Source organism: Podarcis vaucheri, assembly GCF_965113315.1.
Source record: "Podarcis vaucheri genome assembly, chromosome: 16".
Lineage (NCBI taxonomy): Eukaryota > Metazoa > Chordata > Lepidosauria > Squamata > Lacertidae > Podarcis > Podarcis vaucheri.
The window spans coordinates 23,777,414-23,848,983 of record NC_138754.1 but is presented as its reverse complement, the minus strand read 5'-3'; the positions used below and the strand labels follow the sequence as shown (position 1 = coordinate 23,848,983).

The window sequence follows — 71,570 nt, the reverse complement described above, 5'->3', positions numbered from 1 at the left end:
CAGCGGCGGACGAGATGTTCCTATGGGAAGCATGCAAGCTGGACATGAGTGCAACAGCCCCTCTGCCCCACCTGTGATTCTCAACAACACTTATCCAGAGGAACCAGTGGCGTAGCGTGGGGGGTGCAGGGGGGGCCGGCCGCACCAGGCGCAACATCTGGGGGTTAGGGTTAGGGGGCGCAAATCCACGGGTTAGGGGGCGCAAATTGCTTGCCTTGCCCCGGGTGCTGACAACCCACGCTACGCCACTGAGAGGAACAATGGCTCTGGAAGTGGAGGGAGAAGACAGCCATCATGGCTAGTAGCTGCTGGCAGCCATGCTCTCACTGAATTTCTCTAATCCCCTTTTAATGAGAGAGGCGCTCGTTGTATAAGCCCCAGCAGATCGTGGCTGTGAGTTGTCAGACTTCCCGGCAAGTTCCCTGTGCCGTGCTATTGACCTGAAGACCGAAGAGTCTGTCCCCTGCCTGTCTGCAGGGCTGGAACAGGGCTGGAGAGACCCTTCCCACAGAAACAGAGGTCGTTGATTCGAGATGAGAACCCCGAGTCAAGCCACTCCAGGGGAGCTTTTGAGAAACTCTGTTTCCCGGTCGCTGCACCGCTGAGCACTTGAGGGGAGCCGGGTAAGGGAGTGGATGAGAAGGAGGGCACTCAGCACTCAGAAGGATGCGGCTCCCAGTGTGCCAGTCTGTTCCTACCGCAGTGTCAACACTCTGGTAGGAGCCCAGTCGTAGCAGAGCTGATTAATATTTGCAGAGCACTTTCGCAATGAGAGGCGCTGAGCGGGGTTAAGACTGCAAAGCTCAGGATGTGGCTGTCGGAACCTCACTGCGTCTGGGAGTCGGGAACAGCTGGCCCCACTTTGGGGAGCAGGAGAGGTGCCTTGCAGTGGTGCGGGCGGGGGCAAAACCCCATCGCATAGCAGCATGTGGTTAGAATGGGAGTGAGCAAGTTTTTTTTCTCCTACCAAAGGCCACATTCCCTTGGAGATAATCTCTCTCTCTCTCTCTCCACACACACACACACACACACACACACACACACACACACACACACACAGACACACCTCCCTCCCTCCCTCCCTCCCTCTCTCTCTCTCTCTCTCTCAGACTATATTCTAGGATGAATTTAGCCCAGTGGTATTGCTGCAGGAAGTGGACACACTCATCTAATTGAGCACATTTAGAGTGGATGCTCGAGTTGTGAACATGATCCTTGTGGGATGCACGTTCGCAACCCGCAACGTTCGCAACCCGCGTCTGTGCACGCACAGGTTGTAATTCAGCGCTTCTGCACATACACAAAGTGCAATTTAGCACTTCTGTGTATGCGCAACTGCCGAAACCCGGAAGTAACCCATTCTGGTACTTTCGGGTTTCGGCAGTCTGCAAGCCGAAAAAACGCAACCTGAAGCGGACACAACATGAGGTATGACTGTAATTATTTTTATTTAGTTTTACATTGCAAATTTAAATTCAAGCATTAAACATCAACATCATCATTTAGATTCCCTGAATCCTTCAACTTCCCTCCGCCCTTCCATGGTTACCACTGTCCTTCTTTTTTCAGCTGCTTCCCTTAATTTTCTCTATTTTTTAAAAGAATCCATTTCTACCATAGCTTTTCATACTTTACAAGCGTTACTCAAATCCTGCCAAAGTTTTTAGTTGTTTACAGTGTTCTCTTCAGTACATTGTAAAAATTTCCCATTTCCTTCTTAAAGTTATTCTTTCCCTGGTTTCTGATTTTTTTCTGGTCCGTTTTGCCATTTTGGCGTAGTCCATCATCTTCATCAACCATTTGTCTCTGGTCGGGACTTTATTTAATTCAGCACATTTAGGGAGCCTGAGGTGTACCAGCATATGAAGATATGTACAAGTCCCCCAAATTCCCCAGGGGAGACCTCACACCTTACCTGCAAGTATTTATAGCAAGGATTGGGGGTGTGCTGGTCCTCCATGGGTTTTCAGCCTCCAACTCCCATCAGCCTCCAGGTTGTGGGATGTAATCCACTGGGAGCAGTCAAGTACAACATTCCTTGTTTTCCTAGAGTGGACATGCAAGAGATTGTTTGGTCCAGCCAGTCGAAACTTCCTGTTCCTCCTGGACTGGAGCATCCTTCCTTGCATGTGACTAGTGGGTGGGCATGACCTTTCCAGATCTGGTAACAGGACAAGTCATGCTGCTACCTTTCTCTTTTTTCGACCTTCCTGTTCATCCTGTCTGCTTCCTGCATCACCTGGACTGCACTGCTGGCTGCCACAGCAGTTCTCCAGGTTATCTCCCAAATGGGGTAAACCTTGTTTGTACATGTTTGCAACGTTAAGCCTAACGCCTGCCTTCAGGGATCACATTGTGCTCTGCCTGATCGTGAGTAAAACTACTTTTTGTTACTTATGAATAAGACTGCGGTGTCTTTATTCTTTTAAGAGGGATTCAAAGGGGTCTTATCAGGAATATTAGAACATATCTCAGTCTGGACAAGCCAGATTGAATTGCTTATTGTCTTAAGAAAATCATGAGTTTGCAACCAGCTTTCTGCTGTGTAAGAAGGGGAATGCACTCTGCTAAGTGAAGAAACTTGCTAGTGCAAGTTAGGAAGGATATTAATAAACAATATATCCTCTTCTGCCACCCTCAACATTCCCACACAAGTGGCACAGTCAGTGTTCAAAAGTGATGGGAGCTGTAGTCCAGCAGCATGGTTGGGGGGGACCAACAGGTACCCCTATGTTCTGCCTTCACTGTCAGTATGCCTCTGAATGCCAGTTGCTGGGAATTTCTGGTGCTGTTGCGCTCATGCCCAGCTTGCACGCTTCTCACAAGCATCGTCATGGACTGGCTGGATGTAGAGGAATGGTGGGAGAAACCAGCTGGGGAGCCCCCCCAAGGGAGCCCCCAGGAAAAGAAGACTCAGAGTCAGGGGTTTGGTGGTGGGACAATGATGAGTGGACGGAGGAAGAAGAAGGAGCAGACTGGGAGGATGAGGTGTTGGACACTGAAGAGGTAACAGGGTTTAGTGAGCAGGAAGAAGCTGTGGCAGAGAGCAGTCCAGAATCGGAGGCAGCAGTGGAGGCTGGAGAGGAATGGGTCCAGGAGGCAAAGATGAGGCAGGCTGCTGAATAAGTCTCCCCCTCCAGATGGGATTAGCTCCCCTTCCCCTTGGTGTCCCCGAAACCGACGAGGTATGAAGAGGGCAGATCAAAGTCTGATAAGACAAAGGAGACCCAGGTTGCTAGGGAAGAACCCAGAGGAGACTTAGGGGGGTGTGGGGAGGCAAGACGCTTCAGTCCTCATTGGGGCAAGACCTACTGAGAAGAGCTGCTGTTGATCATTAGGCCTGAGCTGCTTTGCTTCTTTGAATAAAGAGTTAACTTCACTGACACCTTGTGAGTTATTGCTGACCTGCTCCTGACTCCTACCTTGACGGGCATCTAGTTGGCTACTGGGAGAACTGGATGCTGGACTAGACAGGCCATTGGCCTGATCCTGCAGGGCTGTTCTTAGATTCTTATGGCCTGTGATGCTCCAGATGTTTGGGGACTGCACCTCCCATCAGCCTCAGCAAGCACAGACAATGGTCAGGGGGACGATGGGGATGTTATTGTTGTCCAACAAAAGCTAGAGGGTCACAGAATCCTTAGCCCTAGACTTCAGGATAGCTTGGAGGTTAGAGATGCTGAACCCCAGATGGGCAATACTGACCTCACTCAGGAGCCATAAGTAGCTGACCCAGTGGGATGATTGACAGAGCACAGGAGGCTCCCAGCTTGAATCCTCTCTGATCCAAAGAGGCAGAATTCCCTCGCGATGCAACACCCACACACCCCGGATGTATCAAGGTGGGCCACCCACATGCCTGTTGTCAGGCGCTGCATCTGTTCCGCCACCCCGTGAGAGGAGCAGAGTGTGCCTGCGGAGGTTGAAACGAGGACAGAAAATTGACCGCGCAGCTCTAAAGAATAAAAATGAAGTGGCTGGGGGAAGAAGGGGGGAAACGGCAACGTCGAGCTGGAACAAAGACACAGCTGTTGTGTACATCTCCAATGCACAGCTGCTGGTGGGTTAAGGCTGTGGGCGATGGAGGGATCTCACAAGTCCAGCCTTTCCTAGCTCAAGGACACAGTGTGGGGGTGCTTAGCCCAAGGGCCACATTACCTTCCGAGCAACTGCTTGAGAGCCATGTGCCAGGGGAGGGTGGGGCCAAGGGTGGGGCAACAAATACAACTCCCCACCCTGCTTTGCACAGTAGGCTGGTTTCTCCACACCCACAGACATCACCTCTATCTATCCAGGCAAGCAAAAGTCATCAGTGGTGCTTTTCTTCTATATATATGTCAGGCGGCAGAGGAACCAGCTCCCACGGCAGGTTGCCAGGAAAGGATAAGACAAGGAAAAGTCCTTATCGCCTGCTTATTATTAAATATTTACAGAAAGAGGCTTGGGAATGCAGCCTCTTGGAATAATGGCGTTGCCCCCAGGTGAGTCTCCGCCTTCTGTTTCTCCCACTTCCTCATTCGTCATCTCTTCTACGGGTGGTACTGAGGGCCCTTTGCTTCTGAGCCATTTGCTCTACTACTTTCAAGACTCGCCAGGTTCTGGGAGAAGGGGCTCTTGAATGCTTTCTAAAGACACTGTGTCCGTCAGCTGGTGCTCCCTCTTCCTCCTCCTCCTCTCCCATTATTTCCCAGCTTTTCCCCTCATCCGCCTCTGAACTGTGATCTCCCTCAAACCCCTGTTGTAATTCTGAACTGTCTCCTTCTCCTCTGGAAGGGACAGGCTGGGGAGGTGGTCTCCACCCAGTCCCTGACAATGTATATACAGTAAAAGGTTCCAGTGCTCACCATGAAAATGTTACGGTAAGTGTCACACTTTTAACCAGTGTTTTTCTTCTAGGAAAAAAGGTGCCGGTCGCGGGCGCCATCTAAGGGGGCGAGGGCCTCAAAAAAATTAAAAGGAGGGGGCTGGGCCCCCTGAATATTCCACAAGCTATGATGTGAGATGACAACATATCCTGGTACTGTGGGGACCAGCACGGCCAAGCAGGCTTACACAGCGTTGGAAGGAGCAGGTGACGTCACATGTCTCACGTGTGATGTCACATGCATGCGCCGGGCTTCTTCGATCTTAAGGGCAACCTGGTGCCTGTGGTGCTGGCACTGCATACACTTGAGGACTGCTAGAAGTAGAAGAAAGCACCATTCGTAGACTTCCCAGAGTCTTTTCTGAGGGCAGCACAACCAATCGCAAACAGCCCGTGGCCGCTGGTGTCCATTGAGACTGGTACTGCAGAAAGCAGGGAGACCCACAGTAGGTGCCTCCAGAACCAACAACTGGTGGAGTCATGTTTGAAGACCCATTGTAAACAACTTAAAACATTAGCAGGATTGACAGCAAACCAGTGCAGTAAGGAATAATTAAAAGGAAATGCAAAGGGGAAATAGCAAACACGCTTGAACTGGGTATGTTTTTTTGTTAAATATATTTGTAAAATGAGAAAATGGGGGGACAGGACACACAACCTGCTAGAGTCAACTGAGTAGGTTTGTTTCTATCCTCCTCCTTACTGAGTTCCGTGAGGGAAACACAGAGACCATAAGGTGGAGGAGGAAAGTGACAGCTGTTCTTATCAGCTTTGGTTCTGTTTGACTCCTTTTTCAATAAGTATATACACTTTTGGTTTAAGGAATTTTCAGGGGGTGGGTTTTATTGGATCTTTCAAAAAACAGAGCAGTTTGCCAAAGGCCACTAGATGAACTCCTACCAGTAATGAGATTTAAACAAGGGACTGCCTGGTACACGGCTTAGCCTTTCAACCATTCCGCCAAACAAGGTTCTCTATTTACACAATCGTGTTAAGTCGCAGGAACAATCCTCAGATTTGCTTTGTCTTTTGCTTTCTGTTAATAGGAGTTCTGCTATGTGCTTTACTCATTTAGTGCACAACGGGGATACGCAGAGCCAACTCCTAGGACCTAGAGGAAGAGGTCCCTTCGTCCCCTCCAAAATAAAATATTTGAGGCAGCCTAGCCCCCCCCCTCAAGTTGATAGGTTCAAAAGGTATGTGTGCACTGTGTCTTGTGATTGAATATGCGAGGTGGGGCTTACCTCCCTCCCCCCAATATTTTATTCAAGTTGGCAGCCCTGGAATAGGACACTGCCTTATCCTGAGTCAGACCATTTGCCCATCCAACTCTATATTGCTTACACCAATGGTGTCCAAACTTTTTTCAAAGAGGGCCAGATCTGATGAAGGGCATGAGGGCCCAAAGTTGAGCTTTTTTTAGGATTGCTCCCTAAAGCAGAAGAGGAGAGGAGACAGACCGGGCTGGACTTTGGACATGCCTGGCTTACACTGACCGGCAACAGCTCTCCAGGGTTTCGAACCAATCTCCCCCAGTCCCACCTAGAGCAGCCAGGGATTGAACCTGCGACCTTCTGCATGCAAAGCCTATGCTCTACCACTGAGCCTTCCATTATACCGCTAGCTCATCTAAGCCAGTGTTGGCCACACTGACTGGCAGCTGTTCTCTTGTGTTTTAAACATGCAACTTGGAGATGCAATGGGATTGAACCTGGGTACCTTCTGCAAAGTGTGTGATGTGTTCACTTTCTCCTTTTTTGTCTTTGGGAGTGTTTGTGTGTTCTGAGAATCACCAGGGAGATGGTGCCCACAGCATTCGCTCAAAAGTTCAAATGTATCCAAAATATTGGTGACCCTGGAAAAAAGGTAAGATGCCAGCTCTAAACCCTTTTGAGCAACAACTCTAAGAAATCACACTGGCAACGTTTTCATAAGGTATCCTCCAAAGGCAACAGGGAAGACGATGGTTTATGGAGTGCCAGGAAACGGGATCTGTTCCTGGGAAATAGGGACAGTTGAAGCATATGCTGTGAGCCCGTCGGCTATTTGTGCAATGTCTGCAAAGAGTGCTAAATAGCCCTCCAGCCTTTCTGGGTGACTGGCACTGGCAGAACCTTACAGACGCTTCAAAACATTACGCTGCAAAGTTGATCGCAGCCTCACATCTGCCAGGTGAGTCTGCAAGCTTGGCACAGACAAGCGATGCCAATGCAGGGGCTGACTGCACCTTCATGCAGCAAGTAGTCCTCTTCTGTCTGAGAGGCAGCTTGGTACAGTGGTTAGAATGTCAGATTAGGAGCTGGGAGGCCAGAGTTCAAATCCGTACTTGGCCATGAAAGTCACTGGGGGGTTTTGTAGGCCGTTCACCGCCTCTCACCCCAGCCAACCTCACAGGGTGGCAGTCCAACCCCCTAAATTCACCCTTTGCTAGCAGTGCCTGGTCAACCTACACATCTACCAGCCCCACCAAGCCTGGAGGTCTGTCTCCATCCAAGAGCCAAAATCTCCCCATTTCAGCAAGCGGGGCCTTTCTGTGATCACTCATGTGTGCCTCTACTTCTTATAAGTTTGCAGAGCTGCTTTTAATCAATGGCAAAGTGAGAAATAAGTAGGAAAGAATCAGGGTTTGAGCGAAACCTGGAAATAATTGAGGTGGTGGAGAGGAGAGAAGGTTTCTGAGCTCGAATGGATTTCTGTTTTTCTGGGCTACCCCCCACCCCTGCACTGGCCTTCTGATGAGGACAACTGATTTCAACAGTGATGCAGCTTGGGAGCAACCAGTCATCTAGCTCAGGGAAGGAGGAGAGAGAGAGAGAGAGAGAGAATTACCCTGGAGATTGAAGTGTTTATTTGAGTGTCTTTTCATTTTCATAATTGACATGCCCAGCAGCCGCAGTTCCTGCCTCCCTGTCCACAGCTGCCAATCAAAAGTCATGGAAATCTCACAGAGAGCGAAACCCTTTTGTTTAGCAGATCTCTCCATTCAGGAGGCAAGTGATGTGTATGGCTCAAAGCTTCAGCTGTGTGCTTGCGGCAGAGCAGGGGAAAGCAGGGGGTTCAAGGAGCGTGACACTGAACCAGTGCAGTGCAAGGCCAGTCCAATACCTCAAGGGGCCCTTGGCACAGTACCACTGGCCCCACCTCAACACCACCCCCAGCCCCATGCATGCCTCTTAGCCAGTGCTAGGATCTTCCATTCACATATCCATTCATAAATTGGCGTCAGTTGGCATTATGCCTTTCTCAGGCAAAAGCAATCAGTTCCTGCTCCCGAGGAGGTGACATTCCTTGTGATCTGAGCAGTTCATCCAATGGCAGTCCTTGGGACTTAACCCAGGCAGGCAGCTGAGCCAATCATCAGCAGAGAATCCACCAGCAGGGTCTCCACTAGCCGCCCAGAGTGACTTGGGCAACCCAGCAAGATGGATGAGGTGTAAATAACAAACATTATATTATTATTATTATTATTATTATTATTATTATTATTACTACTACTACTACTACTACTACTATACTACTATACTACTACTACTACTAAACATCCCACAGCAAATACAGAAATCGTAAGCCACAGAGAGATCTAAAATAAATCTAAATTTAAAGCAGAACGTGGACATGAAAATGAATCAGTGCAAACCCAGACCCAGGAACACACTAGTTTTAGCTTGGGCCAACACTGCTTCCCGTGGGAGCAAGTTCCATAGCTGCATGAAGAAGGACTTTATTTTATCCTGAATCTTCCAACATTTGTTTAAAGTCCCTGCGTTTAAACTCTGCCTGCCAATTCATTCATAGTACCTGCTAATGTATATTTTGAACTGCTGGTCGTCTGTTGTAAGGCAATTACAGTTTTCAAGTGTGCCATTAATCAAAAGCACAAACACACTCCTGGATTTTGCAGAAGCTGGAGTAAAGTCTTCTCCAACAGTGTGTGTGTGTGTGTGTGTGTGTGTGTGTGTGTGTGTGTGTGTGTGTAAGAGTGAGAGAGAGAGAAGGTGACCTTGAGCAGTCATCATACAATGGGTGCCCCCCGTTTTCATCTATAAAAAGGCAAAGACATTGTCCTAAAGCCACATCCACAGCTCATCTTTAAAGCCTGCAGCTTCCCCTCAAAGAATCCTGGGAACTGTAGTTTGTAAACGGTGTTAGGCATTGGAGCTCTGCAAGGGATGCGCTGTGGTTCTCAGGATTATTGGAGGAAGCCATGCATTTTAAATGTGCTGTGCATGGATGGTGATCTCGTACCTCTCTAGCCCTAAATTGCACCACATGTCTCTGAAAGTTCTATAAGTTTCCTCACCTCCAGGACCAGCCCTACCATTAAACAAAGTGAGACGGCAGCCTCAGGTGGCCAAAGAAGCTGGGAGGGGAAGCGACGGCAGCATTCTGTAGGACAGAATGGAAGTGCCAGGTGGCCTGCCTTGTGTTAGTCTTCTTTCCTCAGGTGCTGTGACAATTGCTGTCCCATTACCAGTGGTGAAGCAAGATCATTCATCTGCCAGTCTGGTCAGCTTCAGTACATGGAAATAGCTTTAACAGAGGATTGGACAAATTCATGGACGCTACTGATGGGTACTAGCCACAATGGCTATTCTCTGCCTCCACCATCAGAGGCAATGATGCTTCAGAGTACCAGCTGCTGGGAACCACAGGAGGGGAGAATTGCTCTTGTGCTCAGGTCCTGCTTAAGGGTTTCCCACAGGGCATCTGATTGGCCACTGTGAGACCAGGTTGCTGGACTAGATGGGCCATTGGCCTGATCCAACAGGCTCTTCTTATGCAAGGCAGATAGCACCATTTTCTGGGCAGCTCAGGACCCCCCCACACACTGTCCAGGCTTGTGCCACAGGGAGGCCACATAGCTGCTGCTAATGCAGCAGTTTGACTTCACCCCCGGAGGTACTCTCCATTGTCTCTTGAGACAGATGAATACCAACAACAGTCATAACTCAGAGATGGAGCATCTACTTTCCTTGCAGAAGGTCCCAGGTTAAATCCCATGCATTTCCAGGCAGGGCTGGGAGAGACCCCTGTCTGAAATACTGTAGTACCACTACTAATCAGTGTAGACAATTAGGTGAACCAATAACTCTGACTCAGTATAAGGCAGCTCCCTATGTTTCTGTGTTCCTTTGTTCTGTGGCCCAAGTGGCAAAGCTTTCACATGAATTGCTATTTCAACAACTAGAGTGGTACCTCGGGTTAAGAACTTAATTCGTTCTGGAGGTCCATTCTTAACCTGAAACTGTTCTTAACCTGAGGTGCCACTTTAGCTAATGGGGCCTCCCGCTGCCGCTGTGCCGCTGCCACACAATTTCTGTTCTCATCCTGGTGCAAAGTTCTTAACTCAACGTACTATTTCTGGGTTAGCGGAGTCTGTAACCTGAAGCATCTGTAACCTGAAGTGTCTGTAACCTGGGGTACCACTGTATGTTCAAAATCATACAGTATGGCATACCAGTTGCAGCCTTTCTCAACCTGTGGGTCCCCAGATGTTGTTGAACTACAACTCCCATCACCCCTAGCTAGCAAGGCCAGAGCTCAGGGATGGTGGGAGTTGTAGTCCAACAACATCTGGGGACCCACAGGTTGAGAACAGCTGAGTTAGAGTGTCAGGCTAGGACCCAAATCCCCGTTCAGCCACATGGGTGACCTCCAGCCACACAGCCATCATCTCTCGACCTAGCCTACCTTCTTGGGCAGACGAAATGGAGACAGGAGAGGGAGAAGAACCATGTGCAATGCCTTCAGCTCCTGGAAGGGAAAGTGGGATATAAATGCATTGAGTGAATAAAAATAACAGCAGAATCCAGAGATGCTGCCTTGGAGTGTCCCTCGTTTGGTCTAGAAGAGATGGGAGGCCTTTCTCATCCCAGTTGGAGACACTTTAGGTTAGGGCCAACAAGGCTGGTGCCTGTGCCCACTTTGCATGCGCTGGGTCCTGGGTGTTAAGTGCTCTACAGACCAGGGGGCGCAACCAACAAAGGCCCTTGAGCTGCAGTCTGAATTCTGGACAAATGAGCACAATGGAGATGGTGTGTGTGTGTTTTTTTAAGTACTGCCTGTATTTTCTCTCTTCTTAATCCCTTCCCATACCTCCCTACCATTTTGGGCTCCCCCTCTGCAATCAAACGATGGCTCCTTTTCTTTAGGAGATGCAGGGGATTTTAAAATAGATGAAATGCTTGGCCAGCAAAGTGGGAGGCCTTTGAACATGTACTACAAAAGATACGAAAGAGAACAGCAAGACCAAACTGAGTGTGGCTGTCTGCATACAAGGTGTGTGGCTGCCTTGCAAAGAGAAGGCCCTAGATCCAGCCCCCAGCAACTCCATTGGGGCCTCCTGTTTGAAACCCTGGAGAACTGCTGCCATTTAGTGTACACAATACAGAGCTAGATGGGCCCCAGGCCTGGCTCACTTTGAGGCGTGTGTGTGTGTGTGTGTGTGTGTGTGTGTGTAGGGATGTACGGGCACTTCCTGGCTGTTGCCATTTTAGAATTTTGAGGTGGGCTCTACAATCATGTACCAGTTTGCCCAATCAAAGATGATTTGGAGCTCTTGTGCAACAGACCTGCCTCCTTAAAAGACCACACCTTTTTGCAGTAAGGAAAGTGACTAGGAAATGCAATGGAAACCACATTTGCTCAATGTAACATTGCCTGACCTCCCTGCAAGCAAACCAGAACAAATGCTCAATAAACAGCCGACGTCGTCTAACCTCCCTGCAAACAAATCAGGAGTGCTCAATAAACTGGTTCTCCACTGCCCTGTGTGTCTATTGTCTTCCTTTCCCACCCACATAAAGGATGGTTTGAGAGGCCCAAAACAGCACCCAGAAGGAACGAAGGGTTCTTTTCATTTATACCTACTGCTTGGCCAGGCTCCAGGTGTTCTTAAGCCAACAGCCTGTGTGTTCCAGGGCTGGGAGGAAGACACAAAACCCACACTGGTTGTGGGAGGCAGTAGCTGAGCAGTCAGAGCTTCTACCTTGCGTGCAAAGGGTCCGAGGTCCAATATCCCAGTAGGGCTGGGAGAGAGAACTGTGTCACTGCCAGTCAGTGTCGACAATACTGAGCTCGGTATATAAGCCAGCACCCTCTGTTCCAAGGTGTTGTTACTGGGCAGGGGAAACCTTTCTGCCTTCTGGATGTGGGTGCGGTGTGCTGCCCAAGGGCAGCCAAATGTGCAGTGCTCAAGTGTGGCGTGTGTGAGATGAGGGGTGGGTGGAATCTGAGCAAGGAGGTGAATGTTTCTCCCCTGCCCCCACCACCCGCTCTCTCTCTCCTGCATGTTGCTGATCTTTTCCTCCTATTGATTTAGATGTTCCGCCACTCAGATGTTCATTTGGTTGGTAGTGGGGGGAGTCATGTGTGCATTGTACGTGTGCTGGGTGTGTGTGTGCGCGTGAGAGGGGGAGACCGAAGGAGCAAGCAAAAGCGGGAAGAAGCCACACAGCTACACCGATTGGAGAGGCAAAGACTGCAAGAGAAAGGGAGATTAAATTTTAAAAAAAACAAATAGAGTCTGCCACTGAACTCCTACCGAGGAAAAACTTGCCACTGGGGTGGCACCCTCTCCCCCTCCTCTTCTCCCACCCCCTCCCCATGTGCAACCTCAGGGAGCTGGCCTAGAGCCATGCTGTGCAGCATCTAGCTCCACGAGGTCTTCTGCAGCTGAGTATTTTTTTTCAGGCTCCAGCGAGGAAGGATTGCAGCCTTGCGTTGTGACACGCTCAGAGCCAGCAGCAAAGGGACAAGAGAGTTGCTGGTGAATGGAGAACAACTGATTCTTCCTCTTCCTCCCCGGTTTCGAGGCTGGGGGTTTAGGAATTGGCTGCGGCTGGTGGAGAGGGGGGTGGGGGGAAAGGAATCCTTTCGCCCCCGGAATTTTGCCACCTGGTTATTTGGATGCGGACAGCAGGAGAAAGTCTCGCTGTGCTGTTCACCTGTGCAGAAGCAGCATCGGAGGCGGTTTTTGGAGAGAGAGAGAGCCCTTTCCACCGTGGCCCTAAATCTCTTCGAGGCCGGGGTGGCGAGGCTCCGATTTCAGCCGGAGTCGTCGGGATCTGCCGCGCCAAGGATCTGTTGTGACCAACATAACAACCACTTAAAAAAAATTTATTAAAAGAGTTGCGGTTTCTGCTGTGGTTGGGGACAAGGAGGGGGCTTCTCTCTTTGGCTTCTCTCTTTGGCTCCGGGAAGACCACAGGTAGCCCCGTGGCAGGTGCGAGCCCTGCCTCCCTTTCCTGCGCTGCTGTGTGTCCGGCCAGGTCGCTTCCTATGACATTTGGGATTAAAGTTTGGCTTTCTGAGAGCGGCTGCCACCATGCCTTTCCACCCAGTCACCGCGGCGTTAATGTACCGGGGCATTTATACCATCCCCAATATCCTTGCAACGGAACAGCATCCTGTTGACATACCTGAAGATGAACTGGAAGGTGAGTCTGTTTTGGGAACAAGCGTTAAAAACCAAAACCAAACCGGGTGGTGGTGGTTGCTTTCTTCTCTCTCTCTCTTGGGATGAGAGAGATGGTCCGCAGCGGTGAAAAACAACCAAGGTAGAGATCGTGGCATCTCAGACCCGGGGTATCCTTCAGTATTGACTTGGGTCTGTGTTGCAGGTAGAGAGGAGAGGGCAGGATGGGACCCGTTTGGGGTTTGTTTGTTTTTTTGGTCCTAGGGATTCCAGCAGTCGAGGAACTGGGGGTAAACCCCGAAATACGCATCAGCCAGAAGGAGATGGCTGGCTGGCTGGCGAAGCTATTGTGTGCTCGCGTGTCAGAGATCGTGTGTGCTTGCGCGTATACTGTAGATGTCACTTGGGAGGACAAAGGGCAGGAGGGCGAGGAAAGAGAGGGGTCAGGAAGAGGGTGCAAGCCTGGCCAAGTCCGGATCAGGTCCCGGAAGTGAGGCGGAAACACGAGCAGCCTCAGGACAAGGAAGCTCCCCAACCCCGTAAAAAGGGATCTGGTTTGTTGAGGGAAGGGTGGAGGAAGTGGGGTGGTGGCTGTGAGGCCGGCAGGTATCCGATGGGGGTGTCGCAGGTGGGGAGAAAACTTCCGTCCGCGCCCCCTTTCTCTTCCTCTCCCTCGCTTTTGCACCCCCCATCTCGCTCTCGCTCTCTGTGGGAAGGGAGATTTTCTGCAGTCCGTGCGTGGTGGTGGAACAGGTAGCGGAGGTGTGCATGGAGGGTTTGCTCCGGGCGCCCACGAAGGAGACGGACTCCTCCATGCGTCTCTCTCGCCAGCAAGGGACCCACTCCTGGCTTCATCCTGGAGTTGTAACTTGGGAAGCACGCACGCCAGCAACCCACCTTCCCCTCCTAGATGCACCTGGGGCTGTGGATGCCCTAATGCAGGTGGGGTGCCCCACCACCACCCGGTCTGCCTTGGGCATCACCAAGCCTGACGGCGGTGGCCCCAATGCAGAAGAATGTATGTATGTATGTATGGGGGGGGGTGTCTGTGCCTGCTGCACCCGTGAGCTGAGGCTGTGAAGAGGGAATCTCTCAAACCCCCCACCATCACTTCCTTTCCACAGCTCGCCCCCCACCCCATCCAAGAGCTCCCGACCGTTCACTGCGCTTCCCCGATTGAAATTCCGCTCGCCTCTCTTGAAGAATCCAATCTGTTTGGGTTGAAGGCGAAGCGGAGGAGAAGCCTCTCAAGCACCCCCCCCACCCTCCACACTCAATCGCAACCAGCCAGCCCCCATCTCCGCCGCCTTCCCTTCCTTGCCTCAGTCAATCTATCGATTTGCCAAAGTCATCAGAGAGTGGCAGGGCGAGCGGGTTTGTTATTATTATTTTTCTTTTTTAGGAGAGGCTTAATGGAGATTGGCAGTGGGGCAGGGAAAGCGGGGGGAAGGGGCCGAGTGGTCAGAGCTCTTGAGTGTGTGCCGGGGGGGCAAGGGGGCGGCTGATGCTGCGTGTGAGTGAGCACGGATCAACAAGTCCCTATCCGAAAAGTAACAAGGTCCTTAAGGATCTTGCCCTGCTAGTCTTATCTCTGTGGGAGGGGCTGTAGTTCAAATGCTTTGAGTGCAGAAGGTCCCGGGTTCCATCCCCGGCCTCTCCGTGCAGGACTGAGAATGTTGCCCATCTGAAACCCAGGAGAGCAGCTGCCAGTCCGTGTTGGAAATACTGAGCTAGGTGGACCGATGACCTGACTCAGTATAGTGGAGGGCAGTTGCTGTGGCAGAGCACCGGCTTTGCATGCAAAGGATGTCAGGTCAAACCATTGGGTCCATCTAGCTCAGTATTCCCTACACTGGCTGGAAGCAGCTCTCCGGGGTTTCAGAGAAGAGTCCTTTCCAGCCCTCCTGGGACCTTCTGAATGCAAAGCAGCTGCTCTACCGCTGAGCTACTGCCCTTCCCCTAGGATGCCTCTCATCCTCAGGAGCTAACCTTAAGGATAAGTCAGGTCATTGGTCTGTTTAGCTCAATATTGTCTGCACTGACTGGCAGTGGTTCTTGGGGGTTTCAGTCCTTCCTCTAAAGCTGTTTTTGGAGGCTACACTGAGGGCGGTTTCTGAACCTCTTTTAGCTTGCCTGTTCACTTAACCCCTGCTGCTTACTCTCAGGGGCAGTTGCTCCCTGGGGTCTCAGGCCATTGACCCTTTTAGCTAGGGAGGCTGAACCAGCAGCCTTCTTCAAATCATGCTCAACCACCAGCTCTTCATACAGGAGAATGCTATGGATAGCTACTAGCCATGATGCCTATGTTTTCCCTCCACCATGGGAGGCCCCTATGCTCCTGAACAGTGGCGTAGCGTGGGTTGTCAGCACCCGGGGCAAGGCAAGTAATTTGCGCCCCCTAACCCGTGGATTTGCGCCCCCTAACTCGTGGATTTGTGCCCCCTAACCCTAACCCCCAGATGTTGCGCCCGGTGCGGCCGGCCCCCCCTGCACCCCCCACGCTACGCCACTGCTCCTGAATACCAGTTGCTGGAAACTGCAGGTAGGGAGAATGCTCTTGCGCTTCGGTCCTGCTTATGAGCTTCCCATTGGAGCATCTGGTTGGCCACTGTGAGATCAGGATGCTGGACTAGATGGGTCATTGGTGTGCTCTAGCAAGCCCACCTTATGTTCCTCTGTTCCTCTTGCCTTCCCTAGTGAATGCTGGGCTGGATTTTCTGGTGCTTCCAGCATCCTTAGAAGCTCTGTTTAGAAAGGACAGGGGTGGCTTTTTCCTTCCTAGAACTATTATTATTATTATTATTATTATTATTATTAGATGTATATGTCACCCTTCATCCAAAGTTCACAGGGTGTTTCATAACATAAAACACAGAATTAAAACACAACACACACATCTTAAAAGGTGCTCCTATCCAAGCCAAGGCTGGGTCATCCGGAAAACAATGGTTTGCCTTTACTCACTGCTGGGCAATGCATGGAAAGATACTTGCCATTCCCCAGTTATTCCCCATCAGTTGTGCCAAACTAGCAGCCAGAGAGAGGAGAGGACCACTTTCTAGGCAATCCCCCTTGGCAGACAAGAGCTGCCTGCTGGGACATCACTGCTGTGCTGGATAATATCACTGTGCAGAAACCTGCTCTGAAAGTCCGCTTTGCCATCACGGCTTTCCTCTGCATGTGCCTATAATTGCTAGTAAAAGAGAGGGGGGGAGCTGCCTTATACTGAGTCAGACCACTGGGCTATGTAGTCCAATATTGTCTACACTTACTGGCAGCAGCTCTTTGGGGTTTCAGGCAGAAACCCATAGCCTGAAATTTCAGGGACTGAACCTTTTTGCATGGAAGGAATGTCCTGTAAAGGAAGCTAAATCACAGTGAGTTAAACCATTACTTCATCTAGCTTGGTATTGTCTACACTGGCTTGCAGCAGCTCTCCGGGGTTTCAGATGGGATGTTCCAAGCCCTACCCGGAGATGCCAGGGTTTGAACCTGGGACCTTCAGCATGAAAGGCAGGCCCCCTGCCATAGGAGGGTGTCTTATTCTGAGCCAGACCATTGGTCCGCCTAGCTCACTATTGTATACCCTGACTAGTTGTGGCTCTCCAGGGTTTCAGATCGGGGAAGTCTTCCTTTCCCAGCCCTGCTTGGAGATTCCTAGGATTAACCTGGGACTTTCTGCATGCAGAAAAGATGCTCTTCCCCTGAATCCACAGCCTGTCCCTACTACAAGGCTCTCCCTGCAAGCAGGGACCTCAGATGCAACAATTTATTCTAGACAGTGGAAGAGAACCTCTCACCCTACGGGAGAGAGTAAAGGTAAAGGGACCCCTGACCATTAGGTCGAGTCGCGGACGACTCTGGGATTGCGGCGCTCATCTCTCTTTACTGGCCAAGGGAGCCAGCGAACAGCTTCCGGGTCATGTGGCCAGCATGACTAAGCTGCTTCTGGTGAACCAGAGCAGCACACGGAAACGCCGTTTACCTTCCCGCTGGAGCGGTACCTATTTATCTACTTCCACTTTGATGTGCTTTCGAACTGCTAGGTTGGCTGGAGCTGGGACTGAGCAACGGGAGCTCACCCCATCACAGGGATTCGAACCGCCGATCTTCTGATCGGCAAGCCCTAGGCTCTGTGGTTTAACCCACAGCACCACCCACGTCCCCATATGGGAGAGAGTAGAGGGGTGCATTGGGGGACATCCTCAAGGAAGGGTCAAATCTGCACACTCTGCTGTTGATTCTGCTCTTCACAGAGATGGCTTTCGACTGCAGAGCCTGATATTACTGCCTCACACATGCAGTGGAACAGACGGCAAGCCTTGGACACGGCGTGGTGGTATCTGCGCTGGCTTCCTTCTGATGCAGCAGTCATAAATGGGTCAGCAGGGGCATCCCCAAGACCACCTCTCTCTGTGTGTCATACATCCACTGATCACCTAGTTTGCAGTGGAGGAAGCAGGTAGAAAAAAAGATGGGTCTCCTGCGCCTTTCATAGTTGCATAAAGGAAAGGGTGATTTCAGCAGGTGTAGCTCGCCATGCCAATGATGATTGCTCAAATGCACTTTGTACTCAACTATTAAAGGAGTGGAGGCAGGATGGAACATTGGAAGATGGCTGTACAAGGAGAAGAGGAGGTTCCCTTACATTGAGTGGGGCCATTGCTCCATCTAGTTCATTATTGTTGACACTGACTGGCAGCAGCTCTCCAGGGTTTCAGGCAGGTAATATTCACTGCTTCATCTAGAGATGCCCTTGGGGATTGAACCTGAGACCAGTTGCCTGCAAGGCAGGTGCTCTACCACTGAGCTACTGCCCTTCTCCTAAAAACAAATTAAGTTTCTAGTCCTTATGGTTTTTAAAAGAGAGAACTGAATTAAATAGGAATCAGACCATTGGTCCATCTAGTCCAATATGGTCTGCACTGACTGGAAGCAGCTCTGCAGGGAGTCAGACATGGAATCTCTCCCAGCCCTACTATGGCAGGGATTGAACCTGGGATCTGCTTTGCCACTGGGCTATGGGTTTTCCATAGTGTCTTCCTCGAGGTTTTTCTCCAAACTGTTTTTCCATAGCTCGTAGCATCTTTTGACTCATATCTGATCATCTGACACATGGGTGCCTATTGATACTGTTCTCCTCCCACAGCTACAGTTCCAAGAGTCAATTCCCCTTCACAGGGAATTCTGGGAATTGTGGCTCTAGGACAAAATAATGGCGGGGGGGGTCTTCTAACAACTCTCCCTGAGGTCGGCGGTTTGAATCCCCACGACAGGGTGAGCTCCCACTGCTCAGTCCCAGCTCCTGCCAACATAGCAGTTCGAAAGCACATCAAAGTGCAAGTAGATAAATAGGTACCACTCCAGCAAGAAGGTAAACGGCGTTTCCGTGTGCTGCTCTGGTTTCGCCAGAAGTGCTTAAGTCATGCTGGCTACACGACCTGGAAAAAATGTCTGTGGACAAATGTCGGCTTCCTCGGCCAGTAAAGCGAGATGAGCGCCGCAACCTCAGAGTCGTTCGTGACCGGACTTAACTGTCAGGGGTCCTTTACCTTTACCTTTTATGACAGTTTAAAGTGGCATCATAGTGCTTTAAATGTACAGTATGAAAGTGGCCCTAGCCAGGCAAATCAGGAACCCTTGATGATCAACTGCAAACCATCCAGAGATCTTCCAAGTGCTCTTGGTTGGTGAGCACTGGCTGGCAGCAGCTGTCTAGTGCTTCAGTCAGAGAGTCATTTCCAGAGGTACTGAGGATTGAACCTGGGCCCTTCTGCATTCAAGACAGGTGCTCCACCACAGAGCCAGGGCACTTTCCTTAGCACACAGGAGCACTGAAAGCTACCTGAAGCAGGTAATGGTCCATCTAGCACATCACTGTCTGCGCTGACCAGCAGTGGTTCTCCAGGGTTTCACGGTGGAGTCTTCCTGGAGGTACCAAGGCTTGGGCTCCTGGGACCTTCTGCATTCAAATCCAGTGCTCTGCCACCAAGCTACAGTCTTTCCTCCTCCAAGGTCTCTCGAAATTCAGCAGCATGGAATGCAATTCATCTCAGCCTTAGTGCACATGCATGCAGATGCACCAAAACTATGCATGAGCACTAAGGTCCCATGCAGAGGACAGGTTGGCACCTCACAGAATGGAGCTGGTGGCATAGATTCCAAGCTGTCAACATCACCGCAGTGTGTAGGACGGGCGTGCTTTTCTTGTGCACCTTCAACAGCAGCAGCAAAAAGGAACACCTGCTCGTCTTTTGGATTAATGGGAGAAAGACAATTGTAGAATCAAGGAACAGAGAATGTGGAGAAACAGCAGTATTTGGAGCATAGCAATCTGTAATAATACGGCAGGTGGTGAGTTTTAATAGGCAACAAAGAGAAACCCAATTTTGTTTGTGATTTAACAAGAAGCTTCTTAATCGCACTTCTTCTCAAACCAGTACGTGATCTGGTGCGCAGAATACCCTTCGAAATTTGCCCTCCTACGAATTTTGCAGTGCAGTACTCCAACCGATGTGTGCAAAAAACCGCATATCTTAGGGGGGAGGCTTGGAAATGTATATATTTGTGGAAGTAACCTACAAAAATACATTAGATCAGGGGACGTAGCTTGCAAAAAAATGTGTATATTAATCAAAAACAGCACACAAAAGTATTTATTAGAAGACACTTATTGAAAAATGCTGGTGGATTTTCCATGGAGATTTTAAAAATTATTATTTTGCAATAAAGAAATAAATCGCAAATTGCTGCGGAAATGTGACAGACTGAATGTATGACTGAAACACCGAGAAGCAGAGAAACCTAAAATGGGCTGATATCTCCATTCCCATGGAGGGGTGAGGAGGAATCCCTTGGGATGAGGCTGGGAGTGTCACATGAGTTCCTATTATTATTATTATTATTATTATTATTATTATTATTATTATTTTCTGCAAAATGTTGAAGGGCATGAAGATATACGGTACCTTGGAGTTCTCTGCAAGAGAGCAGGGACCTGTCTGCACTGCATCTCTCCACCACTTCTTCAGTCCCCGGAAAGAAATAACAAAAAAAATTGCCATCTCAGTAACTGCCTAGGTGAGGCACCCTGTGTGATGCCCAGGTCGCCTCAGAACGATGCAAAGTGTTGGGGTGAAATCTCAGCAAATTGGGGCTGACTCCTCAAGACCTTTCTGGCAGGGATGTTGCCTAGCAGTCGGCTGCTGTGATTTCATTGCGATCTAACAGTACCATTGATTCGTACGATACGACAGGCCTGGGAAAGTGATGGTTTGCTCTTCCCAAGCTGCATGGATTATGCAACACAGGGGCGAGACTATCTTTCCCTCAAAGTGCATCAATGTGCTTTTTACATAATACGGGCAAGGGGGCTATAACCTGGAGAACACAGGAGCTGGTGGCAATGCAGAGCAGATTACAGTTGCTTATCACTGCTGATACGTTTCTCGTGGTTCGCATTGTCATGATAATGATGGAGAAGGTTCAGGACAACAGACAACCATTTCAAATTCTTTACTGTGTGAGACAGGGTTAGGGTGGGGTGGAGGAAGGCTTCTCAGCCTCGTTTAAAAATCTTGCCCTTGGATATACGCACTGGAGAACTCAACCCAAAATGCCCGAGAATATGAAACTGCTAAAATAAAGCCTAGCTGGACAGCATTTTGCTGTGGTCATTTTGGAACCTCTCTGGGAAACTGCTGTTGACATTAGCAAAGCTGTGTTCGCAATGTTACCAATGCAATGGAGGTGGGTGGGAGGGAGAGAAGAGGGGGAGAAAATGTACCTTTGGCGTGCATAGCTGGCACATAGAGCCATTTTTGTGGCTTCTGATTACAGTCACACTGTGTGGCATTGAGGAACAAGTTGTTTGTTACCCTCAAACAGGTGTAATGAGGCCGTGATTGTTCATTTTTTAAATGAAAAGCAGCTGCTGGGGGCTGCAATTCTGAGCAGATAAGAAGTGTGCTTAACCCTTTCTTTGCAAGCTGTGTTTGCATTTCATCTTCCAGCTAACATCCCACCCCTCACTGCCCTGTGGGCTTGCAGATTCTAGATGTGTGATTACTCAAGACTTCCCCAGATCGACCTGAGATTTATTTATTTAATCTAGAGATTTCTGTGCTGTAACGAATCCTGGCTTCATCAGCTAGTGAGCACCAGGGTGACATAACATGCTCTCACCCTGCTCCCACTGTGGTTCATATCCGGCTCTTCAGTTCTGGTTATGCCAAGCCACAGTTTCCCACGACGTTCAACACAAGAAAATGCCGGCGGTATCAGTTTACAAGCTGAAATCTGAAATCTGGTTCAGACTATGCCATCTAATCTTGGAGATGACTGAGGGTGCCTTATTGTAAATCTGGGAGCTGCCATTTTTACAATCCACAGGGCACCCAATGTAGTGTCGCTCTGGGGTATTGTGGGAAGTTGAAATGCCAGCTCTTTGTGGACCAGAGCTGATCAGAGCTTCACTGATGTTGCTGCAGCCAGGCGAGTCCACTGAGGGCCACCACAAAGGAGAGCATCCAGTGATGTAGGAAGGGGCTCAATGGAAGGCGATTTGCTGGTGAGGTGTGCCCCACCTTGGAACTGGCTCTGGTGAAAACAGCAACCATTCCTCATTGTTTTTGCTACCCCCCCCCCAAGAGCTGGTAGATTGCCTTCTCAGTCTGGGAATTCTGTTATTTCCACTCCTAACAACCATCGATTGTTGTCTCAGTCTGGGAATTCTGTTATTTCCACTCCTAACAACCATCAAAAGTAATTTCGTTGTCCCCGAGAGGGGGCAATGACAATAAAGATATTATTATTATTATTATTATTATTGACACACCATACGTTTGAAGCACACAGCTTTCCCCAAAGAAAGGAACCATAGTTTACCCCTCTCAGAGCTACCATTTCCATTTTACAGTTCTCAGGATTAAACTCATGCGCTTTAAATGTGCTCTCGATATACAGTGTGTACGCAGTCTTCCTCCATGAGATCTTCTCGGAGTGAACAACTGGTGGTGAATCTCTCCCAATATAACTGCCCGGCCATCTGTGTTTTGACGGGGATGCCTTTATAGAACCATAGAATTGTAGAGTTGGAAGGGAGCCAATGGGTTGTCTAGTCTGACCCCAGCAATGCAGGAACCACAGCGGAATAATCCCTGACAGGCAGCCACCCAACTCTGCTTAAAAACCTGCAGGAAGGAGTGTCCACCACGTCCCAAAGGAGTCCATTCCACTGTTCAACAGCTCTCACCATCAGAAAGTTACTCCTAATGTTTAGCTGGAATCTCCTTTCTTACCATTTGAATCCATCAGTTTGGGTCCTACCCTCTGGAGCAGTAGGAAACAAGCTTGCTCCACTTTCCATGGGACAACCCATCAGATATTTGAAGGTGGCTATCCTATCACCTCTCAGTCTTCTCCTCTCAGGCTAAACATACTCAACTCGCTCAACAACAACAACAACAACAAACAAACAAACAACAAGAACAATTTATTATTTATACCCCGCCCATCTGGCTGGGTTTCCCCAGCCACTCTGGGTGGCTCCCAACAGAATATTAAAAATGCAATAAAACATCAAACAGTAAAAGCTTCCCTGAACAGAGCTGCCTTCAGATATCTTCTAAAACTCAGATAGTTGTTTATTTCCTTGACATCTGGTGGGAGGGTGTTCCACAGGGCGGGCGCCACTACTGAGAAGGCCCTCTGCCTGGTTCCCTGTAACCTCACTTCTCGCAGGGAAGGAACCGCCAGAAGGCCCTCGGAGCTGGACCTCAGTGTCCGGGCTGAACGATGGGGATGGAGACGCTCCTTCAGGTATACTGAGCCAAGGCCGTATAGGGTCAGCACCAACACTTTGAACTGTGCTTGGAAACGTACTGGGAGCCAATGTAGGTCTTTCAGGACTGGTGTTTTATGGTCTTGGGGACCACTCCCAGTCAGCAGTCTAGCTGCCGCATTCTGGATTAGCTGTAGTTTCCAGGTCACCTTCAAAGGTAGCCCAACGTAGAGCACATTGCAGTAGTCCAAGCAGGAGATAACCAGAGCAGGCACCATTCTGGTGAGAGAGTCTGAGGGCAGGTAGGCTCTCAGCCTGCGTACCAGATGGAGCTGGTAGACAGCTGCCCTGGACACAGAATTGACCTGTACCTCCATGGACAGCTGTGAGTCCAAAATGACTCCCAGGCTGCACACTCGGTCCTTCAGGGGCACACTTACCCCATTCAGATCCAGGGAGTCCTCCAAATTCAGGACCAGTTGAGTCCCCTCAACTGTTCCTAATGAGGCTTGGCTTCCAGTGCCTTGATCAATCCTCTGCACACCTTCCAGCTTGTCAATCTCATCCTTAAACTATGGTGCCCAGAAGAGGACACAGGTGGGCTCTGACCAAGGCAAAATAGAGTGGTACTATTAATTCCCTTGATCTGGACACTCAGCTTCTGTTGAGTTAGCCTAGAATGGTATTAGCTTTTTTTTGCTGCTGCATCACACTGTTGACTCACTATGAGAACAGATGTTTTCAGCTTCATTTCACATAGTGACCATTTTGAACCTTGTAGCATTATTAGTGGGAACCCCTGAAATTTTGCCTGTTTGCAAATCTGTGCTATTATTTGACCAGTCTCCTTTCAGCTCCTCCTGCCTGCAGGGAGACATTCAGCAGGAGCTCAGCTCTTTAAAAGATGGTAGCAAGCGGGTGAAATGGCTGGTGGTTTGCTGCTCCTGGTTTGCATAATGAAGCTTTTGGGAGCCTGGCCAAGGCTTCCTGTTTTATTTATTTCATGAAATTTATACATTGCTTCATTGTAAAAAAACAAACAAACAAAAAACCGCCTCCTGTCTTCCACTGCCTCATGCAGTTTGGTCAAACTCATGCTGGTAGCTTCGAGAACACTATCCAACCATCTCGTCCTCTGTCGGCCCTTTCTCCTTGTGCCCTCCATCTTTCCCAACATCAGGGGCTTTTCCAGGGAGTCTTCTCTTCTCATGAGTTGGCCAAAGTATTGGAGCCTCAGCTTCATGATCTGGAGAGGTTTGATCTTCTTGCAGTCCATGGGACTCTCAAGAGTCTCCTCCAGCACCATAATTCAAAAGCATCAATTCTTTGGCAATCAGTCTTCTTTATGGTCCAGCTCTCACTTCCATACATCACTACTGGGAAAACCATAGCTTTAACTATACGGACCTTTGTTGGCAAGGTGATGTCTCTGCTTCAAACATGCAAAAGTTGAACTAGTAAAACAGATTAGAATTGCCCCAGCTTTCTAAGCATCTTGGCTGCAGACAGCGTGAGTTTGGGAGGCTTTGCTCTCCCCCACCCCCTACAAACACTATGCCATGGGTCAGCAAACTTTATCAGCAGGGGGCCAGTCCACTGTCCCTCAGCCCTTGTGGGGGGCTGGACTATATTTTGAGGAGGAAAATGAACGAATTCCTTTGCCCCACAAATAACCCAGAGAGGCATTTTAAATAAAAGGACACATTCTACTCATGTAAAAACATGCTGATTCCTGGACCATCCGTGGGCGGGATTGAGGTGGTGATTGGGCTGGATCCGGGCCCCCGGGCCTTAGTTTGCTGACCCCTGCACTATGCCCTTTTCCAAACAGATTGCTGGTTATAACATACACTCCAGGTGTCCTCATTGAGCTAGGGCATCCCCTCTTCCTGGCTCCCTGTTTCCAAATAAATTACAGTTATTCCCTTGGAGGGTGTTTTGAGCACATGCCAAATGTTGTTTATTTGCCGATGGAGGCCATAACGTTTTTGAAGACCGGTTGCTAGAAACTGCAAGAGGAGAGAGAGTGCCTTTGCAATCGGGTCCTGCTTGCAGGTTTCCCACAGCATCTTGCTGGCCACTGTGAGAACAGGATGCTGGACTAGATGGGCTCTCATTGGCCTGATCCAGCAGTGTCCTTTCTGGTACTTAATGCTTCTGAATATCAGTTGCTGCAGACTGCAGGAGGGGAAAGTGCTCTTGCATTCGGGTCCTGCTTTGGGGAACCTGGGTGGCCACTGTGAAGACTAGATACTGAGCAGGATGGGACCTTGGCCTGATCCAGCAGGCGGAATGGAAATCTGAGAAGAATGGAACGGCAGGTTTCTTGAAAGGGGATGTTCCGCACTGGGTTCTGAAGCAGGGCGTGCAAATTAGGCAACCCTAACATAAAGTTTCATCTCACAATGGATCTGGATGTGCTTTTCACAGAACAGCTGCAGCTCGGAACATTCTCAGCTACATTTATTATCTGGAGTGGGCTGGAAAAAAGGCTCAGGCACACAGCATCCTGTCTATCTGTCTGTGCACATTCCTGCAAAGTTAATTATTTTTAATAATAAAAATGTGTCTTCAAATATGGGGACAAGGGGTATCATAGGAAAAGGGGCTTGTTCTTTTGAAGTAACGGTTGGCATGTTTGCATGCTGGAAATTGCTTTTGTGGAGTGCTCACTGGAAGGACAGATCCTGAAGCTGAGGCTCCAATACTTTGGCCACCTCATGAGAAGAGAAGACTCCCTGGAAAAGACCCTGATGTTGGGAAAGATGGAGGGCACAAGGAGAAGGGGACGACAGAGGACGAGATGGTTGGACAGTGTTCTCGAAGCTGCTGGCATGGGTGTGACTAAACTGTGGGAGGCAGTGGAAGACAGGAGTGCCTGGCGTGCTCTGGTCCAGGGGGTCACGAAGAGTCGGGCATGACTAAACAACAACAGTCGGTTAGTGTGTGGTGCGGATAACTCCAAGGTCACAGGATCAATCCCCCTATGGGACAGCTGCATATTCCTACATTGCAAGGGGGTTGGACTAGATGATCCTCAGGGTCCCTTCCAACTCTACAATTCTATGATTCTATTAAATAATTTGATACGAATAAGATTTTGCTTTGCCAGTAGCAGCAGACATTTTTATTTATTTGTTGCATAACATTTATACACCACTCAATAGTTGTTTAAAAAAACACCCCTCAATGTGGTTTACAAAAATGATAAAACAATAAAAAATATCAATAAGAAAAAATAACAACAATGATTTAAGACTTAAAATAACAATAGACTAAAAAAAACAACTCACATCTGAGTGCGCTTGTCTAAACAAAAATGTTTTTAGCAGGCACTGAAAAGAAACCAGTGAAGGCACCTGTCTGATGTCAATAGGCTGGGAGGCTTGAAAATCCCGGGTTCAAGTCTCCCTCTGTTGGGCTGCTTGGCACAAAATAGCTTGTTCATCGCAAAATAGCTTGTTCATCGCAAAAAAAGGCAGGGGAAATAATCCCACAAATGAGAATCTTATACAGAGAAGTGTGGAGAAGGCAGGACTATAGCTTAGGGGGAAAGCATCCATCTTGAATGCACAAAGTATGAGGTTCAATTCCTGGTGTCTCCAGAAAGGGCTGGGAGAGAGTCTTGCTTGAAACCATGGAGAGATTCTGCCAGTCAACACTGAACTGGATGGACCAGTGGTCTGACCTGGAGTAAGGCAGCTTCCTATATTAAAACTTGTGTTTGTATCTTGTATCTTATTCTTTGCCCTGCCCTGAGCTTTTGGGATGGGTGGCATAGGTGCCAACTCCCTGGTCCCCTGGGTGCCCAAGCACCCACAAAATTCCCCATGAAGGGGCCGGGCTCCCACAAATTTTGGTGCCAGTGCCATGCACACTGCATGGCACCCCAGCCCTGGGCACCCACAGTTGCAGGGCCAAGTTGGCACTCCTAACGGACAGTATATAAATTTAAGAAATAGATTAAAATACAGGGCTGGGTTTAAATTAGTCTCATTGAGAGCAGTCCCACTGAAATCAATTTGCCTCACTTAAGACCTCTTGGTTTATGTAAGTCACTGAAGGACCACAGCTCAGTGGTAGAGCACCTGCTTGGCATGCAGAAAGTCCCAAGCTGACATCTCCAAGTAGGTCTAGGAAGGACTCTTACCTGGACAGCTGCTGCCAGTCAGTGTAGGCAATACTAATCTAGGTGAACCAGCAATCTGACTCAGCATAAGGCACCTTCTTATGTTCCAATGTGCAAGCATGGCTAACAATGCAATCTTAACCACGTCTGCTCAGAAGTATGTCCCATTTGAATTCAGTGGGTTACTTGCAGGTAAGGGGACGTGGGTAGCGCTGTGGGTTAAACCACAGAGCCTAGGGCTTGCCAATCAGAAGGTCGGCGGTTCGAATCCCCGCGACGGGGTGAGCTCCCGTTGCTCGGTCCCTGCTCCTGCCAACCTAGCAGTTCAAAAGCACATCAAAGTGCAAGTAGATAAATAGGTACCGCTCCGGCGGGAAGGTAAATGGCGTTTCCATGCGCTGCTCTGGTTCGCCAGAAGTGGCTTAGTCATGCTGGCCACATGACCTGGAAGCTGTACGCCGGCTCCCTTGGCCAATAAAGCGAGATGAGCACCACAACCCCAGAGTCGGCCACGACTGGACCTAATGGTCAGGGATCCCTTTACCCTTTACCTTTACTTGCAGGTAATCGGATCCTCAGCCTGGATCCAATTTACTGAGGAGAATTTAGAAGAGGTCTTTTGGAAATAAATCCTTCTCTTCTCCATGACCCACACCACGTCCGTACCTTCGGGGGGGGGGGGTGATGCTACTTGGACCTGGAGGTTCCTGTCTGAAAAACCTCACTGCTCTACATCCACATCATGCCTGGTGGGTAAAGAAAACGAATTTGCATTTCCCTGGTCCTCCTGGGGTGATTTACAGCTCTGGACACCGCAGGAGATAAGGGTAGATCAAAGTCCAATGCGTCGCAGCCCAGGTAAATAGAAATCGAGCGCAGCTGGTAATCGAGATGGAATTCTAGTTCTCTTTGCAGGAAAGGACATGTGTAGGTCTGGGCTGAGATGCTCAATGGAAATGATTGTTATTCAGAAAGAAAAAAATTGCACTAGGCCAGTGTTTGTCAACCCGATACCCTCCAGGTGTTTTGGGAGGCAACCTCTATCAGCCCCAGCCAAATAAATGGTCGTGCTGATGGGTCCAAAATATCTTGTTCCCCCCATACTCTGTAATATCTACCGTATTTTTTGCTCTATAAGACTCACTTTTTCCCTCCTAAAAAGTAAGGGGAAATGTGTGTGCGTCTTATGGAGCAAATGCAGGCTGCGTGGCTATCCCAGAAGCCAGAACAGCAAGAGGGATTGCTGCTTTCGCTGCGCAGTGATCCCTCTTGCTGTTCTGGCTTCTGAGATTCAGAATATTTTTTTTCTTGTTTTCCTCCTCCAAAAACTTGTGGTCTGGTATGTCTTATAGAGTGAAAAATACGGTATATGACTCCTCCGGAAAATGACATCCAGGGATTTGGAGCATAAGAACAATAAGAAGAGCCTACAGGATCAGGCCAATGGCCCATCTAGCCCAGAATCTGGTCAACCAGATGCCCCCAAAGGGAAACTCGCTAGCAGGACCTGGGAGCAACAGCACCTTGCCCCTCCTGTGGCTTCCAGAAACTGGCACTTAGAAGCATTACTGCCTCAACTGTGCAAGGAGAGCAAAGTCATTGTGGCTAGCAGCCCTTGAGAGCCTTCCATGAATTTGTTTAATCCTCTTTGAAAGCCATCCAAGTTGGTGGTCCTCACTGCCTCCTGTGGCAGTGAGTTCCATAGTTTAACTATGCATTGGGTGAAGAAATCTTTCTTTTAGCTGTCCCGAATCTTCTAACATTCAGCCTCGTGAGATGTCCATGAGGTTTAGTTTTTAAGACTGGGGCAGAAAGGTGAGAACATAAAAGCACTATACAGTCATATCTTGGGTCCCAAATGCCTTGCGAGTTGAACGCTTTGGCTCCCAAACACCGCAAACCTGGAAGTGGGTGTTGCGGTTTGCAAACATTCTTTGGTACCCAAACTTCCTACGTGGGTTCCACGGCTTCCAATTGGCTGCAGGAGCTTCCTGCAGCCACTCAGAAGCCGCGCCTTTGTTTCTGAACGTTCTGGAAGTCGAACAGTCTTCCGGAATGGATACAATTTGACTTCCAAGGTACCACTGTACTGGCCGCCTGTCGGTTGTCCAGAACTGGTGTTATTTAGAAGCGCCAGTTGCTTGACCCTCACAAGCAATTGAGCTGTGGCATCTGAGCCATCTTCAAGGACAGCCCCACGGAGATTGCACTGCGGCAGTCTAGCCTGCATGTGATCAGAACACATGCAACTGTGGCAAGGTCCATCTTCTTTAAACGAGGTTTAAACAGCTGACAAGTCATCCTAAGCGGATAAAAGGGTTTTATTGTGGCCACAAGAGGCAAAAAAAATTGTAAGGATCTCTGTGGTGGTGCCCAGGGGAATTGTGCAATTACACCAGGAGTAAACTTATGGAGTGCAATGTAGCTGCTTTTTTTGATGCAAAATAACAAAACAGAAGCTTTGGGCTGCAAAGAAGAAACAAAGGAGGGAAGAGATTTCTGGAGACCCAGAGGGCAGAGGGAGCTTCAACTTATTTTCACTGGAGACGCCTCCGGCGGTGTTTGAAGAATGGGAAAAAACACCCTCAGCATAGCAAAATGTTTGTAGCTGGAGGGGAGAGGAGGAGAACATATCTTCCCATAAATGCAATCTTTTCTCCTCTGCTTTTTCTTATTATGTTTAGAGGGCTCTGTTTATATTTATTGAGTGGGCTGTCAAAGCTTCTCCAACGGCTGCTGTGAATCAGAGCTCGGCTGGTGCGCCTTCGGATCTAGGCCCAAAGAGGAGGCGCTGCCATAAATGGGGGGTGGGGATGTGCCTGGCATCTCCACTAGGAATGATAGCAGTGGGAAGAGAGTGCCAGCCTCACTAAAGAGGCACTGGGGGGAGAGCCATAGCTCAGTGGTTGGAGCACCCGCCTTGCTTTTAGAAGGTCCCAGGTGCTACCCTTGACATCTCCAGGTAAGGCTTGGAGAGTTTCCTGACATCAACCCTGCCTGAAACTCTAATTAATTACTTGTTTTAATTTTATTTTGCAAACCACCCTGAGATCTTATGATACAGAATATATAAATATAATTAACATCAACAACAATAATAATAGCAACCCTGGAGTGCTGCTGCCAGACCAATCTTCTGACTCAGTCTATACCAACTTCCTACGTTCCTATTTAATTCAGTCCTTTAAAAAAGAAGAAGAAGAAGAATCATGAGGACTAGAATCTTAATTTATGTTTAGGGAAAGAGTCATAACTCAGCCATAGAGCCTCTGCTTTGCGTGCGGAAGATTCCAAGTTCAATCACTGGCATCTCCAGGTTAAGCCTGAAACCTGGGCAGCTGCTGCTGGTCCGTCCTGGCAATAATGAGCTAGGTGGACCAAGGACTGACTCGGCATGAGGCAGTTTCCTGTGTTCCCTTTCCTTTTGCCAAATGCACCAGTCATTGGTTAGAAAACTGATGGGGCCTTGATGAAAACTGTCTTGCCTTCCCACCTGTTAAAACCAAAATGTAATAGGTATGAGTTACTCGTGCGTAAGCTGGTGCCTTTCTCGGTTAATTTTGCCTTGTTAAACCTTTCTGACTGCACAGCCCCTTCTCATGGTGGCTGCCTCAGTCACTGGCAGAATCCGTCATTGGGCGTTTCTTGAACCTCTTCCAACATAAAAGTTGTTTGACACCCAGTCTCCTCCTCCTCTCACTGCGCGGGAGTCTTCTGCGCAGGGAAGGCGTGGGTAGCGGAGGACCTGGGCTCTCCTCACTGATGTCCAGTGAAGAGTCCTGGAGCCCTCTCTCCAATTCCCCTGTCTGCCCCCCTTTATCCCTGGTGTTGCGCTGATTGGCTTCCCCCTCTACTGAGCTGTTTCTCCCCCTGCTGCTGGGTCCTTCGCCAGCATCATCTGGGAGCCTCCTCTTCGCCTCTCCCTCCGATGTCAGTTCCCTGACACAAAATCACCCCCCCTCTTGTTATTTTGTTGTTTAGTCATTTAGTCGTGTCCGACTCTTCGTGACCCCATGGACCAGAGCACGCCAGGCACCCCTGTCTTCCACTGCCTCCTGCAGTTTGGTCAAACTCATGCTGGTAGCTTCGAGAACACTGTCCAACCATCTCATCCTCTGTCGTCCCCTTCTCCTTGTGCCCTCCATCTTTCCCAACATCAGGGTCTTTTCCAGGGAGTCTTCTCTTCTCATGAGGTGGCCAAAGTATTGGAGCCTCAGCTTCAGGATCTGCCCTTCCAGTGAGCACTCAGGGCTAATTTCCTTCAGAATGGAGAGGTTTGATCTTCTTGCAGTCCATGGGACTCTCAAGAGTCTCCTCCAGCACCATAATTCAAAAGCATCAATTCTTTGGTGATCAGCCTTCTTTATGGTCCAGCTTTCACTTCCATACATACTTCCATACACCCCCCTCTACAGCCTTCTAAAAACTGTATCTAAAAACTGGGGTTATATACAAAAGCGCAGGGGCCCAGCCCTCCCTCCACCTGCATTTTTTGCATGGGCTTCACTTTGCTTTTCCTGCTGTGTGGGCTGATTGAGACCTGGAGAATTTGGGGTCTGCTTAAGATCAGTTCAGAGGAACTTAATGGCTTGTGTTACTCTTTGAGCGTACAGGGAAGAAGTTTCTGGCTTCTACATTTGCAGTGCAATCCCAGTTTAAGAATTGCTGCATTTGATATAAAACAGGGTGGTTCCCCCCCACACACACAGTAAGCTTCAAGGACCACCAAATTTGCTCTGTCTGACTGTCTCTGAAGTTTCCGTACATACCGAGGGAATTCCTGGCAGCAAAGGGACATTGCTCTCTTGGGATTCATTATTTCTCCCTTATCAGTTCCATTGAATTACCAGGGTGAACAGGATCCACACCACAGATGGTGGAGACATCTGGAATCTAGATCAGAGAGAGATTCCAATGCCCATTAGCCTCAAGGAAGCATGACCCAATGGTCAGAGATAATGTTATTTAGTTAGTTAGTTAGTTAACAGAATTTATATCCCACTTGATTGTTACGTAACCTCTAAGCAGTTTACAGGAAATGTTAAAATTAAAAGTCGTTGTTGTTTAGTCATTTAGTCCTGTCCGACTCAAGGACACAAAACAAGTGAAGATCACACCACCCTTTGCATGGAACCAGGTTGTTGCTGTGGTTTAGTTGTTCAGTCGTGTCCGGCTCTTCGTGACCCCATGGACCAGAGCACGCCAGGCACCCCTGTCTTCCATTGCCTCCTGCAGTTTGGTAAAACTCACGTTAGTAGCTTTGAGAACACTGTCCAACCATCTCGTCCTCTGTCGTCTCCTTCTCCTTGTGCCCTCCATCTTTCCCAACATAAGGGCCTTTTCCAGGGAGTCTTCTCTTCTCATGAGGTGGCCAAAGTATTGGAGCCTCAGCTTCAGGATGTGTCCTTCCAGTGACTCAGTGACTCAGGGCTGATTTCCTTCAGAATGGATAGGATTGATCTTCTTGCAGTCCATGGGACTCTCAAGAGTCTCCTCCAGCACCATACTGTAATTCAAAAGCATCAGTTCTTCAGCGATCAGCCTTCTTTATGGTCCAGCTCTCACTTCCATACATCACTATTGGGAAAACCATAGCTTTAACTATACGGACCTTTGTCGGCAAGGTGATCTCTCTGCTTTTTAAGATGCCGTCTAGGTTTGTCATCCCTTAAAAAGTACTTTCCCCAACAAACCAGAGTCCTTTCTGTTGGGGATAAAAAATTCCCAGGTGTCAAAAAAGGTTATGTATGTATGCTACTACTGTGGCCTATGTTTTGTTAGCCCAAAAATGGAAAACGAGCAAGGTCCTAAACTAAAGAAGAATGGCAAATTAAGTTAAGAGAATATGCACAACTCACAGACTTAACTTATAGAATAAGAGAACAAGAAGAACATACATGTAAAGAAGACTGGAAAATGTTTATTGAATATATGGGAAATAATTGTGTACAGCTGAAAATGCTGATAGCATTAAGATAAATCCAACATTGTAAACAAGTTTTGATGGATGCAATAATGGAATACTGAATAGTATAGTTTTTGTAAAATATGCAGGGATTTATTGTATGTAAAATGAACCATGAAAAGAAAAGAAGGGAAGTCATTGATATTTTAAGGATGTAAAATAAGTATTTTAAATTGTAAAACAGAAAACTTAATAAAATTATATTCACAAAGAAGGAAATGTCAAAATTAGCAGTAAAAAGAGTTTAAAACAATTCAAAACGTTTAAAAATATAAAAAATAACAGTAAAAGGGCTTAAGCCACATCAGCACCTATGTGTCTGGATAGGCTAGCCTAAACAGAAATGTTTCAGGCAGACTCTGAAGGTGCCCCTCTGATATCAATGTGCAGGGAGTTCCGAAGTGTGGGTTCTGCCACACTAAAAGACCTGCAAGTAAACTGGTCCCAAGCCATTAAGGGCTTTATATACTAAGAGTTGGGGTCCCTTCCAACTCTACAATTCTATCATTCCTTCAGGGGCAGCACAACTCTGCCGAGGGCAGGTAATTAAACAACTGAGGATGGGAATTGTATTCCAGATACACCTGGAGGGGTACAGTTTCCCATCTCTGCTTTAACTGAAGCCACAGACTCTGTGAGTGAGTATCTGCTGGACCAAGCCAAGATTATGTCACACTTCAGGCATCAGACCTATTTCCACCATATCCTCTTGTGTCTCACAGTAATGCCATTACTCCATTGAACGATGGAACTCAAACCTGTAGGAAGCAGTGACAGCCACCAACTTGGATGGCTTAAAAAGAGGACTGGACAATTTCATGGAGCAGAGGGCTATCGATGGCTACTAGCCATCATGGCTATGCTCTGCCTCCAAAGTCAGAGGCAGAAATGCTTCTGAAAACCAATTGTTGAAAGCCACCGGAGGGGAGACAGGAACCACAAGCTGTGTGTGATGGGTGGTTGCCAGCTTCTGCTCAGGTGGAGGATGAGAAGGGCCTGAGAAACAGATCGTTAGGTCTGCTGCCTGCTCCCTGGCTCAACAACTTAGATAGGGTTGCCATATGCCCAGCAGCCCAACAACTTCTGTGCTTGGATCATGAAATATGGCAACCCTAACTTTAGAGCAAAGATGGAGAACCTGCAACCTTCCAGATGTGTGTGTGTGTGTTTGAATTTTTTTTTATTTTCAGTTTTACAAACAATAACAATGAAAGAAATGAAATACAAACATCATATCCCTTTTTACTTTCCTCTGCCTCCCCCTTTTGTGGATCTTTATGTTTTAATTTTCACTCTGCATCTCATCACTAACTTCAATTATAATAAGTCCTTAATCAATCCATAGTTCAAATTTTTACTACAAGATTTCTGTTGACTCTAACTAATGAAGGTAATTGCTTGGCATAATTTTTGCAGCCTTGTAGGTGTTGTTGAACTCCAGCTCCCATCAGCCCCAGCCAGTATGACCAACAGTCAGAGATGATGAGAATTGTAGTCCAAAGACACTCAGAAGGCCATACATTCCCCACACTTGATGTAGATGTTTAGACACTACCTGAGAGGTCCAGCCTGCACCTCCACCATTCCTCTCTCTTTCTTCCTCAGGTTGCTCAGCTAGGGATAGTGGAACAGACCTTCTCTCTCCCGCTCCCGCTCCCGCTCCCGCCCCACTTCCCCATTCCCCATAACTGCCACCGCATCCTTGAGCCTCCACTGGGTCTGTCACGGCAGATCAGTGGTGGTCAAAATAAAGGGCTACCCTTGTATAGAGGGCTGGTTGCTTCCTGTAAAATCCATCGCATGGGACAAATGTCCCCATTGACCAACGCCCAAGGGACCTCTTTTCCGTTGACAACAATTGCTTTGAATAAAGAAGATAGATGGGGGTCAGTTTAAAAGAGTTTTGCTGCCTCTGGTGTTCACGGTGTAGAACTGCACTATGGTGTTCCAGCTCTGGAGGACTCGGTTAAAGTCGATTAATGAAGAGTCATTCTGGTCCGTGTGCATGTATCTATTATGCATACATGCAAATACATAGATGACTGATAAGAGATAAGTGAAAAGCTTCTGGGAAATGATATATAATGAGATGAAAAAGATGTTGAAATATACATTTATTAAAAGAAACCAGAAGCATTTCTACTAGGCATTGTTGGTGAGGATATTAATAGACAAGATAATAAAATGTTTTTATATGCGACAACGGCTGCAAATGTACTATTGGCACAGAAATGGAAACAAGAAGAATTACCGACGAAAGAAGAATGGCAGACGAAATTAATGGACTATGCAGAATTGGATAAGATGACAGGAAGGATTCGAAATCAGCGGGATCAGAGGTTCTCAGAAGATTGTAGTAAATATGTGAACTATTTGAAAAGCAACTGTAATCAACAGATTACACTAGTAGGACTACAAGAAGTTTTGTAAGGAGGACTTTGTGAAATATTGCAGAGAAAATTTATGAATAGAATTATAAGTTAAGGACTATTAAAAGTAATAGTGAACTTAATGAAATGCAGATTAAGTGATAAGGACTGAAAAAAATCTTCAGATGTAGTTGATGGAAGTCCAAAATGTTGTATAAGAAAATATGCTATATGTTAGAAATTATATCTAAAAATCAATAAAAATTTATTTATTTTTTAAAAAAGATGACTGATAAGATAGATGATTAGATAGATAGATAGATAGATAGATAGATAGATAGATAGATAGATAGATGATATATAGATAGATGATAGATAGATGTTGTTGCTGTTTAGTCGTTTAGTTGTGTCCGACTCTTTGTGATCCCCTGGACCAGAGCACGCCAGGCACTCCTGTCTTCCACTGCCTCCCGCAGTTTAGTCAAACTCATGCTGGTAGCTTTGAGAACACTGTCCAACCATCTCGTCCTCTGTCGTCGCCTTCTCCTTGTGCCCTCCATCTTTCCCAACATCAGGGTCTTTTGCAGGGAGTCTTCTCTTCTCATGAGGTGGCCAAAGTATTGGAGTCTCAGCTTCAGGATCTGTCCTTCCAGTGAGCTCGCAGGGCTGATTTCCTTAAGAATGGATAGGTTTGATCTTCTTGCAGTCCATGCAGTCTCCTCCAGAACCATAATTCAAAAGCATCAATTCTTCGGCGATCAGCCTTCTTTATGGTATTCTATCTATCTATCTATCATCTATCTATCTATCTATCTATCTATCTCTCTATATCTAGATAGATGATAGATAGATAGATAGATAGATAGATAGATAGATAGATAGATGATAGATGATAGATAGATAGATAGATAGATAGATAGATAGATAGATAGATAGATAGATAGATGATAGATGATAGATAGATAGATAGATAGATAGATAGATAGATAGATAGATAGATGAGAGAGAGAGAGAGAGAGAGAGAGGGGGGAGCAGAGTGCAAAATTAAGCCTGCAGTCATGCAAGATGTGGAGAAAATAGATAAGGAGAAGTTTTTCTCCCTCCTTCATAACACCAGAACTCCTGGACGCCCAAGGAAGCTGAACGTTGGAAGAGTCGAGACAAATAATAGCAATTCTTTCTTCATGAAGCACATAGTTAAACTGCGGAACTTGTTTCCACAGGAACACAGGGATCGTTACCAACTTGGATGGAATCAGACGAATTCATGGAGAATGAGGCTGTCAATGACTACTAACCATAATGGCTATATTCCACCTCTACTGCCAGAGTCAGTAAATGCCCTTGAATACTAGTTACTGGAAATCACAAGAGCACTGCTGGCCCTGCTTCCCTTTGGGGCATCTGTGAAAACAGGATGCTGAACTCGATGGGCCTTTGACCTGAACCACCCTGAGACTTCAGGATGAAGGGTCGGCAATAAATCATTACCACTACCACCATGGAATGGCATCTAGCATTCTGAATACCAGTTGCTGGAAACGTAGGATAGGAGAGAGCTCTTGTACTCAATCCTCCTTGCTGGTTTCTCATGTGCATCTGGTTGGACCCTGTTGAGAACAGGATGCTGCAATAAACTGGCCATTGCCCTGATCCGGCAAGCTCTTCTTAAGTTCTTATGACCTTCATCCTGCAAACACGTGCTTTTACTCCTGAGCTACAGCACTCCCCAAAAACCTTTCGCATGTACTGTAGCACAGTAACAAATGAAGCTGCTTTAGGCTGAGTCAAGCCAGTGATTCATAGAGACCAGCACTGGCTGATCTGACTCACAGAAACACTTCAGTCTCAGGCAGAGGTATTTCCCAGCTCTGCTACCCAAGGTGATTTTAATTAGTTTTGGAGAACTCATCTAACCCCTGTTTTGAAACAGCTGTATTGGTTGCCAGTTCATTTCCGGAACCAATTCAAGGTAATCACTATGGTTTTTAAAGCCCCAAGGTTCTCAGGCACCAAACACCTGAAAGACCCCTTCCTTCCCTGGCTATGGGGGGATCCTCTTAGTAGTCCCTCTACCCTCAGGTATCTGTTGACAGGTGGCTTAGGAGAGGGTCTTCTTTGTGGCAGCCCCTAAGTTGTGGAACTCCTTCCCCATAAAGGTGTGTCCGGCCACCTTCATTATATTGCTCCTGTTGTATGCCAAAGACTCACCGCTTTACCCTGGCCTTTGCCACTTGAGATATAGATTTTCAGGCCCCACTTTATTCCTGTGACTGTAATTTCTTTCAAACTGTCTTTAATATTCAATTTTAAAGTGCTGTCCCCCACCTTTGGACCTCAGAGTGGAAGATGGGTAAGAAATAATAATAATAATGTGATACTAACATCCAGTACCAAGAGGAAGATCTACCAGGCTTGTGTGTTGAGCATGCCACTTTATGGAAGTGAGTTGTGGGAAACTTACAACCGTCAGGAGTGACGCCTCAATGCCTTCCACATGGGCTGTGTCAGGAGAATTTTGGGTAACAGAATTTGGGTAACCAATTTGGCAGACCAACTCTGCGTTACAAGATGTCTGCAAACAGGACATGATGGCTGGCAACATCAACCCTACCATCCCTTGCAGACAATCGAAGTGCCTGGAGACAGGAGGTCAAGTCGTCTATCTATCACAGTGACCAAAGGAGAAATGACCACTGGGAGGAGCACAGAGAGAAGAAACACCATTGTGCATCTGCAACAGCACAACCAGATGCCTTCATCTGCTCCAGCTGCAACAAAACATGTTTCCCCCCCTATTGGTCTTTACAGCCATAGAGAAAGACTAACAGGCAACTCCCTTCAAGATGGAGATTTGCAACTGAATGATCTACTCACATGATTTAGGGTTAAACACTCATGTGAGACCAAGCAAAGAACATCAACAGTGAATTATCAAACTGTTAGAGCTCAGAGAGCTTCAGTATGCTTCAGTGGAATTTTGCCAGTATTAAACCCTTCAGCGATATACATACAGGCATTTCTCCAGTTCAGTGTGCAATTAAACAATTATACTTAACAGCTTTCTCCAGCTTTTGGACATGATCTAAGAACATGAGAAAAGCCTGGTAGAGGGAGAGCCAATGGTCCGTCTAGTCCAGCATCCTGTTCTCACAGTGGCCAACCAGCTGCCAGTGAGAGACCAGAAAGCAGGACTCAAGCACAAGAGCTCTCTCCTATCCTGTGGTTTCCAACAACTGGTAAACATTTTTGCTTTCAACTGTGGTGGTGTGGAGCATAGCCATTATGGCTAGTTGCCATCAATAGCCCCCTTCTCCATGATTTTTTAAAAAGCTTATTTATTAAGGTTTCACAAAGAAAAAAAAACTTTTCAATTTTTAACATAAACCATAAGTTTACTTTATCAATTGACTTCCCGCCCTCCCCTTCTATGGTTTCCATATTTACTCTTGAACGCTGCTTATTTCGCCTATATTATTTAATACATTCAATTTAACCTATTTATCTTAATAATTCACACTGTTGCTCACATTTCAAGCCCTGCTCATATTTTCATCTCACTATAATAGCTCTTTAAATGCTCGATAAAAGGTTTCCAGTCCTCAAGGAATTTTTTATCATTTTGGTCTCCAATCTTTGCTCTTCATCTTGCCAGTTCTGCCAGTACTCCTTCATTGCCAATCTTCCTTTGCTGGAACCTCTCCTTCTTTCCATCTTTGGGCACACAATATTTGTGCTGCTGTTGTCGTGTACATAAATAATTTAACCAGCAACTTGCTCCTCCTGTGACTTCCAGCAACTGGCATTCGGAAGCATGACTGCCACCAGCTGTGCAAGGAGAGCAAAGTCATTGTGGCTAGAAGCCCTTGAGAGCCTTTCATGAATTCGTCTAATCTTCTTTCAAAGCCATCCAAGTTGGTGGCCATCACTGCCTCCTGTTGGAGCGAGTTCCATAGTCTTAACTACAGTGGTACCTCGGGTTAAGTACTTATCATTCTGGAGGTCCGTACTTAACCTGAAACTGTTCTTAACCTGAAGCACCACTTTAGCTAATGGGGCCTCCTGCTGCTGCCGTGCCGCTGGAGGCCGATTTCTGTTCTTATCCTGAAGCAAAGTTCTTAACCTGAAGCACTATTTCTGGGGTAGCGGAGTCTGTAACCTGAAGCGTATGTAACCTGAAGTGTATGTAACCCGAGGTACCACTGTATATGCCATTGAGGAAGCATCTCCCTAAATGTGCATGCCTGCTGGGAAAACAGGAGCTTCCAGGAAAGGTCATCTCACTTTGCCCGAACCATAACTCTCTCTCTCCCTCTCTCTCTCTCTCTCACACACACACACACACAGTGTGTGTATTTAATGTGCCTGTTTCCACTTGACTGAAATTGAAGAGGGTGTTGAAATCCTGAGCTGGGAGTCGGTCTGCAGTACCTGTCCATTAGAAAAATAATAATGTGCATTTCACATTTGAACTTCACATCTTGAATCATCTCGAGGTGTGTTGATGAGCCACTGGAACCCCTGGAGGCACCGATTATGCTTCCCACCATCAGGCCGTGACTCGCTTGCATACCAAATGTATAATGAATGCATTTTTATGCGTCAGGCTCCGGAGGACTTTGCAGACCTCCTCAATAGCCAGCTTTGGGGACATGGTCCACTTAATTCATATCTGGCTCCTTGATTGACTTCTGTCGGCAGGTGGTGATCATTCCCTTGCTGTGTTCGAAGGGAGGGGGTGTCTGAGTGCCTCAGAGACGTCAGTATCAGGAGAGCTGGATTTACAACGCTCTTGGATTCCGGAGGGACTCTGGGAAAAATACAGTGGATGGATCAGTGTCATAGGATGGAGGTTTTCCAACTAGGTTCAGGGGACTTTTGAGACTCCTTGTAAGCTTAAATTGGATTTCTCAAAACAGTAATGTTAGGTGAGATTCCTTGTAAAGACAGATGTCTCACAAAGACATTGAAAGTCAACCTTCCTGCGTAAAGTGTGCCTGTGGGAGGGAAATGACTGCCTTGCTGTTGTGGGGGGAAACGGGATCTCCCTTGTTTCCCTGAACGTTTGCAGAGTATGCAATTCCATGCATTTGGGGACCCATTTTTGCCATCTCTTTGTATGTTGGTTGTGGTGCTGTTGCGACCCACCTTAGATCAGTCCAAACCCACCAGTGGCTGATCAATGTTCTCAGGCATAATCCCAATTCACATGGAGCAACAATGAAGTCCAGAAAGCCTCTAGAGCAGCGGTTCTCAACCTGTGGGTCCCCAGATGTTGTTGGACTACAACTCCCATCATCCCTGAGCTCTGGCCTTGCTAGCTAGAGGTGATGGGAGTTGTAGTTCAACAACATCTGGGGACCCCACAGGTTGAGAAAGGCTGCTCTAGAGCATGTGTGGGAGACGTTGGACCCTTCCGAGGTTGCTAAACTACAGCTTCCATCAGCTCCAGCAAGAATAGCCAATGACAAGGATGGTGGGAGTTGTAGTTCAGCAATCTCTGGAAGGCCACACCTCTAAACTATGCCCCACAGTTCTCAGCTGTGTGTCAGAGTTCCATAACTGCTTGATTTCTGTACAGTTCCCCCATGTGATAAACCTTGGGGCTACATTGGTAGCCTTTTCTGGGCAGTGCCTTCAGGCCCTAGACTGACTCTTCTGATCCAAGCTGCCACTGGAGCCCCCTGTGCAGGAACGAGCATAAGAGGACTTCTTGCTCCAACTGAGCCTTCCTTGACCAAGCAGGTCTTCCTGATCTGCGGTGTTTTCCTGTATCTGCAGTTGCTCCTTGGTCCTGCATCTTGCTTTCTCCTTTGGTCCAGACTTCCGACTTCTATTGAAGCGGAATATCGGAAAATTCATGAAAGACAAAAGGAAGAATAATCTTCTCACAGCACAGAGTTACAACTATGGAATTGTCTACCACAAGAGGGAGCAACGGGCACCTACTTGGGTGGATTTAAAAGAGGATAAAACAAATTCAAGAGGGGAAGGTTATCAATGGCTACCAGCTGCATGACTACGTTCAACCTACTCTGTTGGAGGCAGAATGGCCCTGAGTACCAGCTGCTGGGAATCACAAATGGGGAGAGACCTTCTGTGCTCTGGTTCTGCTTTTCAGCTATCCATAGTTTCCTGGTTTGGGTGTAATGGGAAACAGTGGTTTGACAAAACCCAGAAGTGTTCTGTTAGAATGCATAAGAGAAGGGATGAGTAGTTCAGGCATAACGCTATTTCCTGGTGTTTGTGTGAACTGGATGTTGGAATAATTGGGTCTTGGGCCTGATCCAGCAGGGTTCTTATGGGATGCAACAACCACCATGGGGAAGGCTGATTTGGGACACAGGAAAGTGCCTTATGCTGAGTCCATCTAGCTCAGCATTGCCTTTCAACACCAGTTGCTAGGAACTGCAACTGGGGAGAGAGTGGTCCAGCATCTGAGCTTCCCTTTGGGACATCTGTGAGAACAAGATACTGGACTGGATGGATCTTTGGCCTGATCCAGTCAGACTTTTATCACATTCTTATGGATGGCTTTAATAGGGGATTAGACAAACGCATAGAGGATAAAGCTATTGATGGCTACTAGCCAGGCTCGTTATGTCCAGTCTCTACGGCTGGAGGTAGGAGGGCTCTGAATACCAGTTACTGGGGATTGCAGGTGGGGAAAGTGCTCATATAACGTTCTTATGTTCAGCAGTTGTGCTCAAGCTTCCCTTTCATCTCTTTCCTTCAAAGGCTGTGGCATCAAGTTGTGCACAACCCCCAAGTGATCTCTTTTTTGCGCCAGAGTTTGGCGAGCCAACTGAAGACACACTATACTTCCAGAATGTCTTTGATAATGCCCTTTGGGCCACAGGCACCTCAGAAGCCTGGACACAGCATCAAAGAGAATACCGCTTTGAGGAGTACAGGAAGGTCTGATGAAAAGACAGGGAGGTAGGAAATAATTCCTGTTTATCTTAAGAACACATAGAAGTACAGTGGACCCTCCAGATACGAACTTAATTCGTTCCGGGGGTCCATTTGCACCCCAAAAATTACGTAAATAGAGGCACGTTTCTGTGCATGTGCACAGCACGATTGAGCGCTTCTGCAAATGCACAAGGTGCACAAAGCGCTTCTGCACATGCGTGCGCGGCGAAACCCGGAAGTATATACTTCCGGGTTTGCCGTGGCCATAACCCAAAGATTCCATATCCAGTGGGATACGTAAGTAGAGGGACGACTGTAGTGAGTTTTTGCCCAGGTGGGCTGAGATGGAGAGAAGGGGGCTTGCTTCCCAGGCTCAAATCAAGGTGCTGTTTAACTTAGAAAGGGACTTTCCTGAAGGCTACAATTGTCATATGGGGCTGTGCTCCAAATCTCTCAACCCTGAGAGGTAAGGCTGCTGTCTTGGGGGCCACATGCAAGTGGTCTGCAGAGCCGGAAGGAAAAGTAGCCAGAGCAATGGAATGGCGATTTGACTTTTTTACAGTAGGCTCATTTAAAGCAACCCTGGGTAGCTCAGTTGGTTAGAGCGTGGTGCTGATAATGCCAAGGCTGCAGGTTCGATCCCCATATGGGACAGTTGCATATTCATTCCTGCTTTGCAGGCAGTTGGACTAGATGATCCTCAGGATCTTTTCCAACTCTACAATTCTATGCAATTCCAGGGAAGCAAGTGGTATTGTCAGAGTTCAAGGGCACATTCCAGTCAGGCAAAAACATTCACCGAAGTGTGTGAAGTAGGGTCAGTGATGGGTGTGGCCTAGGAAGAGGGGTGTGGCCTGCAGAGAGGGTGTGGCCTGGGAAGAGTCCTGAGGGCAAGGCAGAGAAGGCCACAATATACTCAGTCAGTGCACTGGTCTATCCAGCTCTCTGCACTTACTGGCAGTGACCTTCTGTGATTTCAGGCAGGGAGTCTCTCCCTGTCCTTCCAGGAGATGTCAGGTGTTCAACCCAGGACTTTCTACATGCCAAGCTCCTCCAGAAGAGCTATAGACCTTCCTCAGCCAGCATGGCATCTGTGCATACACATTTCTGGTACTGGTTCCATAATTTTGGGGGCCCGTGGAAATGGCACCTTCAATGGACACTCCCAACCTGCAAGAGGGTGAGACATGCAAGCTGAGAATTCACCCAGGCTGCATCAGATTGTCTTGGATACTCTGTGGCAACTGGAAGGAGTGGCAGTGCCAGGGCTGGGGTGGACCCTCTTTGGGGCAAATGCCCAACCTAGACACCTTCCAGAGCTAGTCCTAGGATGCACACAGTGTTCTGGGGGCAAATGCAACTGCTAGTTGTGTCCGGGGTTCACGCCACTGCGCAGAGAACTGCAAAGTTTTGGTTAATAATCACAGGCTGCCCGTTTGTTTCTGGGCCCAGTTCCAAGTACCTACGAAGCAGGGACAGGGAAGTGTTTTCCTACGCAAGGTTCTCTGAGCGAGTCCCACGGACTTGGACACTGACGCAGGCTGTGGTGCACATCTCAGAGGCTGGCAAAGCTCCAGCCCCCACATCGATCTCCTCATTAATTCCACCATTGTCCTGTCTCCCCGCCTGGTTTCACAGTCTGCTCAGTGCCACCTGCCTCCCCTGCACCAGCAGACTCTTGAACAGGACTGAAGGTGCCCCATGGACGATGCATGTCCTTGTATAACGGCACCTTTGCTTGCTTGCTTTTAACTCATTTATCCAGCTTCACAAAGGGCTGTTGCCATGGAGGGCAGAGAAGGGGGAGCCTGTTCCTCTCAAGGGTATTGCAAGCCTCTTCTCTGAACTTGGAAGGGCCATAGCTGAGTGGCAGGGCGTTTTCGCCGCATGCAGAAGATCCCCAGTCCAATCCCCTGCATCTCCAGGTAGAACCAGAAATTCCCCTTGCCTGAAACCCTGGAGAATATTGTCAGCGCTGACAATACTGAGCTAGATGGGTGCAATTCAGTATCGTAAAGGGATGTAGCTCAATGGAAGAGCATCTGCTTTGCATGCAGATTCAATCCTTGGCGTCTCCAGGTAGGGCTTAGGAGAGACCTCTACCTGTATCCCTGCACAGACTCTGTCAGCCATTCATTGTTGACAAGACAAAGCTGGGTGGACCAACGGTCTGATGTAGTATAATGAAGGACCATAGCTCAGTGGTCCAACATCTGCCTTGTCTGCAGAAGGTAGCAGATTCAATCAATGACTTCTTCAGGTAAGGATGGGAACGTCTCCCTGTCTGGAATCCAGGAGAGCCTCTGCCGGTCAGTGTAGACAATAATGAGTTAGATGAATGAACAAGTCCAGCTTCCACTTCCAAACTTTTCAGCTGGCATTCCGACATTCGAAAAGCCCCTAGTCTGTCCTTGAAGATACAAGATAGAAGGACAATGCATAAGGCCTGCCCTCTGTCCATCTTGATGGCATCAAGTGGCCTGTTTTGCCTGCGCTGGTGATCAGCTGGTTGTCGTTGCTGATCAGTTGACCAGCAGTGCCTGGAAACCCCTATTGGCCTAGCTGAATCTTTACCTGGCCCACACCTGACATCATATATGACGGCACATGTAGGGAAGGCCATTTGGCCAAAATTGCTACAAAGGGCAAATGGGGAAGTCTGATGAGTGTTCTCCCACCCTTAATCTATGGCCATCCAGCAGATGTGGGGATCACTTGACCCTTGGGATGCTTCTGAATTATGTGAGACAATAATAAGAGCCTACTAGATCAGGTCCATCAAGTCCAGCATCCTGTTATCAAAGTTGCCAGTTTCCAAAGGGGAAAATCTCAAGCAGAATCTGGGCACAAGAACCCTCTCCTCTCCTGTGGCTTCCAGCAACTAGTCCTCAGAAGCTTTCCTGCTTCTGACCATAGAGGAAGAGCATAGCCATTCTGGCTGGCAGCCCTGCATAGCTCTCTTCTACATGAACTTATCCAACCCTCTTTTAAAGCCATCCAAGTTGCTGGCCATCAGTGGTTCCTGCAAGAGTGAGTCCCATAGCTTAACTGGCTATCATCCGTGCTTGCTGGGGCTGATGGGAGTTGTAGTCCACCCAGCAGCATCTGGAGGGCTTATGGGTTCCCTGTCACCTGCTTTACAGGATCTTCTCATTCTCCTTGCAAACCCGCCCCGCTCCCAGTACCTGCTTTTCAACTCTGAAGCCAAGTCTCCCTCCCCCCACCCCATGCCCTGGGGGCTCCCAATCCTTGCAACCAGCGCCCCCCCCCTTGTGTGCTCACCCACCCAGCCAAGTGAAATTAATTTCATCGTGCAGGTCCCATGAAACGCTTGCCTGTGTAAAACACTTGCCTAAATGCCGAACGGTATTATGTGCCTGCGGATTCGCTCCGTCTATTAATTTCACAACCCTAATTTACCAAACCACCAATCAAATATTCTTTGGCAATATTTGTACTTTATCACCCATGATGCTTAATTGCACGTAGCTTTCCCTCTTTCCAGGACTTTTCGAGGTGGTTCTCTGTTTAATATTCAAACCAGGCACTGAAATGAGACACATTAATCGAACCGTGTGGTTATGAAAACCTTCTTTTCCTTCTCCTTCTCCTTCTCCTTCTCCTTCTCCTTCTCCTTTTCCTTTCTCTCTCTCTCTCTCCCCCTCTCTCGCCTTGGCTGGAAACGGAGGCTGTATCTCGCTTCCTGCAGAATGTGGGCAGGACCGCCCTACAACCTTGTTGGCTTCGGGAATAATGGCTTGGAAATGGATCCTTCTCTCTCTCTCTTTGGCTAATTTCCCTTTTGTCACAGACAAGATGCCAGCACACAGAGAACGACAGATGTTAAGCCTTTGTCATAGTTAGCTTGGGCTTGTCAAAGTCAGGACGGGGAACGGAGCCGAATGGAAGGAAGTTTTCCAAACTGCGCTATAAATATAGTCAAAACCACACCTTTAAAAGCAATTAGGCGAAAGGCATCTTTGCGGATTAATTGCATGGTTTTCGGTGGATTAACCGGTTGATTAAATCTGCATGCAAATAGGACAACGGCCCAGGAGAATGACGAAAAGGGCTCTTTCTTTGTTTTTAGATCAGAGGGGGAGAATCTCAGGCCAGGAGTCCTCATGCAGCCACAACCCGCCCGCCCCAGCCTCTCTATCTGCCCCTTGGGACTCCCCCCACGCCACACCCCTCACTGGTCCTCCTTCACACCTCTGGTGGTTTTGCTTGGCTGCAATGTCCCCTTGAACTCTGATAAAGGCTCCTTATAGCTTGGGTGGAGGAAAGAGCAGGGTATGTGTGAGAGAGTGTAGGAACTACCCTACCATACAAAAGTTGCTCCGCCCACTTTTGCCTCTAGCCCCGCCCACCATTGGCACGTGGTGCTTAGAAGGTCACCTGGAAGGAAATGAGGCTCTCTGGCTGAGAGAATTATCTCACCACTGTTTTAGATTATATAGGTATGTGTCCCAGCCTCAGAAGAGGTATTCCTTCCTGGGTGTGAGGTGTTAAGGGTAATGGTTTAATTGACACAGAAATGAAGAATGGCTTAAGGTAGGGTTAGCACAAGTCAGGAATTTCCTGGGCACATCCAGAATACAGTGTCTGGGCATAAATCAGTAAGAATGTCTGGGAAAATCCTGATTGTGTGGCAGCCCATGTCAGCAGTGTCATTTTTTTTTGCCAATTTTTCATAAAAATAGCCCAAAAGCTAAAAAATAGTCCCTCCCTTCTTATGCTGGTCTATGACCGTAATAAATATTTTTTGTTGTTGTTGGGTTCTTAAAAAAAAGGTCAACAACTTAGCAGCCAACCCCCCAAAAAAGAAATAAAACAAATTTTCTGTCCGGATTTTCACTGTTTGAAATATGGCAACCCTAGCTAAAGGTATATCACAGAAGGTTTAACATGGGGCTCCACCATGAGGCTAGATTGAAACCAAGGAGAGCACTTTGCACTCTTGTTAAGTTAATGATTAATTAACTGATGGTTGTCTCTCTGGTAGCTAACATTTGAGTGTTGTAACCTTAGATCATGTGAGAGGTACTGGGTTGCAAATCTCCATTTTGAAGGGAGGTGCCTTTGAGTCTTTGTCTTCCAAACTCAGTGGAGTGAAGATGTAAAACGAAGCTCTCCTGAAGGGACAGTAAATGCCCTGGTGGCTGGAATTGTTTAGCTGTTTTGGCTGTGGAGAGACAGACCTTTGCTTTTAGGTCTCTTTGGGTTATTTCATATTTTCTGAGATGCTGAGTCTGTACTGGACAGCACAAGGCATTGTATGCATATTTTGGACATACCATTTGATGTATTCTGTTTCATTTTAATGAGTTCTGCCAGTAAAAGTTTAAATAATATTTTTATGGGTCTGGGCAATGATTTATTCCAAAAGGAGTCAGTTCTTATGCTTCCAGTTGCTTCAAACTGCAACAATATTAACATCTGTAACAAGAGATGCAGAGAAAGTCTCATCTAAGGTTTGTAGATAGTTATATTAATGAACGCTATTCATCAGCCAAAAGGTTTTTCATCCAACAAGCCAGCCTTTGTCAATGTGGTGCCCTCTGGATGTTTTGGACTACAACTCCTATCAGCCCCGGAAATCACAGCTTTGCTGATGGTCTGGCTAAGACTAAGGCAACTTCCTACATTCTTATTTAAATCAGCCCTTTATTCTGAATACTGAGGATTAGAACCTTACTTTATTTTAAGGGAAGGACTGAAGCTCAGTGGTAGAGCTCTCTCTCTCTCCACTTGCTTCAAACCACTCAAAAGTGTTTAGGCAGCTCTGTTATTTACTTATTAGTAAAATGAGGAGGGCAATAGCTCATTGGCAGAGCATCTGCCTTGCAAGTGGGAGGTCCCAGATTCAGTACCTGACATCTCCAGGTTGGGCTACCTGAAACCCTGGAGGGCAGCTGCCAGCCAGTGTCAGCAGCACTGAGCTAAGTGGACAAGGCAGCTTCCTATGTTTTGCTGTTTCAGTAGCTGGCCCCTTCCTTTTTTGCACAGAGTGCTCCAAAAAGGCCAGAAGCAGTATTCATGAATTCTCCATTTGCCCATTTCACCTCTTCCAAGCTAAAGGGGTTCACACAGAGCCCTCAGCCACCTAGAAAACATCCTCACTGCAGCAGCTGCTGAACAACAGTCATAACTTACCAACCAAGAATTCATTTCCGAGAGCAGAGGAAATTGGGACACACACACCCCCCACTGTGACACTTCGGTTTCAGGTTTAATGTTCCTATTTAGTTCAAATGCCCAATTTCTACACTGATTTATACTTCTTCTCCTTTCCATTTATCTTTGCTCTGTTCGAAACATTTAAAAAGGTCTTTCTTCAGCAATAGAAGTGGTGGAATAGCAGGAAAGGTGCTATGTAATTCAAGCCCTGGGACACAAGAGATTCACCTCCTTCCTTGACTCCCTTCATCACTTTATGCAGGATTTCTTAAATGCTCTGTGAGCATCTCTTATTTGCATGTGAACCACTGAAATGAAATAGTGGTGAGTGGTGCACATTGAAATTGATGGGGTGGGAAGCAGGGAGCTGAACAGCAGGTGGCGCCACAGCCCATGACACGCAAAGCCAACTAATTCTAGTTTTGCCCTCATCCTCCTCTCTGCTGCAACACTGAGACTAAGGAGGAAGGAGGTGACAGGCAGGGCCACCCCCGAGCAAGTTGTAAGAAAGAAGGCTGGCAGGTAGAGACTGACTGGGAGCAGACTAAAGTTGGTGGGTCACTGCCTCTTTCACCCTAACAGACCAGCCTCCGCTGCTGAAATGGACTTCCACTGAGCGATGATATTTTAAAATTTAACGTGAAACGCTAACTTGGAATATGGAATGTCCTAAGGCTACTTGAGGGACGCGGGTGGCGCTGTGGGTTAAACCACAGAGCCTAGGACTTGCCGATCAGAAGGTTGGCGGTTTGAATCCCCGCGATGGAGTGAGCTCCTGTTGCTCGGTCCCTGCTCCTGCCAACCTAGCAGTTTGAAAGCACGTCAAAGCACCTCTGGCGGGAAGGTAAACGGTGTTTCCGTGCGCTGCACTGGTTTGCCAGAAGCGGCTTAGTCATGCTGACCACATGACCCGGAAACTACACCAGCTCCCTCAGCCAATAAAGCGAGATGAGTACCACAATCCCAGAGTTGGCCATGACTGGACCTAATGGTCAGGGGTCCCTTTACCTTTACTTTTTAAGGCTACGGGGGTTTTGCCAAGGGATCTTGTTGGCTACTGAGAGAACAAGATGCTGGATTTTATTATTATTATTATTATTAATACCCCACCCATCTGGCTTAGCTGGACCATTGGCCTGATCCAGCAGGGCTTTTCTGATGCACTTAAGCAGACGTATGTAGGATAGGTCAGTCTGCAGAACATGAGACTCATAATCGCAGGGTCATCGGTTTGGACCCCACATTGGGCAAAAGATTCCTGCATTGCAGAGGGTTTGACTTAGATGACCCTCATGGTCCCTTCCAACTCTATGGTTCTGTGAGTCTATGACTGCAGTGTTCGACATGCGGGCATCTCTTGATTGTTTACGGAGACATCATGCAGGCCGTCACGCAAGCTGACAGCTATCAAGCACTGCCAAGCAGCTAATAGGACGGTATGTCCACTGTCAGATTCTATCAAGGACTTAACGCCTACCAACCCGCAAATGGTCCAGTGCAAGATCTCATTACATAGAGCTATCAAATGCAGTCAAGTTCCGAGCACCACCGGATGTCAATTTGAGTCACCAAAGAGTCTGTGAACACATCAGAAAAATAGTTAAGTGTTCTAAAAAAAAACCAACATCAAAACTGGTTTGCAGCTGTCCAGGTCTGAAAAAGTTAACTCAAGGACCTTGCGGTGTAGGTTGGTTGGTGTTAAAAGGGGGAGGAGACACCCCAGGAGCCAGGTGCAATTTTTCTTATCGACATTTATGTTTATGGGAACAGTAATTGAGAGGAGTTATAGTGGATCTGTGTGCAGTGGGCATGCCATAGTGCGCTACTGCCCACGTGCCCAGGGTCTTAAGAAGCTGGCGCAAGCTGCCATCACACAGGGGAAGATTCTTTAAGTAGAGCCCTTTAGGTCTTTCAAGCAGCCTTGCCCAATCTATCGCCTGTTCCTTGTCTGTGTTTTATTTACTGTGGACTGAAAGTATGTGTGTGTGTGTGTGTGTGTGTGTGTGTGTGTGTGTGTGTGTGTAGTTTCTGGGCATTGCTAGACAGGGAAAATTAAATTGCTGATACCCTAATGTCATCATATATACACACACACACACACACACACACACACACCCCTATGGTACGACTGCATTTGGAATACTGTACTTTTTCTGGTTGTCTCACCTCAAAATAGATATTGTAGAGTGATGAAAGGTTCAAAAAAAGGGCAACCAAAATGATCGAGAGGGTGGAGAGACTCCCCTATGAGGAGAGATTGCAGCATTTGGGAGTTTAGAGAAAAGGATAGTTAGAGGCGATATGATGGAAATGTATAAAACGATGCACAGCATGGAGGAAGTGGACAGAGAAATGTTTTCCTCCCTCTCTCATAACACTAGAGCTGGCAGACATCCAGTGAAGCTTGAATGTTGAAAGAGTCTGGACAGAGAAAAGCAAGGGCTTCTTCACACAGAGTTAAACTATAGAGTTGTCGCCCCCTGTCCCCCCCCCCAGGAAGCAGTGATGGCCACCAACTCGGACGGCTTTTTGAGAGAATTGGACAAATTCGTGGAGGAGAGGGCTGTCAGCGGCTGCTAGTCATGACGGCTGCGTTCTGCCTCCACAGTCGGATACAGTTACTATGCTTCTAAATACAAGCTGCTGGAACCCGCAGGAGGGGAGAGGGCTCTTGTGTTCGAATCCTGCTTAAGGGCTTTCCACGGGCATCTGGTTGGCCACTGTGAGAACAGGAGACTGGACTAGATGGGTCACTGGCCTGATCCAGAAAGACTCTTCTTATGGGTATTTTTTAGTTCAGAATATGGACACCTGTGTGTGTTCTGGGCGCAGCCCAACCACAGACTGTGGGCCTTGACAATGCCTAACAATGCCATCTTCCTGATAGTCATCTACAGTGGTACCTCGGGTTACAGACGCTTCAGGTTACAGACTCCGCTAACCCGGAAGCAGTACCTCGGGTTAAGACCTTTACCTCAGGATGAGAACAGAAATCACAAACCAGCAGCGCGGCGGCAACAAGAGGCCCCATTAGCTAAAGTGGTGCTTCAGGTTAAGAACAGTTTCAGGTTAAGAAGGGACCTCCGGAACGAATTAAGTTCTTAACCCGAGGTACCACTGTATTTGTTTGAAGGAGCTGGCCCAGGGCCTTTCTCCCCTCCATTCCCACCTCCTCCCAGCTGCGGAACATATGCCCGTGCTGCCCAGGGCAGACGTGCTCCCTGTGGGAATGTTCTGGGGTGCAGGAGAGGATATATTGACTAATTATATCCTTATCCAACTTGTGCTAACAAGTTCCCAAAATATCAGCAGAGTTTATAAACATTCCCCTTTAAGTTCGCAACGGTAACGTGTGCACAGGTTCGCTAGAACCTCTATAATAATTACTCTGGTAATTTCCCCTTTGTTCCCTCTTAAAATACAATACACAACACAGTCTTTATAAAAGTATAAAAGAGTTTACTCACGTTCTGTTCACAATATGATCCCAGAAGGCAGACAGCTTAAAAAGGTTACATACATTCAGAATCTATCTTATAGCAAGATAGTCCTTATCACCTCTCTTGGCTGAAAGCCAAGAGGGCATCTTTAGATGCTTCCTCATCGAAGGAAAATGGCAGAGAGAGAGAGTGGCTGCCTGCCCTGTGCTTTTGTCATTACCTGCACAGGTGAGGCCACACCCACCTCTGGTCACATGTGGAGGAAGTCCGTCCCCAGGAAGTTTACCTGCTTGCTGGACAGACATCCCTCCCCATGTTCTAACACGTACACTCTAGGAATGTTGTCATTGACTGCTCCTGTGTTTACATCCCACACTCCCGAGGGGGGCATGGCATGGATGGTACGGGATAGCCTCTTGGGTGCCTAGAGCAGTGTGCGTGCCCTGAAGCCAGAGGCGGAGCGAGCCGCTCACGGGGCAGAGCAAGCCACCCATGACAGACATTTGCCACGCCGCCCACCCACAACTCCCAAGCCTCCCCCAAGCTGTCAAAACAAAGGGGGAAGGGGAGAATGCTGCCGGCAAAGTGGCGCAGCTCCTCCCCTTACCCTGATGGCTCGGGGTAGGCTGGGGAGTCGCTGGCGGGAGGTGCACCAAATGTCACCCCCTTCAGTGAGGGCACCTGGGGTGATCCGCCCCCTTCCTACACCCCTGCCTTCCCCCACTGTATTGTCCCTCTGATGCAGGATGTGGAAACAGCTTCCCCATTGGCAAAGGAAGCCCACCCCCCACATCCTTTTGAGCTACACACCTGACAAGTAAAACACCCAAGTCTACTATATGTTTTGGTGAGGTGTACACTGGTGCGCGAGGGACACGGGTGGCACTGTGGGTTAACCACAAAGCCTAGGACTTGCCGATCAAAAGGTCGGCGGTTTGAATCCCCGCAACGGGCTGAGCTCCCTGCTCCTGCCAATCTAGCAGTTCAAAAGCACGTCAAAGTGCAAGTAGATAAATAGGTACCACTCCGGCGGGAAGGTAAATGACGTTTCTGTAAGCTGCTCTGGTTCGCCAGAAGCTGTACGCCAGCTCCCTCGGCCAATAAAGCGAGATGAGTGCTGCAACCTCAGAGTCGGCCGCGACTGGACCTAATGGTCAGGGGTCCCTTTACCTTTACCTTTACCTTTACCTTTACCTTTATACTGGTGCCCATGCAGAGTGCTGCTATTCTCAAGCAGGTTTCAGTCACCTGCAAGCAAATTCAGGCTACTCGGTCAAAGTGGATTCAGAGCTCTTGCGCAACAAACCCACTTCCCCAAAATATCAGACCATTTTTTGTGACAAAGCAGCTGGGAAGTGAAGGATGAGAACGTAACTGGTAACTCCAAACATATGTAGTGGACAAGTGTCAATGTATTTGTGTTCTGGGATCAGATTTTCAATGAAACTGGTAAAATTGCTCAACAATATGTCAGGAAGACCCCAGAGCTTGCTCTGCTAAATTTATTTACAGATGATAATATGGACTTGAGATATAAACCACGATAGGATACTTATTAGAAGCTGCTCATGTGACTATTGCACCTTTTAGGAAAGACCGTTAAGGTGCTAATTTAACAGCATGGTATGAAAGGTTTCAGCAGATAAAATCACATGTAAACTAAGAATAGCTAGAGGAAATAAACACAGAAATTGGTTTGCGAGAGACCAGTGGAATTTTATCGCTTATTGCTTATACAAATACTTCAGACAGCAAACAGAAAGTCCCTAGGGTGTACTCCAGAATATGAATCTGTTAAATGTTTGTTCTCACTTTTTATTAATTTAAATACGCTATCTCTGCATTTATATGAACTTCTTTGTGGGTGTCTGTGCATAGAAGCTTCTTGGTGTTTTTCTTCTGATTTTGTTCAGCTTGTTATGGGGTAGATTTCATAACATCCTTTCATCTTTTGTTAAATTGTTGATGCTTGTTATGTAACTTAAGAAAATTAATAAAAGACAGACACACAGAGACAGAAATTAGTTGTTTTCAACTGTTTTTAATCTTGTGTAATATTGTACGTTAATATTAATGTTTGTTTCCATTGTTGTAACCCACCCTGGCACCTGAGGGTGATGGGTGGATAAATAATAATAATAATAATAATAATAATAATAATAATGCCCTGCTGGATCAGGCCAGCAGCCCATCTAGTCCAGCATCCTGTTCTCACAACAGCCAGCCAGATGCCTGTGCAAAACTCTCAAGTGAGACCAGAGCACAACAGCCCTCGCCCCTCCTGTGACTTCCAGCAACTAATATTCAGAAGTATCCCTGCCTCTGATTGTAGAGCAGGAGTAGGCAACCTAAGCGGCCCATGGGGATCGTTTAACCAGCCCCCAAGCCGCCCCCGAACTGAGCCACCCACTTGGCGAGTCCCCACACACTGCACTAAACCAGCGCAGTGTGGTGCAAGGACTCACTTCCGCGGTGCCAGAAATCGCTTCTGCGCATGCTCAGATGACAGAAATTGCATCTGCGCATGCTCAGATGCTGGAAATCACATCTGTGCAGATGCAGACACTGGAAATCGCGGCCGCACACGCTCATGCACGTGGCCCACAGAGGGATCTCCGCTGGAGTGAACCAGCCCAGATGAGGTGAACCTTGCCGACCCCTGCTGTAGAGGCATCGTGATTATTAGCCACTGATACCCTTAACCTTCATGAGCATGCAGCTTCAAGCAAATCAGAATACATGTTCAATAAATAGCAGGTGTTGTCTAACTCCCCTCCAAACAAATCAGAATGAATGCTCAATAAACAAGTCATCTAGAAGCAACCTAAGTGTTTTGTCTGTTTGGAAGAGGGGGGATTCTGTGCCTCACTGGGTTTTCTCCTGTGAAACGTGTGTGTGTGTGTGTGTCCATGACAGTTTTTGATTTCCAAATGCTCCCTCAAGGCCACAAAGAGTTAGGAGCCCATAAATCCACACATAAATAATAAATTGCCACCTTGCCTGGATGGGGTTTCTTGTGTGTAATTAAATGGTAGCTTAAGCAAGGAGGGACTGGCTTTGTTTCTGACATCTAACCTGATCTCCTTGCCAATTTCCTGGAATGAATCTGAAAGCAAGGCGTTTTACTGCCCATAAATTTCAAGTGAGGTTTATGAGATGCTGAGGAAGACAAGAGAGGGATGGCTGTTACCCTTTCACCCTGTTCATCTCCCACCAGAGATATTTGGCTGGCTGGTGGCTGCTGGAAGCAGCACACAGGAGCACAGGCTGATGCAGTTCTAGTAAGGACACAAAACAAGTGAAGATCACGCCACCCTTTGCATGGAACCAGGTTGTTGCTGTTGTTTGGTCGTTCAGTCGTGTCTGACTCTTTGTGACCCCATGGACCAGAGCACTCCAGGCACTCCTGTCTTCCACTGCCTCCCGCAGTTTGGTCAAACTCAAGCTGGTAGCTTTGAGAACACTGCCCAACCATCTCGTCCTCTGTCGTCCCCTTCTCCTTGTGCCCTCCATCTTTCCCAGCATCAGGGTCTTTTCCAGGGAGTCTTCTCTTCTCAAGAGGTGGCCAAAGTATTGGAGCCTCAGCTTCAGGATCTGTCCTTTCAGTGAGCACTCAGGGCTGATTTCCTTAAGAATGGAGAGGTTTGATCTTCTTGCAGTCCATGGGACAGGCAGCTGTTCTAAAACGTCATAAGCATTCGAAATCCAACTTGCTTCCATCATGGGGGTTCAGAGCAAATCAAAATAATGTTGAATAATACCATAGCCGTTTAGGGGTTTTAGTTTAGAGAGGTGGCATCATAGAAGTTTATAAAATTATGTGAAGCATGGAGAAAGTAGATAGAGAAAAGGTTTTATCCCTCTTTCATTACACAAGAACTCAGGGACGTCCAGCGAAGCTGAAGATTGAAAGATTCCAGACCAAGACCTCTAAAAGGAGTTGTGTCAAGAGCAGCCCTGTTCTCATGCCCAGGATGTTCTGAGAACAGCATGTTGAACTAGATGAGCCACTGGCCAGATCCAACAAGCTCCTCTTATATTCTTATATTCTCTGGTAGGGATGGGTGTGAGATTCAATTCCACTAGCATCAAAAGGCAAACCATCTGATTCTCATTTTCCAAAACAGTACTGGACCTTTGAAATTTGCTCTTTGCCAAATGTTGAAATGTAGCATTGTGTTCAACCAAGTAATGTGTTCAAAACTGCATATTCTGGGGTAAAGTTTTTTAAAAACAATAATAATACAAAAATGCATTCTGCTTTGCAAAACCGTGTACGCTAGGAAAAATTGCATACAAATATGCCTGTCGTGAGAAATTCAAACTAAAATTATTGTGAATTTTCATGTGGACTTGTTTCTGAAAAATTTGCAACCTGATGTGGAAATGAAGAGAACTAAACTTAAAAATGGGGGGGGGGGGACAGAGAAACCAAAACTGACGAATATGCCTATCCACAAGGCCTGGTCACAAACCCTAGCAGCCTAAATAACAACCTCTTCCCTCTCCCTGCAGAGATCCGTGAGGCATTCAAAGTTTTTGACCGGGACGGCAACGGTTTCATCTCCAAGCAGGAACTGGGCACAGCAATGAGGTCCCTTGGCTACATGCCCAATGAGGTAGAACTGGAAGTCATCATCCAGAGACTAGACATGGATGGTAAGACTTTTTGGAGGGGGGTGGGAAAAGTTTTAGATGCTCCCCCTCCCCTTTTTGTTGCTCTTCTCTTTTGAATCAAACTCCCTGTTTCTTCTGTGTGCTCTCCTCCCTGACTAGCCTTCCCCTAATCTGGTGTCCTCCAGATGTTGTGGACCAGCCAGCAAAGACTCCCACTCCTAGAGGAAGAAATGGCATTTGGGAGGAGTGATCTGTCCCTGAAGGCATAAACGGCTTCAGTCAAGTCCCAGGCACTCTAGGAGCAAGTAGCTCACTTAGAGCTCTCCATGGTGCTGAAACTACTGGCCAGCCTTGTGCTCGTTTGACAAATCCCTGTGCCTTCTCCCTGTTGCTATTAGGCATGGATGTGGGGAACAGAGAGGCGACATGTTTCGGGGAGGGTGCTCAATCTTGATCCTTCTTATCCCACCTTCACCCCACACCTTCCCCCCTTCTGTTTCTAGCTTGCTCAACCAGGCTGCCTTCCCTCCCGCACTGAACTTCATGAGCGTCCCCAGCTGATGTGCCTCTAATGTGACCATTGCCAGAGCTATTACAGATTTGATGTCCCCCAGCTAAAGGGAATATTTGTCTTTCAGAAAAGAGTCTCATCCCAGAGTTGTAAAAAAAGGTTGACAGCTCCATAAAATTCAAGCTGCGAATTTGCCAGCGCTCAGAATTGCTCTTATCTCTGGGCTGCTTTCCATGGAAGGGATTGATATTAAAGGTGGCAAAACTGACCCTACTTGGCTGGCTCCAGAGAGTAAGCCAACTGGACTCGGGTCCATGGCCCACAGAATCAGGAAGGGCCCATTCATAGGGGCAAGGGGCACCCATGGAGTACCTGGATTCTATCCCTTCTTTTGCTTGCCTACCTTATGTGATGGCCCCCATTAGCTACTGTTTTAGAAGGTTGCAGAAAGAGGCACAAATTTCCCTCTTGCACCGCCTGAAGCTGCTGGGAGTTGTAGTCCAAAATAGCTAGAGGGCTCAAGCTTGGGGAAGACTGCTTAATTAGGGGAAAGGCCACAGCTGAATGGTAGAGCTTCTTTTTTACATGCACAAGATCTCAGGTTCAATCCCTGGCATCTTCAGGTAGGGCCAGGCACATCCTCAGTCTGAAACCCTTGAGAGTTGCCACTAGTCAGTGTAGACAATACTGACCTAGATGGACTAATGGTGTGACTCAGTTTGCTACATTCCTAATTGTAGCTCTGCGGTAGAGCATCTAGTTGGCATGCAGAAGGTCCCAGGTTCAATCCCCGGCATTTCAAGGTAGTGCTGGGAAAGTCCCTTGGCTGACAACCTGGGGAGCCACTGATGGTCAGTGTAGATAATTCTAAGCTGGATAGACAAGTGGTCTGACTCAGTACAAGTTAGCTTCCTTTGGCACAGCACATGCATTGCATGCAAATGGTCTCCATTTCAATTCCTGACATCTCAGGGTAGGGCAAGGAAACCCTGGAGAGCTGCTGTCAGTCAGCACAGATGATACTGGAGCACATGGACCAGTGGTCTGACTCAATATAAGGCAGCTTTCTATATTACTAACTTTAGCTCAGTCAGTAGAGCATCTGCCTTGCATGCCAAAGGTTCCGGGTTCAATTCCTGGCATTTCCAGGTGAAGCTGGGAGAGACCAGTGCCTGAAATCCTGCAAAGATGCTGCCAGTCAGTGTAGATGATATTGAGCTACGTGGACCAAGGTCTAACTCAGTATAATACAGCTTTCTATCTCCATCTTTTAGTAGCAGTCAATTGTAAGTGCATGCAGCGGAAAGCCATGGTGGCAAAGTGGATTTGAGGAGCAGGTGTCTGCACAGGGATATTATCTAGCTCAGTAGTGATACCCTGGCTGGCAACTCCTGTGTGCCAAGGGGGCTTGCCCAGGAAATTGGTTCTCTCTCACACACACTGGCTGCAGGTTTGGTCCAGCATCTGGGGAATGACAAGTATCTTTCTGAGCAGCCCAGTGGTGACTATAGGTAATCCATAGTTTCTGGATAACCCAGTCCACCTTGGCTCTGCACTGGCAAAAAGCACATCAGCTTGAATAAGGACATTATTTTCAAATATGTTTGGGGGAAATAGCCTGAGACCTCAGAAAGCCACTGCCAGTGAGAGTAGGCAGTGGTGGACTAAGTGAACAAGTAAGCTGGCGTGGTCTAAAGGAGTTTCAAAAATCACCCCCGGGGTCTGAATTGATCCTAAGTTCACAGCCTTAAAACAGCTTTAGTTGGAGGGCTGTTGCTCAGAAGCAGAGTATCTCCCAGGTCTCCCAGGTTCAGTCCTTCATTGCATACCTTTTGGTGCCAGGCAAAAACATTCCTCTTTAACCAGGCCTTTGGCTGATGGACGTCCAATGCTCTTTTAAAATGTGTTGAGGGCAGGGGTTAGAGGGTTGTTCTTGTTTTTATTTTGTGTTTTGTGATTTTATTTTTGTGATTTTATGTTGTGAACTGCCCTGAGACCTGTGAGCATAGGGAAGAATACAAGCAAACAAACAAACCATGACATCTCTAGGTGAAAGACTCCTCCTGCCTGAAACCCTGGAGAACCACTGTGTCAGGGACTGGACCGAACAGGAGGAATGGGAATTGAGCCCTTGGTCTAATCGGCTCAGCTCAGAAGAGGAGGAGAGGGAAATTTCAACCCCCATGTCTCCAGCAGTTTCGGGAGGAGAGGGAGACAGGGATGATGTACAGCTGAATGAGGAAATGCCTAGTTATGAGATAGTGGAGGAGGAGGGAGAAGTGAGAGAGCAGACAGCAGAGACCTCCCTGGAGACTATGGGAGACCCTCCTAGTCCAAGGGCTCGCTGGTCCCTCTGCATTCAAGAACAGAGAAGGCAGAGGGATGTGACTCCTGTGACTTCCCATAGGTTTCCAAGATGTTGTGGGAGACGAAAGAGGAGGGACTCAGAGTAGCCAACGTCTCCTACGCGTGGAGACATGGATCCTTTGTCTTGCAACCAGATGACTGAATAAAAAGCCGTAAAATATGAACAGTTTGTTCTTTTTGCCTCTGAGGCTAATGGGGGAGGAGAGGATACTGTCAGGAGCTCGTGCTACTCTCGAGTAGGACCCTGGCAGAGACACATGTCCGACTGGCATGTTCCCTCCCTCTTGGTCGATCGTTCGGGAGCTTCAAAAGCTTTCTTCTGTCCGAACATCACAGCAACCGATGCCAACAGACATCAGCACACTTAGGGATCCGCAGAGTCTTCGCAACTTGCGTAACAGACCTCAGCATTTTGGCTAATCTACTTTATTTACATATAAACACACACGAAGCACTGCAACGTGGCTCCCTCTCTCTCTCTAGCATCAGACAGCAAAGAGAAAAAAGACAATAGTCCCACTTCACGGAACACAGTAACACAAACATCCTGTCTCCATCACTTCCCACTCTGTGGAGTCAAAACATACAATGTCATGTGGTAGACAAAAATCCCATGACTGCAATCACGGAGCAGGAATTCTAACAGATACTCCACACTTGAAACACTGCCAGTCAATGTAGACAATGAACCAATGAACCAACCAGTCAATGAACCAAAAGTCTGACTCAATACAGTGAAGGGACGCAGCATCTCCTTTGCATGCCAAAAGTCCTAGGTTCAATCCTTGGCATCTCTGAGTATGGCTGTTCTCCACTAAAGATGAGATGGGTCCTAGGGCAAGGGTGGTATTTCAGTGGTAGAGCATATGCTTTTCATGCAGAAGGTCCTAGTTTCAATCTGTGACATCTCCAGGAAGTTCTGGGAAATACTCCATCCTGAACCCCTGGAAAGCAGCTGCCAGTCAGTGTAGACAATACTGAGGTGGATGGACCGATACTCCCACTCAGTATAAGGCAGCTTCCGGTGTTCCTGCACTGATCAGCTGGAGAATAATATACCTTCATTTTCTGCTGCCGCCTCTGGGCGGCCTTTGTTGCAGTGACAGATTAACAGAGCTGTCCGTGTAATGGAGATAATTAACTCTGGCATTCCCCAATAATTATCCAGAGGCCATGCCAGCTCATCTGATCTACTCACCAGATCACCAGGGTAGATAGAAGATCCCCAGAGGGATGGTGTTTTCAGCCCAACTCTATTTCCTAGGTTATTGACTTCCTTGCTGGATTTTAATCTGTGAGCTGGTTACCTAATGGAGTTTTTAACCTTTGTGCCTGTTTCTTCAGGGGCAGCAGGGAATGAGGGGGTGGTCCAATCAGAAGGAAAGGCTGTTTGTCAAGGCAGCTGGGATGCAATATCAAAGGCAGTAAAATGCAGTGTGTGAAGTTATACACATGGCGGCAAAGCATCTGGCTAGCATATATATTTATCTCCTAACACATGCACTAATGGGAACTGAATTGGTGGTGACTGACCAGGGATGAGATATATAGGGGTCTTGGCAAATAGCTTGATGAAAATGTTGGCCCAGCCTGCCTATCAGCTGTGGAGGGGAAAGGTGAATTCAATGCTAGGGGTCATTAGGAAAGGGATGTAGAATTATTATTATTATTATTATTTAAAACTGCCAGAATCATAATGCAGTTGTACAAATCTATCCTGTGACCACACCTGGAAGATAGGCCAAAAAGGATACTGCAGAGCTGGGGGTGGGGAGTTCAGGAAAAGGGCAATCAAAACCATCAAGGCTCTAGAGCAAGCCCAGGCTTTCCCTGACCCATAAAAATGGACCCTGTGTTTATGTCTTTGAATCGCCTTAACAGTTAGTTAGTTAGTTAGTTAGTTAGTTAGTTAGTTAGTTAGTTTAATTAAATAATTAAAGCAACCTTACAGGAGAAGCTATGTGACTAACGCAACGTATCATTTGGACCTCAGAAAACATTCTGTGTGAGGCAAAGCTAAAAAGCAAACATATCCCTTCTCAAACTATCTAGAGACAAACAAAAGCAAGAAATAACTTACCATATAAATATAAACGTAAGACTGTCATCACGTAGGTAGTTAGCAAGCAATGCAAGCAGGTAACCCCTAGTAAGAACACATGCTTCTAACACTAGTATGCCCATTTGGTTGTTTTCTATGACACATTGCTAAGAACAATTATTGCCTTCCACAAAGAAGTTGCCTGCCTGTGAACTGTTTTTACTGATTTTAGTCTTGTATTTTTATATGGTTTTAACCTGCCATGGGGACCTGATGCTGCCTCGTTTTCACCTGTGCTGGTGTCTGTCATTTCCAGGCGATGGACAAGTGGACTTTGAGGAGTTTGTGACGTTGCTTGGCCCAAAACTTTCCACATCCGGCATCCCGGAAAAATTCCACGGCACTGACTTTGACACTGTGTTTTGGAAGGTAAGGAAACACCGATTCCCGCCCCCCACCCCTTGAAACCTGATGGTTTGGCCCTCTTTCTTGATTTTACTGCAGATATATGTACTGAAGATGCGTATTTTCCCGTTTTTCATGGTGACTGGAACTGCTGGTTCACACCAGGAGGTAGGCATCACCATTTTCCTTAATTATGTCATGCTCCTTCATGCTTCCCAGCTCAATTTCCATCTCGCAGAGGAAGGGAATGGGGATTCTTCAGGGTGTTTCTACATTTTATGGCAGCCTCCCCTCAGCCTGGTGCCATCCATGTGTTTTGGACTAAAACTCCCATCAGACCCAGCTTGCATGGCCTTCCACTCTTTGAGGCAGAGATGGAATCTGGGAGAAGTGATGGTGAAGTCATAACAGGTTTCAGTCTTCATTGGAGCAAGCAGCTCACTTAGAGCTCTCCATGGTACTGAAACTACTGATCTGCATTGTGCCCTGTGGAAGGACATTACCTTATTAGGGATGGTGGACCTGTGGTCCACCAGATGTTGCTGGACTACAGCTCCCATCATGTCTGACCATTGGCCATGCTGGCTGAGCCTGATGGGAGCTGTCGTCCAACAACATCTGGATGGCCACAACCTCCCTGTCCCAAGCCTATATGAAATCCTAGAATAGCCTTCCCAATCTGGTGCCCTTAGATGTTTCAGACTACAACTCACATCAGCCCCAGCCAGCATGACCATGTTCTTATCTACCCTACCATCATACAGCAGGGCTGGTTTGGGGCTGATGGGAATTGTAGTCCAAACCCTCTGGTTTTGTAGTTCAAAACCAAGTTGAAGGAGGCTGCTGCCGGGTTTGTCTTTAAAACAACGTCCATAGGATCACTTCTAGCAAATCAATATATCAAAACACTCTATTCCCTCCACTGTTTTCAAGTAGCCTCATTTGTGCAAATATGCCACACAGCCAGTCTGTGATTGCCTTGCCACCTTCTTTTTAAAAGATCCCTGGGTCTAGAATTACAAACACCAGTCATTGACTAAGGAGCTTCTCTCTTTTATCTTAAGATTCATAACATTGAGCCTGTTCATGCAAAGCCCTAACAATGGCTCGGTAGTTTCTTCACGTGAACCATATTCCTCTTAGCCAGGGACGGAACACCATTTCTAGCCAGTGGGATGGATATTTGTTTATTTATTTAAAAATATTTACATGCCGCTGTATCAGAAAAATCCATATCAAATCAGTTTCCAGCAATAAAACCATACAATAAAAACCATAACAAAGGTTAAAACAGACATCAATTAACCATTTTGGAAAGATGTACTCTTAATTGCCTGCATAGGCCTGTCACAATAGTAAGGTTTTCAGCATAGAATGTGCCTGCTGAATATCTATTGGCAACGAGTTCCACAAGACTGGCCGAGTAACATTAAAGGCTCAGTTTCTTGTTGTTGTCAAACGAGTCTCAGCAAGTCAGGGAATGGCCAACGATGCTCCTGCAGATGATCTCAGATATTGATCTGGGGCATAAGGGTTCAGGCTATCCTTGTGGTACCTTAGAGCTAAGTTGTTCATGGCTTTGTAAATTAACCTTGAACCTGGCTTGGTAGTAGATGGGCAGACAGTGCAGCTGTTTTAGCAATAGTGTCTCATGTCCTCGACCAGAAGCTCCTGTCAGCCGTCTGGCCACTGCATTCTGCAGACCCGCACAGAGTGCATTACAGCAATCCAGCCTCAATGTTACCAATGCATGGACTACAGTGGTCAGGCTATCCCTGTCCAGGAGTGGCTATAGTTGATGAAGCCAGTAAAACAGTCCCCCAACCTCCCCTGCCCATAGCTGCTTTGAGAGGTGGATAGTGCCACCCACCTGCTAGTCACCTGACATCACAATGCCATCAGGGAGCATATTTTCCTTTGTCCATGTGGTTTGAAATGGAACCGGAAGTCATTGCTTGGATACAACCCAAATTTCCATCATATCCAATCATTGGTCATGCTGGCAAGGGCTGATGGGAATTGTAGTCCAAGAGCATCTGGAGGGCATCACATTGGCTAACCCTGGTGTACGTGTGTGTATGTGTGTGCTCCCTGGCTCAACCAAAGCTCCATGCAATGGATTCAGGAGCTGTGACCATCCTGTGACGACTGTTCCTACCTCTGCAGTGCGACATGCAGAAGCTGACGGTTGACGAGCTGAAGCGGCTGCTGTATGACACTTTCTGCGAGCACCTCTCCATGAAGGACATCGAGAACATCATCATGACAGAGGAGGAAAGCCACATGGGGAATGCAGAGGAGTGTCCGGTTGATGTGGAGAGTAAGCAAATCTTTGCCAGCACTTGGATCACTGGATGCCATGGGATTTCAGTTTGGGAGCCATGGGAATCATGGGAGCCATGGGAGTTGGACAGCAGCTTCGTATGTACCCTTCTACCAGCTGGCCATAAAAGGCAACTACATGCCTTTCAATCCCATAGGCAGAGCATCTAGGTAGAAGCCTTCCAGCCAAGGTATCAGGTGATGGGGAAGGAGCCAATCATCTCTGGCTTCTCCCTGTAGGTAGGATAGGGGTTCTTTAAACTGAACTAAAAGTACTCTGGGACGCGGGTGGCGCTGTGGGTTAAACCACAGAGCCTAGGACTTGCCAATCAGAAGGTCGGTGGTTCGAATCCCCATGGCAGGGTGAGCTCCTGTGATCGGTCCCTGCTCCTGCCAACCTAGCAGCTTGAAAGCACCTCAAAGTACAAGTAGATAAATAGGTACCACTCCGGCAGGAAGGTAAACGGCGTTTCCGTGTGCTGCTCTGGTTCTCCAGAAGTGGCTTAGTCATGCTGGCCACATGACCCAGAAGCTGTACACCGGCTCCCTTGGCCAGTAAAGCGAGATGAGCGCCGCAACCCCAGAGTCGGCCACGACTGGACCTAATAGTCAGGGGTCTCTTTACCTTTACCTTTAAAAGTACTCTGGGGAGCCACATGGTTGTCCCTCAGTACCTCTCTGCATCCACCTAGATCTGATCCAGGACTCAGAGGGATGGGGAACCTTTGGCCCTAAAGAAGTTGTTGGACTCCAATTCCCATCATCCCTACCTAGCTTAGCCAACAGTCAGGGATGGTGGGAGCTGTAGACCAGCAATGTCCAGAGGGCCACACATTCTTTACCCCTGTGTGCCAGTGCGAGAGCCAGTGTGGTGTAGTGGTTAGGAGCGGTAGTCTCATAATCTGGTAAACCGGGTTCGCGTCTCCGCTCCTCCACATGCAGCTGCTGGGTGACCTTGGGCCAGTCACGCTTCTTTGAAGTCTCTCAGCCCCACTCACCTCACAGAGTGTTTGTTGTGGGGGAGGAAGGGAAAGGAGAATGTTAGCCGCTTTGAGACTCCTTAAAGGGAGTGAAAGGCGGGATATCAAATCCAAACTCTTCTTCTTCCCTGCAGTACTATATACCTGGGCAAGAAGCAGTTCTACAAGGTCTCTGGCTGGCATGTTCCCTAGCCCTGCTACACCGAAAGAACTAGATCTTATGCATAATGTTCATAAAGTCCAGACCGCCCTCAGGATAAATCAAACTAGACAGCGACCCTCCAGCAGGTACTCAGGGGTTCAGGAAGCTTCCTCACCTAAAGACCCTCACTCTTAAACTGAGTGGGGCAAATTAGCTCAGCAACCACCAGTTGTCAGGAATTGAACCTGGGACCTTCTGCATGCAAAGCAGATGCTCTACCACTGAGCTACAGTCCTTCATTGACGTTCTTCACTTTTAACCCACTGGTTATGGTCAGTCTCTATTCCCATTCTCCCAGCTATTGGGGTATCCATCCCTCAGGCCTTCCTTTCCTCTCAACCTATTCAGGGGCATAAGGGATGGTGGGTGCCGCTGTGGTCTAAACCACTGAGCCTCGTGGGCTTGCCGATCAGAAGGTCGGCGGTTCGAATCCCCACAACGGGGTGAGCTCCCCTTGCTCTGTCCCAGCTCCTGCCAACCTAGCAGTTCGAAAGCATGCCAGCGCAAGTAGATAAAAAGGTACCACTGTGGCGGGAAGGTAAATGGTGTTTCCGTGAGCTCTGGCGCTCGCCATGGTCCTCCATGTGCCAGTAGCGGTTTAGTCATGCTGGCCACATGACCCGGAAAACTGTCTGTGGACAAATGCCGGGTCCCTCAGCCTGAAAGCGAGATGAGCACCACAACCCCAGAGTCACCTTTGACTGGACTTAACCATCCAGGGGTCCTTTACCTTTTTACCTTTCCCTATTCAGGGGCATGATTCACCCTCTAGCAGCCAACCTCAAGTGGGGAGGAAAACCATCCTTTTGGGTTGTCTTCTACAAAGGCTGTAGTATTTAACTCTCCTTAAGAAACTGCAGCACCTGGGAACCAAAAGGAAGGACAGAGCAGGTGGTTAGCTGTTCAGTGTCCCAAAAGGACTGAGGACTGGGACAAATGTCCCACATGTCCCATGTCGATCCGGCCCTGGCAAGGCCACAACATCAGCAAGTCCTGTCTGTTCCTGTGCTAGATCTTGCTCACTCGTCTTTTGTTTAATTAGGGAAGTGGTTGTTCTGTTTAGGCTATGAGCTGCTTTGAATACTAATGCCAATGGTAGCTGCAAGGGGACCAGTGGAGAAAGAATGGCTTTGCATGCCAAATCACACCAGTCCAGAGCGGCGGGGGGTTGGCAGTCAGTGTGTAGGAAGGAGCAAGTCTCAGAAGTTGGATATATCGCTGGAAACGGATCCCCAGATATTGCAGGGAGGGCAGGGTCTCCAGGTTGAAGATTTCCCACGGGTATCTGTAAGAACAGGATATGGGACTAGATGAACTACAGTGGTACTTAATTCGTTCTGGAGGTCTGTTCTTAACCTGAAACTGTTCTTAACCTGAAGCACCATTTTAGCTAATGGGGCCTCCCGCTGCACCACCGCTGTGCAATTTCTGTTCTCATCCTGAAGCAAAGTTCTTAACCTGAGGTAATATTTATGGGTTAGCGGAGTCTGTAACCTGAAGCGTATGTAACCCAAGGTACCACTGTATTGGCCTGATCCAGTAGGTTTTTCTTATATTCTTAATGCTTCTGAATACCAGTTGCAGGAAAGCACTGGAGAGGAGAGTTGGTCTTGCACTCGGGTCCCGCATGTGGGTTTCCCATATCTGGTTGACCACCAAGTGTGCTGTGGGGGGATGAGCCCCCCGCCCCCCAAAAAAATCAAGGAGGGGGCCAGGCCCCTTAAAATTCCCAGGCGGCCATGCACGCATGCCACAGGGCAGGCTCATGTCACACATGCAAACCACAGGGCATGCACATGACACATCAGCCCCCCCCATGTGAAATCAGAACACGGGTTGCAAGAAATCCGACCTAGGGCCGCATGCAGGCCACAGATTCCCCACCCCTGGCCTAGCTAACACTGAGCTGAATCAACCAACATTCTTACTTGGTGCTCTAAATCCTTTCCAACTGCTCCAAGTTACCATTATCATCATTATTACAATTAATTTATTAATTACCATCTAAAGCACTGACAATTTACCCATAAGATAATATTTTTTAAAACGGTTTAAAACACCAAAAGCAACAAATACAGTGGTACCTCAGGTTACAAACACCTCAGGTTACAAACACTTCAGGTTACAGACTCCGCTAACCCGGAAGTAGTACCTCGGGTTAAGAACTTTGCCCTAGGATAGAACAGAAATCGTGTGCCGGTGGCATGGCGGCAGCGGGAGGCCCCATTAGCTAAACTGGTACCTCAGGTTAAGAACGGTTTCGGGTTAAGAACGGACCTCCGGAATGAATTAAGTTGGTAACCAGAAGTACCACTTTACATTTAAAACAAGGCTGAAACCCTAAGAAGAGCACACACATGGTAAAGACCCATTTATCCTGCTACGGAAGCTTGTTGGAACAAAAATGTCTTTAACTGTTTCTGAGAAGTGCAGACAATGGGTGCCTGCCATAGCCCTGCTTCAAGAAAAACTGTAGGCAGCAACCTGTATAAATTATGCACATATTTACATGTTATTTTTTATACGTGTTCTTAAATATATATCCCATCAATTCTATTTGGGTTTTGCTAGTCATGGGGAAGACCCCAAAATAATTGTTCAGAGTGGCATTATTGGCTACCATTGTCTGATGGTTTGGAAACCCAGCGTCCATGCTTCCAGGGGATTAGCAATATTTGCTGGCATGTGTCTTTTATTCTCCCAAACAGCTCTGATGTTAATATATGCTGTATGGGTGTGGAAGTGGAACTGAAGAACCAGGAAGATCAAGTATTTTTTTAAAAAAAAATGGAGTACATTATTAATTTACTTAAAAGACCACTGTAAACAGTTAAAATCATTGGCAGGGATGTAATGACACTTGTAATGTGGAATTAATGATGGTAACTATGGATATGTAACAGTTAGATAACGGTAAAAGATGCAGAAAATCTAATTTTATTCCATGTTTGAAATGGTTAAAGATAAAGTGTAAAAAAATTTGTAAAACACACACATACATACATACAGCGGTACCTCTAAATTATGGACTTAATTTGTTCCGGAGGTCTGTTCTTAACCTGAACCTGTTCTTAACTAGAGGCGTGCTTTTGCTAATGGGGCCTTTTGCTGCCGCTGGCACATGATTTCCATTCTCATCCTGGGACAAAGTGCTCAACTCGAGGTAACTCTTTCAGGTTAGCGGAGTTTGTAACCTGAAGTGTTTGTAACCTAAGCTGTTTGTAACTCAAGGTACCACTGTATATATATATATATTTTAAGGAACTGATGCTCATGAAGGTTCTGTTCTTCAAGGGCTAGAGCAGGGGCAGGCAGCCTAAGGCCCATGGGCCACAAGCACCCCACGGGGGTCGTTTAACCAGCCCACGAGCCACCCCCTAACTGAGCTGCCCGCTTGGCGAGTCCCCGCGCACTGCGCTAAATCGGCGCAGAACAGAGCGGGGACTCACTTCCACGGCGCCAGAAATCATGTCTGCGCAGAAGCAGACACCAGAAATTGCATCTGCACATGCGCAGGCACTGGAAATCGCACACGCGTGCGAAATCTGCCATACAGAGGGATCTCCGCTGGAGTGAACCAGCCCAGGCGAGATAAACCTTGCCAACCCCTGGGCTAGAGAATCTTTAAGCTGAGCAGGTATCCTTTTTCTGCCGCCATCCCAAAGTTATGCCACTGACTTCTATGCTCTCTCTTTCCTCATTCTCTGTTCAAACCACCCTCCTCCTCCTCCTCTCCTCTTCACCTTTCCTCCCTCTTCTTCAGCCTGCTCAAACCAACAGATCAGACAGACGTGCGTCCGCAAAAGCCTCATCTGCGCCTTTGCCATCGCGTTCATCATCAGTGTCATGTTGATTGCTGCCAACCAGGTGCTGAGAAGTGGGATGAAGTAGCCACAGCTGGAAGGATGGATGGATGGATGGATGGATGGATGGACGGACGGACGGATAATTGGAGAGATGGACTTCCTTGAAGAACAAATGGAGAAAACAAACTATACATATCTATAAATACCTATAGCCACGAGGGCCAGGGGTGGGATAGGGGGGGGAATTGTGATTCCTCCACGGCAAGCCTCCTGCACACACACACATAAACCCACCTCCCCTCCCTCCTGTATTTGGAGGGGGGGCTCCCCTCCTTACCCGAGATGCTGCTGTCTTCTCTCAGCAGATAGCATGGTCTCCCCCTGGGGTGGGTCCAGCTCAGTCCAGCTGGGGAGTCCCTGGCACCACCCCCTCCCCACAGTGGAACTTTTAAACTCAACTTTAAAAGCATGTTGACGTGCATGGAGACCCCACCCCACCTCCTAAAATCTGAGTGATGCAATACCGTGTGCTTTTATAACCAGATATTAGACTCCTACAAATATATATATATATATATGAAATTATTATTCTTCTTATTATATATAATATACATATATATTTATGATAAACTGAATAATCAGTTAAGCAATACACTTGCGTCAGGATTTTCCAATCTGAAATTCAGGCGCTGCATGAACATTAAACACTCCAAGGGCTGGACGCGAATCACTTGCTGTTTGTATTTTCATCCGACCTCCCCCCCCTTCCCAGCAGGCCCTTTGGGGGCATCTATGCACTTTTTTCTCCCCGCCCCCTACCCTCCCAAAAAAAAACCTGGGAGGGAGGGGCTTACTAGAGCCTGCTTATGTGGACCTGGGGGTTATTCAGATGGAGGACGCCGGCCAAAGGTCGGCTTGCTCAGAGGAGGAACCGCGCCTTGGTGTGGCCTCTGCAGCCGTTCTCTTCCCCACTGCATGCGAACGAGCTACGGCAGGCCACACCAGGCACGAGGAAATCCCTTCTTCCTCCTCAAGGGGGTGCTGGGCCAGAATGTTCCAGGAGACATAAGAGACTCCACCTCCTTTGTGCCCTGAGCCATCCACTCACGACGGTGTCACATCCTGTATATATAAACAAAGGTGTCCAGAGAGCACCACTGACATCACCAACTCCGCCATCTTTCCAGCTGCAAATTTCCCTTCCGCTAAGCCCAGTATAACGTCACCCGGCTAGAAGGGAGGTCTCTTTTCCAACAGTGTTTTGTCTTGAGGTGGAGATGTCTGAGTGATGGAGATATCACTGCTATTCCTGGGCAGCCTGCCTCAGCAGTTAACTATTTCCCCTGTTGTTTTAAAATAAATAAAAAATAAAAAAGAGGAAGGAAGGGAGGGGGGAAAGAGAGAGATATCTATCTATATATATATTGTGCCTTATTTCTGATTTGAATTTGTCCAACTTTTAACTTGCAAGCTGTTGGTTCTTGTTATACTATGGCTAGATCAAAGAGACTTTCGCTCTTCCCATGCTTTCTTTCCATGAATGTATTTTGTGCCGCAATGAGTCAATTCTTAAACTTTAAAGAAAAGCCAAGCGGGTCCTCTTCCTCAAGTCTGTTGCCCTTTTCCGCTTCTGTTTTTTGGAAATGTGTTCTGCTCAGAAAAGTACACCAGAAGCTGGTACGTTAACATAGTATGGGGCACTGCCCCACCAAACTAAGTCTGTTGTCAGCCAGCCCCCATCTGCCTGCCTTCTTACTTGCAGCCAGTCCAGGGCGGGAGGTGGGGGGTGGGCAGGGGAGACCTGGCCATAAAATTCCTCCTCTGTAGTCTCATCAGTGTTGCCCTTGTAGAACTCAGCCGGAAGGAGGATGGAGACAAAATTAGAATTAGCTGGCTCTGCATGCCATTGGCTCTGGCGCCCCCTAGTGTTGGGCTCCCTGCCTTCCACCCAACAATCCCTATGGGCACCTTCGGGTCACGTTAAATTTAATCCAGCCTAACACTAGAGCTGTTGAGCAGAAACCCCTCATGTGCATGAGAGGGGGGCCGTAGGATTGAGACTGAAGCACATGCCAGTCACAACCCCTCAGCATTCGGTGTTCATCAGAAAGGGCCTTCCATGCATCACAGGTGGTTGTACTAGATAATTTTTTGGGTCCCTTCGAACTCTACAGTTCTATGATTCTATGCATGCAGCAGTGAGAGCAGGGCATGTTGGTACTGGGGGCACATCCAGTAAGAGTGGTCCCACTTAGTGCAT

The 71,570-nt window shown here is 47.7% G+C and overlaps 1 protein-coding gene across 2 annotated transcripts; it reads left to right on the top strand.

Annotated features, from left to right (window-relative positions):
• The first annotated feature begins 12,222 nt into the window (after nt 1-12,222).
• On the top strand, nt 12,223-69,470 carry CABP7 (calcium binding protein 7). Of its 2 annotated transcripts, XM_082203478.1 has the most exons (6): nt 12,223-13,302; nt 56,575-56,718; nt 61,912-62,024; nt 62,100-62,168; nt 64,167-64,320; nt 69,268-69,470. In XM_082203478.1, the coding sequence occupies exons 1-6, from the start codon at nt 13,191-13,193 to the stop codon at nt 69,393-69,395; spliced, it is 720 nt and encodes a 239-aa protein (XP_082059604.1). In that variant the 5' UTR covers nt 12,223-13,190; the 3' UTR covers nt 69,396-69,470. The 2 variants fall into 2 exon arrangements, with proteins under 2 accessions (XP_082059604.1, XP_082059605.1); XM_082203479.1 differs by lacking the exon at nt 62,100-62,168 and having other exon boundaries at nt 12,229-13,302.
• The last annotated feature ends 2,100 nt before the right edge of the window (nt 69,471-71,570 follow it).

What these genes read in the sequence shown, in the direction of transcription:
- CABP7 (XM_082203478.1), top strand. Translation starts at nt 13,191, where the DNA reads ATGCCTTTCCACCCAGTCACCGCGGCGTTAATGTACCGGGGCATTTAT. An exon ending in ACCTGAAGATGAACTGGAAG is followed by an intron (nt 13,303 to 56,574) that starts GTGAGTCTGTTT and finishes CTCTCCCTGCAG; the next exon opens with AGATCCGTGAGGCATTCAAA. An exon ending in TTGACACTGTGTTTTGGAAG is followed by an intron (nt 62,025 to 62,099) that starts GTAAGGAAACAC and finishes ATTTTACTGCAG; the next exon opens with ATATATGTACTGAAGATGCG.